This window comes from Lynx rufus, unplaced genomic scaffold, assembly GCF_022079265.1.
Source record: "Lynx rufus isolate CCGP_SWC_20201006 ecotype Redwood Valley unplaced genomic scaffold, mLynRuf1.p SCAF_6, whole genome shotgun sequence".
NCBI lineage: Eukaryota > Metazoa > Chordata > Mammalia > Carnivora > Felidae > Lynx > Lynx rufus.
The window spans coordinates 50,331,625-50,403,713 of record NW_025814878.1 but is presented as its reverse complement, the minus strand read 5'-3'; the positions used below and the strand labels follow the sequence as shown (position 1 = coordinate 50,403,713).

General features: G+C 42.5%; 1 protein-coding gene across 2 annotated transcripts; it reads left to right on the top strand.

Moving 5' to 3' along the window:
- The first annotated feature begins 27,124 nt into the window (after window positions 1–27,124).
- Window positions 27,125–50,448, top strand: PRDM1 (PR/SET domain 1). 2 transcript variants are annotated; one of them, XM_047101905.1, is made up of 7 exons: window positions 27,125–27,489; window positions 29,119–29,358; window positions 35,779–35,898; window positions 39,499–39,751; window positions 45,378–46,477; window positions 46,950–47,078; window positions 47,454–50,448. In XM_047101905.1, exons 1-7 carry the CDS (start codon window positions 27,448–27,450, stop codon window positions 48,024–48,026), a joined length of 2,457 nt encoding a protein of 818 aa, XP_046957861.1. In that variant the 5' UTR covers window positions 27,125–27,447; the 3' UTR covers window positions 48,027–50,448. The 2 variants fall into 2 exon arrangements, with proteins under 2 accessions (XP_046957861.1, XP_046957862.1); XM_047101906.1 differs by lacking the exons at window positions 27,125–27,489; window positions 29,119–29,358; window positions 35,779–35,898 and adding an exon at window positions 37,264–38,386.
- The last annotated feature ends 21,641 nt before the right edge of the window (window positions 50,449–72,089 follow it).

The window sequence follows — 72,089 nt, the reverse complement described above, 5'->3', positions numbered from 1 at the left end:
ATGTCTTGTTCCTCAGAAGAAGGATTGGAGGGGGAAAGAGATGATCTAGAAGCAGCACAAGAAGCAAGAACCCCAACCCCAACCCCTAATGCCATACTCCCTGTCCCTTTTTGGGGGGTTTAGCCAATGTCAGCCCAATGTTCAGCCCAAACAGTTAAACTAGTTCCAGTACCCTGGACTGAACATCTTCCAGCAATTCGTATCCTCTCTGTCCTTAAACATCTGGCTCAAGAGTTGCCACCCCATCCAGAATGTCCCTGGCTTTCCTTCTGACTGATTTTTCTGTGTTGGGCATGATAGTTATGTCTCATAACCCCAGTGTTATTTCAAGTATGTTATCTAGTTTGCAATTAGATTCTAAGTTCCTCCACTTCATTTCAGCTATCTCTAGCAACAACTACTGCGGTATAAGGGCACTCTACTTCTTGTTAAGTTTGAGGGTCTTAATAAGGAAATTGAGGCTCAGAGACATTGAGTGATGTGCTCAAAGCTTTCACCTAATTAGAGGCAGAGGTCTTCATGCATTTCAGAGGCAATAGGAGATGGTAATAATATCCAACAGGCAAATTCAGCCCTGGCCTATCCACAATCAGTTTCTACCTTATTATTTTATTTCATTTTATTTTGTTTTATTTTATTTTATTTTGTTTTGTTTTATTTTATTTTATTTTATTTTATTTCATTTTATTTTAAGTAGGCTCCACACCCAGCATGGATCTTGAACTCACAACCCTGAGATTAAGAATTGTGTGCTCTACTGACTGAGCCAGCCAGGTGTCCCAATCAGTTTCTACTTTAGAGAAGGGACTTAGAGCATAAACCTGTCCAAGAAGCCTGGAAATGAAGTAGAGAGGTCCTAAAGCACACTTGCAAGATATATTCAGGAGAGGATCTATCCTGATATGAAACCAACCACCCCATACCATTTTGCTTGTTGGACTGTCAAAAGTAATAGCTGAAAGATGCCAGTATAGGCAACAATGGGGGGAAAATGGCTGTTGATGAAGTTGTAAATAATGCACTGATCAGTAGGATATATCTATCAAAACAGAAAAACTCTTAGCCCCAATTCTCTACATATCTTGCTTTTTATAACTCTCTCGGGATATTGGTAAAGAAGTTTTTGATTATCTCAAATTTGAAACTAGCTGTAGAATCTTGAAAATACATTTTTGCTACATATGTTGGAACACATCATTGTTAAGTGTAGTTAGTATTTCTTTTTATTCTTTGAGATCTAATTACCAAGGGGTAATTTTCTATGTCTTTGTTCTATAGAGTTCATTCTAACCCCTTCTTCCATGAGATTACTCCATAACTTGCAAACTCCTGTCTTGAAATTGACCTTTCCACTGACTTCTACTACAAAACAATTTGAGATGCATTTCCTTAGTGCTCCAGACACCACTGCCAGTAGAGTTGCTGATGGGGGTGTGGGAAAGCAAAATCTCACCAGAGTAATTGAGGTGCAATGTATACAAAAAATATTGGCTGCTCCTGGCCATTTTCCAAGAGGGAAACAGCCTTGAAATGGAATTGTTCTGATGGGAGATATTCCTGTATAGAAAAGGTTATGAATCAACTTAGACCCTGTTATGTTTCCTTTGCCCTCCCCCAACACACACACTTTTTAAAATTGCAGCTTTTGACTAAGTTGTGGCTTGCTGCCGTTCACCTTGCAACAGCTGGTTAATAGGAGAGCTGCTAATGTGTTAGGCCAGGTTGATTCTCCGCTGGTTGCCCTGGGAGGATTTGGTGGGGGGCACTGTGGTTGAAATGAATAATCACTGCTGGCTTCTGTTTTTAAGAGTCAGAGGAAATGGCAGTCCCCTTTCCTTCCACCCCTAGCCCCCACCCCAAAAACAGCCTAATGAAGATGAATGGATTCCCTTCCCCCTAAAGGGTAAAGAGGATGCCCTCCGTCTGCAAAAAGAATGGCGGGGTGACTCTTGGGTCCCCGCAAATGCAGTCCTTTCCTCCTGATGTTTTCCCGGGGCTTTCTGACTGTGGTCACTGCTCGGCTCTTAAAACCTCTACCTCCAGGTCAGGCTGAGGTCAGTGTAAACTAACTCAACACCTCCTTTCCAGATCATTCTTCAAATGGCAAAAAAAAAAAATTGCCAGGGGAAATAATGCGCTTGGATTATCAAAAGCTGCCTTGTACAAGTATTTGCACCCCCAATATTTTCACATCTTGGCTACAGAACAGGCAGTCTTGGCACCAACTAGTATGATCTAAAGTTGGTAGAGTTTTTCTGATCTTAATCTATACTCTGCCTCCAACTGTCTCCCACTCCACACTCAATAAATGAACAGACACATTTAAAAGCAAGGACACGAATTACTAATACGTCAGGCATGAGTTTTCTCCACATTTCCAGGTATTTAAGAATCAGGTGCGATTGCCTGCTCTGGGTGATACATTTTTTTTTTCCTCTAAGGCACGATTTCCTGTATAAAGATAACAAATCAATGTAGCAATTCCTGGTTCCTTGAAAAATAATTTCTAAAAATTAGAAAAATACAAAAGATAGGCATTATGATCAACCAAAAAATATTTATTGGTCAATTCTAGAAATTCCATTTTAAGTTTTCTATATGCTGAATCAAGTTCTTGATCAAAGCATTTGTTGGTCTGAGATTCAAAAGAATGGAGTGAGGATAAACTGAGAAATGGAGAGCAGGAAGCAGAAATGCGTCAAAAAGCTTTTTCGTCATTTTCATTAATTTCCCTCTTGTGCGCTAGTCCAATTTAAAGCGAATTATCTTCTGTCATTGTGTCAAGAGTATGGCTGGTGGAGATTTAGCCTATACTCTGTTTACTTCTGCATTTTAACAGAGCGAGCTTTGAATTTAAAACTGTCTCAGGGAACTCACTTTGCAAAGAGCAGTAATGCCCTTCTACTAAAATCTTACCCCAACGCCAGCATCTGGGATGGACCTGACTGGAAGAGGAAGTACATCTCTCATAGATGAAAGGGAGAAATCACGGTCCTGTCTAAAAATAGCATTGTGTTTCCACCAATGAATATCAGCTGGAGGCAGGATTAAACAGTAGTTGTCTAGGAGAAAGAGACGGTAATTCAGTTGTGACTATTCCTTTTGCGAGGCCAGCCCCGGTGGTGAAAGTTAAGTCTTGTCACGCAGATAAGGCCCGAGGGAGGTTTGCCTGAATGTCTGTGTGGCTGTAGTACACTGTGTCCTCTCTGGGCGTTGAGCTGGAGACAGACAAAATCCAGGCCTGTTTGCAGGGCTGCAATGGCGATCGCTCTCACAGGTTGTCAGTGAAATGCTCCACTAGGAGGGAAGGGCTTGAGCTGTTGAAATGCAGGTGGAAGGTGTTGCAATGGGTCCAGGTATAGAGACTTCAAGAGTACTTGCCACACAGCATGCATCTGATGTCTTGGGGAGTATCTGAGTAATCGTACTCCTGTGTGAGACTGGAGGAAGAAAGTGCGAGAACGAGTGCACGTTGTCTGAGCACGTGCAGGCGGTGCCGGGGGTATCCTGGCCTCTGTGCAGGAAAACCCTCTGTCCAGTTTTCCAGGCAGTGCAGGCATAAGTTGGGTCCTGCTGTTCCAGACGTTCCCATAGCTGGTTCTCCTTCGTGACAAGGAAAGAATGCTCACTTAGCCAGAGTTCTCACAGATGCAGAAATACAAGCTTGCGTGGATCAGGAATATTTCCACTGGGGTGGGGTGAGAGGAAGAGCAGGGGGAAAGGCTTTTGGTGCCACAGAGGTCTGGGTAGGTTCTCACCCCAATCATTGAATTGTTCTTTGAGCTTGGAGCAATTGCTTACTTGAGTTGCTGTATCCTCACCTGTAGAAGAGAGATGAGGCTCCCTGCTATGTTTTTAGCTCGTCTTCAGCAGGACCTCTGCCAGCCAGAGCTGCTGTTAATGTGACTAACCTTGCACAGACCACAGGAATGATCAAGAACTCCCATCAAATGTAATCTTATCTCCAGAGTATTGGCAGGATGTCTACAGCTTTGAAGTCTTTTGGTTGAACTTATTTATTTTTTATTTCTTTTAATGTTTATTTATTCTTGAGGGGGAGAGAGAGAGAGAGAGAGAGAGAGAGAGAGACAGTGTGAGTGGGGGAGGGGCAGAGGAGAGGGGGACAGAATCCGAAGCAGGCTCCAGGCTCCGATCTGTCAGCACAGAGACGGATGCAGGGCTGGAACCCATGAACTGTAAGATCATGACCTGAGCCGAAGTCGGACACTTAACCAACTGAGCCACCCAGGTGCTCCTAATTGAACTTATTTATTCAAAAATAATTTGTGCTCCCACACAAATCAGTCTATAAGAACTAGACCCTAGATGACGGTACATTTTCCAAGAGCATCCTGTAATCATGCCCCTTGTACAAAGCCTCGTGTTGTTAAGCTGCAATGAAACGTGACTGAAAGTCTTGAGGGAGGAGATCATAACCAGCAATTCAGTTTTCCTTCTGTGCATTGTTAGCATCATGTATCATGAGCAGTGTTCAGGTTACTGTGAACATGTATTAAGAGGGCTACACTTTTGTATGCAAATCGCTATCCAAAGTATGTTTTTGATGACTGCACAAAAGTTCATATGTGCCTAGGCTGCCTTCCCAGTAATGACATGTCAACATTGCAGAATATAATTACAGTGTCATCTGCAGTTTATCAGTTTATTTTCAATAAAAACTGGGTCAACAGGCCTGCAGATAAGAGGTTAGGATAAAAGAAGATTGAGACTTCATTGCTTCCATAGATCGAGCCTATGACTTCCAAAATCAGGGGCTGCTTGGTAATCCTAATGGATTGACTTCCAAAATTCCTTGGATTTGCCCTGCTGGACTTGTCTCTGTAGGGCTTAGCTGGATCCCTGCAGATAGATATTATGGTTTATATACAGTAATTCCACTTAGTCCCGCGGTAAATTTAAGTCTATTGTATTACTATAACATTGAAAAGCAGCCTCACTCACGGCCGTGGAAAACTGAGCCTGTCTTTCAGACGTGTTTAGCAGAAAATCAAGGATTTTCAATTAGTTAGTTGAGAGGCCCTTGGAGAAACAGCCTCCTGCGTAACCGGTTACACATTGTCTATAGTTTCCACTTGCTCCTTCCAAATGGGACAAGTGAAGGGATTCTGTTCATGGTCATTAATGGGCAAGCTTTGGAGGGGGCTTTGTTCTTAAATGGGGGCTTTATCTTATCCCTGCTGGTTAAGCCCCTCCATGCACTCCTCACCTGTCATATCTGTCATACATTTAATTCATCACACTGCTGGACAGGAGCTAGCTGATCAAGTCAAAGGCGAGAGGGAGCCAGGAGGAGGGCTTAGTTAAGTCAGTCTTAGAACTTTACCATCAGAGATGATTACCGGATTTTAATAAAGATTTTTTTAAGAAGAAAATCTTTTTTTAAAATGTTTATCTTTGTTTTGAGAGAGAGAGAGTGAGCGGGGGAGGGACAGAGAGAGAGGGAGAAGGAGAATCCCAATCAGGCTCCATGCTGTCAGCACAGAGCTCAACTTGGGGTTCCTTCCCACAAACTGTGAGATCATGATCTGAGCTGAAATCAAGAGTCAGATGCTTAACCGACTGAGCTACCTAGGTGCAACTAATAAAGATTTTTAAATAAAATTTTAACCAAGTAGAGAGTTTTGTAAAGGAGAATTTCCTGCTACATGATTCTCCCTTAAAGCATGTTACATTTTAGAATCTAGCATTTCTGATGATAGAACAACAAAACCTCGTTAATTTTAGGAATCCAAATTAAAATGTGATAGGTGTTTAAAAAAATAGCATTCTTCTGCTCCTCTCCTAATTTTTTAAAAAATTTAATAGTTATTTATTTTTGAAAAAGAGAGAGACAGAGCATGAGTGGGGGAGGAGTAGAGAGAAGGGAGACACAGAATCCGAAGCAGGCTCTAGGCTCTGAGCTGTCAGCACAGAGCCCGACGCAGGGCTCAAACTCACAAACTACGAAATCATGACCTGAGCTGAAGTCGGATGCTTAACTGACTGAGCCACCCAGGCACCCTTCCTCTCCTAATTTTTAACTTCTTTTCTGATTATAAAAGTAATGCTCATTCTTAAATATTTGAAAAAATGCAGAAAAGAAAAAAATGAATAGTATTTCTACAGCCTAGTTATAATTGATTATTAATATTTTGTACATATATTTCTAATGTTTTTCTGGATATACATATATGTATATAAACACACATATATACATACATATACACATACACACATTTTTACCAAAAATCATTATAATAATGTCAGCTGTAAATACAAGTATTTTCTGTTTTCACATATCTTCTGCAACACTGTTCCTTAGTATAAAATGAGGACATACTTACTGTAAAGTATTCTAACCCTATGTGGAGACATTTTTAAAGCGCATTCTATGTGCCAGGCCCCTTTTTTTTGGATGTATTAACTGATTTGGTCTGATAATCTCCCAATGAATTTACTGCAGTTATTATCTCCATTTTGCTGGTGAGGACTTTGAGAAGTAGAGAAGGTAATTAACTTGCCTAAAGTCAGACACCACATAAATAGTAGAGACAGGATGACCTTGGAGCCAATTCTCTTAACCACTAACTCAAACAACCTCGTCCAATTTGTTTGTATAAATAATACATTTAATCTATTCTATATCATTAATCATTTGGTTTGTTTCTAATTTTTCAATATTAGAAACAGTGCTTATGATCAATAACCTAGTAAATAGTTCCCTGGGGGCATCCACAATTACTTCCCTAGACTAAATTCCTACAAGTGTAATTTCTGTTATACTGTATGTGAGTTTTCTTCCTCAAAAAGCCTGACAGAGAATTACCATGTAACCCAGCAATTCTACTCCTGGATAGACACCCACAAGAATTGCAAACAGGGACTCAAAAGGATCCTTGTATGCCAGTGTTCAAAGCATTATTCACAACAGCCAAAAGGTAGGAATAACTCAAGTGTCCATCAACAGATGAACAAACAAGTTGGTATATACAAATGGTATATGGATAGATGGATATGGCAGACAGATAAACCAAATGTGGTCTGTCTGTACAATGGAATATTAGCCATGGAAAGAATGAAGTTCTGACACATGCTACATGTGGATGAGCCCTGAAAACATTGCAGTAAGTGAAATAAGCCAGACACAGAAGGACAAATTCTGTATTATCCATTCTTTTAGGAACCTAGAATGGGAAGGCAGAAAGTAGAATAGAGGCTATTAGAAGCTGGGGTCGGGAGGTGAAGGGGAATGGGAAGTTATTGTTTAAGAGGTACAGAATTTCTGGGGCGCCTGGGTGGCGCAGTCGGTTAAGCGTCCGACTTCAGCCAGGTCGCGATCTCGCGGTCCGTGAGTTCCAGCCCCGCGTCGGGCTCTGGGCTGATGGCTCGGAGCCTGGAGCCTGTTTCCGATTCTGTGTCTCCCTCTCTCTCTGCCCCTCCCCCGTTCATGCTCTGTCTCTCTCTGTCCCAAAAATAAATAAAAACGTTGAAAAAAAAATTAAAAAAAAAAAAGGTACAGAATTTCTGTTTCAAGTGATGAAAATGTTTTGGAAATAGATACTGGTGATGGCTTTACAACTGTGTGAATGCAATCAATGCCACTGAACTGTATATTTAAAAATGATTAAAATGGCAGATTTCTTTTAGCTACAGACAGAAAATTGATGGTTCTCAGAGGGGAGGTGGGCAGGGGATGGGTTGAATAGGTGATGAGGATTAAGGAGTATACTTGTGACAAGCACCAGGTGTTGTATGGAAGTGTTGAGTCACTTCTACACCTGAAACTAATATTACACTGTATGTTAACTAACTGTAATTTAAATAAAAACTTGAAAAGGTAAAAATAAAATGGTAAATTTTATGTTCTATATATTTTAGCACAACACAAAAGCGTGATAAGTTTGTCAGGTTGCCCTGAATCAACATTTAGCATATCTTGGGGCACGTGGATGGCTCAGTTGGTTGAGTGTCTGACTCTTGATTTCAGCTAGGGTCATGATCCCAGGGTTGTTGGATCGAAACCCTCGTAGGGCTCTGTGCCGCAGAGCCTTGCTGAAGATTCTCTCTCTCCCTCTGCCCCTTTCCCCAACTCCCATGTTCTCTCTCTAATATATAAATAAATAAATAGATAGATAGATAAATAAATGATTTAGCACATCTTTAGCAACATTATTTTTTAAAATTTAAAGGAATTTATGTATAGTTTATCTAAGTTGTAATTAATTGCTTTTGCACAGGTAAATATATTCACATTACTCAAAATCTGAAAGTTGCCAAAAGGTGTACCATGAAAACCCAACACACACCCCCAGGACCCAGTTCTTTTTCTGAAGTGACACCTGTTTTCAGCTGTAGCTGGGTGGCTTTCCATATGTACATATGTGTGCGATGTGTATATTCACCTTCCTTTTCACATAAGTCTTGTAATTCATTTAAGTTTAAACACAAGTTCATTTAAATTTATATAAACCTCTCCCGCTTCAACTCATGCACTTCTTTCTTTCTTTCTTTCTTTTTAATGTTTATTTATTTTTGACAGAGAGAAAGGCACAGAGCACGAGCGGGGGAGGGGCAGAGAGAGAGGGAGACAGAATCTGAAGCAGGCTCCAGGCTCCAAGCTGTCAGCACAGAGCCCAACGCGGGGCTCAACGCGGGGCTCGAACTCACAACCACAAGATCATGACCTGAGCCAAAGTCGGACGGACGCTCAACCGACTGAGCCACCCAGGCACCCCATCATGTGCTTCTTTAAAGCACGACTGAATGTTTTCTCTCCCATTCATGGCATAGAATTGAATGCTGTTATCTAACAGGCTGTACTGAGCTGGGGGGTTTGGGCCAAGAGATGGATATCCTGGCCTGGAAACACAGTGCAGTCTTGGGGTAACCTTTCCTGCAAAGAGAAGACAGACAGGCATTTTCTTTTCCTGCGTGAAGAAATTCGCATTGTCCTCTCTAGTTTGTTTTCTAATGAAAATAGTCAGTTTCTTTAGGAATTTGTTCTTGGTGAACTTTCTCTATTTGGAGGCTGTGGTATGTCCCCACCTTCGGCCATTGTTATGTCGGCATAGACGGGGTCTTCCTCAACAGCAAGTGACTTCCGGTCACTCGCTGTTCTTTGTGCCTGATGGGTTGGCAGCTGGGGCTGCAGAGATCACAGGGGCACACGGGGGTAAAGACTTCAAATCTGGCACCAGTTCTGCCTCTACCAGCTGCCACTTTTGGTGTGTTACTCAGCCTCTCTCAGAAAATGAAGGAGAAGATGATCTGTGGGGTCTCCTCCAGCACCTGGAGTCTACTAGGAGTTTAGTGGCTTAGCGTAGGTCCAACCCATGAAAACACTTAAAACATAAACAAATTCAGGGATTTGGTTATAAATAGAACTTTCAATAGTGTTTGTTTAAAATAAAATAACGGCTCCTCGTAGGGCATAAATGAAGAGGCTGACACTGCCTTATGACACAGAGCTTTGTTTTTCAGTCAAGGTTATCCAAGATTGTTTATAGACTTAAGCAACTCCAGAGTGGTGTGGAGAGGGGGAAAACTGGAAGCATCTTTAGCATGTAGGGAAGATTTCATAGGGTTTTTCTTCTGATAGTGATAGATAGCTAGAATGTCCTTTTATAACTGTATCGGTCGTGAAAAGAAAGCAAACTGGAACCTGAGTAAAATGCCCAATTTGTAAATGCAGTTCCTGTGTATCTTAACCACGGACACAGTGACATTACTCTCCCTCAGTCGGGCAGCCCTCTCCACTGCTCGGGTACCCTGGAGAAAGAGAGACGAGCTTCTCAGATACTCCAAATGACGCGTGCCAAACACGAGGAAGGTAAATCCCCTAATTCAGTCCGTTCTTCCAGCATTCCCTGGCAGACAGCCAAGCTAAATATTTCTGCTGGATAAAAAAAAAAATGCACTCTTGTGCGCTGCCCTCTTAACTGGTTGCCTGACTTCAGTGGAAGGGCTTGCCTCAGTGAGGAGAATGGGGAATCAGGAATTGGCTTCCAGAGCCCCGTGTGTGTTTTTTCACCTTAAACTTTTCTCTAAGCTATTTATGAGCTGTGATTGGATTAACTTCTGCTTGAAGGAAGGAGAAAAATGGGAAAACAGATTTAATGCAATTCTTCCGTCTCCTCTCCCCCCTCCTCTCCCCTCAATTTGTTTTTAATGATTATCTTTTCAGATTTCCTAGGTGGCTGTCATTTTGTGTCTGTTGCATGTTTTTTAGCTAAATCAGTTTTCAAAGGCTGTCACATTTGGTTGACTAAAGAGGCCCAACATATGGACCAGCGGGTGTGTGTCAGATGAGGATTATAGTTAATTGTAATTTATGACAACACTGTTGACTTCATTAAGACTAATTAGAGGAATAGAATTGGGAATCAACATTCAGATATTCCCTTCTAGTTGTTTGGAGTTTTTCTCTCACATAAAAGACAGGACATTTTTAGTAGTTGTAAAAAGAACACGAATGGAATCATGTCATAGTACCGTTTTGCATCCTGCCATTTTCATCCAGTGGTTTATCACAGGCATTCTCTCATATCACACTTATTTAAAAACTTATAATGGCCCTGTAATACTCATATATCATGTGGCCATATAATAATCTGTTTAGCAACTTCTGTCAATATGAATATTCAGACTGTTTTTATTTTGTCATGATTGTACATAGTATTGCAATTCGTATGTTTATGTAACATTGCTCAAATTATTTTCTTGTCAGTATAGTCCCATAAGTATAATAATCTGATCAAAGGTTATGAATCTTTAAATCTCTTGGTATATATTGCTAAATTTCTTTGCAGAAAAGTTATGCCAATGCAGTATAGTTTCTAAATACTGGCCATTTTGATTTAACTTACAATTTCAAGACCTTACATATTTTAATATTTTTCTCTATGTAAATATTGGTGGCATCACTAATATTTGAAAAATTGCCTCAAGGCATAGTGCTATCATTTGTTCATTTCATGAATATATTTGGGCCCTGGCTTATGTGCTAAGCACCATGCGATACCCCAAAGAGTAGCTTTTGCTATTTTCAAATATTTATTCTTCAAACAATCTTGCAGACCATTTCTTTAAAGAATCACGATTTATACTGGTAGGTTTGATCTGTCTACACTAAGATCTGTCTACATTTGATCTGCATCTTGATATGACCATCCATGCATGTTGTAATTCAGAGAATGATCAGAATCCAGTCTGATAAGAGCAATAATATAAAGGCTGACAAAAAACTAATACACATAGATGACCGTACTGACCCACTTTCAGTAGAATGTAGAATTGTGCATTGATTCTCTAGTATCGAGTATTGCTTTGTTGTTTACCCATCTACACTCTCGGTGGTAGTTTCTTTTCCTGGCCACAATATTCATCCATAACTGGAATTAGGGACATAATCTGTAGCCATAGACCCAAGCTAGCCTAAGTTACCCCTGTGAGTACAGAACTCATGTCCTTGGCCTCATTGTCCCAGTTCTTTGCTAATTTCAGAAGAAGATTGTCTGTTACCCAGTGATCAACCGAAGTCATACATTCAGGTGATGTTCCTGTGAATGTTCCATGACCACAGTACATTTTCTTTGCCAGGGAAGGATTGGGGAAGGTGGTATTATAAGTGTATATATAATCTAAAAGACGGGCATCTGATTAGGTAAAGCAATTGGTTCCAAACTTGGCAGCACAATTGGAATCACCCAAGGCTCTTTAAAAATTAGCACTGCCATGGGCGCCTGGGTGGCTCAGTCAGCTGAGCATCTGACTTGAGCTCAGGTCATGATGTCGGTGTTTGTGATTTCGAGCCCCACATCGGGCTCTGTGCTGACAACTCAGAGCCTGGAGCCTGCTTTGGATTCTGTGTCTCCTCCTCTCTCTGCACCTCCCATGTTCATGCTCTGTCTCTCAGTAATAAATAAACGTTAAAAAAAATTTTTTTTTTTTAAATTAACACTTCCAGCTCCCACACCAGCATTCTGCTTTAATTGGTGTTAGGTCCTACCTGGGCATCAAAATATTTTATTTTATTCCACTTTATTGTAAAATGTTTATTTATTTATTTTGAAAGAGAAAGAGACAACGCAAGTGGATGAGTGGCAGCAGCAGAGAGAGAATCCCAAGTAGCTCCATGCTGCCATCACAGAGCCTGGCAAGGGTCTGATCTCGTGAATCATGAGATCATGACCTGAGATCCTGAGGCAAAACCAAGAGTCACACGCTTAACCGACTGACCCACCCAAGCACCCTTGGGCATCAAAATATTTTAAAGTTCCCCCAGCCGTTCTAGTATACAGAAATGTTTGGGGACCACTGAAGGCTTTTGTGGAGCATATTGTCTTAATGACGTACTATCAGTGTGTTCCATTTGCCACTGCCCTTGCCTGGGCTTTTACATTTATGTGCACACCAAGGCCTAGACATTGATCTTTACCTCCTGTGAGGGGAGGCTCTCCTTCCTATTTCTAGCTATTTCTTTGGGGGCAGGAAGAGAGGAGACAAGGGAGGAGTAAATTCACATCCTAAAAGGTAGCTACACCTAATTTAACCTGGAAATTATTCTGCAGGAATATTTGGGGAGTAATATATGGGATTTCAGATTATAAATGAGATAGAACTTCTTGGTCCTCTCTGCACTAAAGCACAACACACAATTGGGTGTGTCTAACCTGCAATTAAGGTATTTCACATTCCCCAAATACAACTCTTCTCTCCTTTGTATAGAATTTGAGTATTGGTTCAGTGCAGGGAGGAAGGGAAGAGGAAAAGAAAAAGAGAGAAAGAGAGAGGAGAGGAAGAGAGAAATCAATGTCCTCTTCTTTCCCTCAACTAGTCACGCGGCTACTCTTTTCTCTGTAACCCCGCTCTCCTAAAAGTCAAGACCAGATAACAAGATTTCAGTGTGTTCCATTTGGGAGCCTTTGTCCAGATGTGTGTGTGTGGCTTCTCCTGTGTCTGTGGTGCTGTCTGTGTGGGGGAGCTGCAGGACAACCTTCTAACCATTTATGTCGTGAGCCCTGGGTAAATGAGAACAGAAACACGGTGGGGTGGGTTTAGCTTTTCCCTGGAAAAGGGATGGTTTCAATACTCCTCAACCCACACAGACTTCCAGGGGATGTTTTGAAGGGAACCTTATGCCAGCAGGCCTTTGAGCTTCCCCGGAAGACGTGGCCTGTTTTTTTCGTGTGTAGATTTGACTGGTGGGCCGGGGAGGGGGAAGTGCAATGCTAAAGGGCGTGGTAGAGAGGATGAGAACTGTCGGCGGGCTCTCCTCCTCACCAAGCAGCAACCAGGAGGAGCAGACATCTAGACTCTCAGTGACAAATGAATGTGTGTGCCTGTGTGTATGTGTATCGTTCTCAACCCACTGTGTCTCTGCATTTTCTTTTGACTGCGTACGTTAAGGGCCATATGATATAATAGCATATCATGATATTTCTTCGATTTAAACAGTGATTGAGCTGTTTTACTGTCCTTGTCTTTTGGTCAGCTGAACAGTGTTAAGGAACTATGATTTTCACTTATTGTCTTGCCGAGATAACAGGTGGCTTAGTATCTTATTATTGTTTAAAACTTGTTATTTTCAAATTTATGTAAGAAGAGAAAATATTGAAACTTAGTAACTGACTTCAATGGATATGTTTGTTTGGGCCACAATCAGTCATGCACATGGCATTGCAGGCCCAGTGACCATCTGACGAAGGGGACCTTGCTCTAGAATTGTCCCCGATGCACATCCCACTTGCTTGTCTACATCCTTCGGGGCCCGATGTGATGTGATTAGGAATTCAGAAATTTTCAGATTTTAAAGAAGTAATATTGATGCAAATACACTCAGTGAGGTGTTCTTAGTGAAACATTAGTGCTTCTGCCCCAGAAAACAACACAGAGTCAAACTAATTGAGGCAAGGACGACAGACAGTCTCTGGTGGGCAGCGATGAGAGCCATGCAAGGTTTTCGGGGAAGGAAGGACTGTGGGAAGGCCGTGACCTAGAGTTATTTATTCATTTTTTTCAATATATGAAATTTATTGTCAAATTGGTTTCCATACAACACCCAGTGCTCATCCCAAAAGGTGCCCTCCTCACTACCCATCACCCACCCTCCCCTCCCTCCCACCCCCCATCAACCCTCAGGAGTGACCTAGAGTTATAATTCTAGTGGCAGGGGTGTTGATGAAAATTGCAAAGGAGTGAAACTGGAATTGGAGAAAGTAATTAGAACACCATTGTAGTATCTTAGTGATGAGAGTGAATGCATTGTACTGGGAATAAAAAGTGAAGCAACTTTTACTTTCCAGAGCTTTTTGGATTTGGAGACTACAAATAAGATATCATGGGCCTGTACTAGTAACTAGGTGACCAAAAGAAAAATACTTTTTTCTGTCTGGGAGTCAGTTTCTTCCCTTATGAGATTAAGAAGTTCGATAAAGGGGCACCTGGGTGGCTCAGTCAGTTGAGCATCCGACTTCGGCTCAGGTCATGATCTCACGATCTGTGAGTTCGAGCCCTATGTTGGGCTCTGTGCTGACAGCTCAGAGCCTGGAGCCTGCTTCTGTTTCTGTGTCTCCCTCTCTCTCTGCCCCTCCCCCACTCATGCTCTGTCTCTCTCTCTCTGTCAAAAATAGACTTAAAAAAAAATATATATATATATTTATATTTATATATATATAAAAGTTGGATAAGATTTCTAGGGATATATATTTATATGTATATATTTATATTTATATTTATATTTATTTATATTTATATTTATATATAAAAGTTGGATAAGATTTCTAGGGATTGTTACCTTCCACAGACTGATGCCCCTGAATTTCAGACTCGAATTGCTGGTTACTCACAACATTCTGTATAATAGTTTTAAAATACAGTAATAGGGTGTATTTGATCATTGATTAAATAAAACATGGTTATGATGTATGCACTTTGGAATACTCTATAGCAATTAAAAACGATGCCGACATAGGAAGATGTTTGCAGTAGTAAGTAAAAACAGTGGGTTATAAGATACTTTATAATATGATTCCATCTAGAAAATGATACTTAGGAATCTACCCTAAAAGGTTAACAATGATTGTTTTCTTGGGGTTCACTTGGTAGGAAGGAGTAACTTAAACCATCTCAGGTAGAAAGCCTTCTGTTGAATATTTATGAACAAGGCATATCAGATAATCCCATGGGGATCTAAAAGCAAATGCAATAAAGTTGCTGTGGTATTTTACGAAATATTCATTTCTTGGGGCACCTGGGTGGCTCCTTGGTTAAGTGCCCGACTCTTAGCTTCGGCTCAGGTCATGATCTCAACAGTTTGTGAGTTTGAGCCCCACATTGGGCTCTGCACTGATAGTGGAGCCTTCTTCAGATTCTTCCTCTCTCTCCCTCTCTCTCTCTCTCTCTCTCTCTCCCCCTCACTCTCTCTCTCTCTGCCCCTCCCCAGATCTCTCCAAATAAATAAATAAATAAACTTTAAAAAAGAAATATTCATTTCTTCTTTATTTATGGAAATTTTACCATGAACACTGATTGCTCGTGAATTAAAATAAAACACTAATTTATTTTTAAATGTGGGTTTTTTAGAGCTAACTGCTAGCTGAATATTTCCTTTATTGGCATCACTATTGATTCATTTCCAGGTAGAACCTTAAGAGACATCTTGCTTCTGATTTGAGCTCTTCTAGTAACTATTTGTTGTTAAATTTAAGAAACACATCTCAGATAACTCTACATATGAAAAAGTACATATTTTTGTATGATGCCCTCTTAATTAAATATAGATTTTATAGTTTTATTTTATATCCTTTAACCTTTTAGATCAGAATGTTTATTTTATGGATTCTATCTTTCAAGTTTACTAGTTATTAAAAATCATTTTTCATAGTTCAGAAGAACTGTGGATAAAAAGGAAAACTGAGTAATATTTTAAAATCACAGCTCCTTTTTGGTTCTTACATTATCAACTTCTTCAAAGCAATTTACTAACCCAAGTGGGGTGATTAAGAAGAATTCAGTTATTGGCTGATCACCTAGAAATGCTCTTAGCTAACCTCACTAAGCCAACTTGCCGTACGTTTTTACATTCTCCCTACCCTCTGTATAACCATGGACTTTTTAACCCCATGTCTCTCTAGCTGGCATCTCTCTAATATTTCTGAATATTTATGCTTTGTATTTTCTGACTTGTATACTTAGCAAGAGTTGTTTGTATTTGTTCCCAAACTTGATGATGCTTAGTTGTAATTATGTAATCTAATTAGATATTGTATAAGCCAATGAAATATAAGTATTAAGAGTTGACTCCATTAAAAATACTAGTTGAAGAATTCTATAATTGAAATAAATGTGGGTGAAACAATGATAAAATTTCAGAGGGGTGGGATATAAATCTAGGAGAATTTTGCACCCAGGTTACTTGGACTGAAAGGCAATACATTACGGGAAGGATTATGCAGAAAAGACACTGGAGATTGAAGAAGGAAGAGGTTGATTCTCAGAGCCCCTGGCCCTGCATTAAAGACAGGGAAATGGAGATGCACTGATATATTGTTAATTTCAAATACAATGTTTAAGATTAGTATTTACCATTTTCATGAGTCTTATTTAACCATATAATTTTTATTTTTTATTTATTTATTTTTATTTTAGAGAGTGAGCAAGCAGAGGAAAGGGGCAGAAGGAGAGAGAGAGAAAGAGACTCTCAAGCAGTCTCCATGATCCAATGTAGAGCCCAACCAAGGGCTTGATCCTGGGATCATGACCTGAATCAAGAGTTGGGATGCTCAACTGACTGAGCCACCCAGGTGCCCTCTGTTTGTATAATTTTAAAAATTTGGTCTCAATTGCATTGAATAAGAAAGCATCAACTGTATTGATTATTGACCAAATGGGGGGGGGGGTATTTTTGACCTTAACAAGCTAATTTTGATCATAACAGAACTTGGTTTGTATCATTAAAATTTCTTAATGTATCAACATAGAAATTTTCTCCAAAACCAAATTTTTATTAATTGCGCTATTTAAAAAAATTTTTTAAAGCAAAGACAGTTATTTAAAGGAATCCTTCAGTGGCTTCATTTTTAAAGCAAACAATTTTCAATACCACTCATTTCCTATACTAGATTAGATTTCTAGAAATTAAAGTAATACTCTAGCCATGGTTTTCACTCTGGTTTTTCACCAGCTTTCTATATTTTGAGACAATTCGATTTTTATTTCCAGTGATCTCTGTCATTGAGAATTAAGACATAATACTAAGCAACAGTGACAAGCTTAATACAGCCTTATTCTATTAACCATTACCTGTCCCTGGATCTGATGAGCCTTTTCTCTGACCCTCAGGAACTATTGTGTTTGTTTTCCTGTGGATTATCCCAGTTTTAAGAACACTGAGAATCTTATTACTGTCAGATTCGGATTAGAATTTATAGAAGTGGAAAGGAGATCGTACATTTTAGATTGAATGTAGGCTTTCCCTTTTCAGGTATAGTTGGAGGAAACTTGTTTTTCCTTCATTACCATGTTCTTATTCCACAAGTCAAGGGAGTTGGTATAAGACCATCATAAAAATCACTACAGGTAAACCAAAGTATATAAAAAACCAAATATATGCTAGAAATTTTATGTGGCAGTAGTTTTAAATAATTAGCAAAACATCGGAATTGTGCTACATTTTTGGGGTGTACAGAAAATATAATTTACAGTGATAGAGACTATGTACAAATTAGACTTGAAATCACAATATTTTTCTAGAAGGCATTCAGGAAATCAGGTGGTATTATGTTTTACATCAATCTTCCATTTAAAAAACACTGAAGAGATACTTACTTATTAGTAGAAAAATGAAGCACTTCTCTCTGAATCATTTAAAAGTCTTAACACTGGAAAAACAATCCAAATTTGATTCATTAGATCTGAATTAATAGTATATGAAGGGTGCTGGGTGGCCCAGTCAGTTAAGCATCTGACTCTTGATTTCAGCTCAGGTCATGATCTCATGGTTCATGAGATCGAGCCTTGTGTCCGCCTCCACACTGACAGTGCAGAGCCTGCTTGGGATTCTTTCTCTCTCTCTCTCTCTCTCTCTCTCTCCCCCCCCCCCCACCCCTGCTCTCTCTCTCACTTTCAAAATAAATAACTTTTTTAAAAAAATAGCATATGAAGAAGGCATTGTGCTTAGCAAAATGTAGCTGAAATGTAATAGTAATTTTAGACTGCATTATTTAAGACATGAAACTGTGTTTCCCAGACACAAATGGATTATATGCAAATGGTTGCATAACGTATTTATCTTTGTTTTCAACTGCTTTGCACATCCTAAAACAATTTTGCAATCAGAATTATCAGCCCACGAAGCAGCATGGCGTTTGTTTTGTTAATTGCTCTTGTTAAATTTAATTACTATGGGGTGGAGTGTCTGTGTAGGGGAGGAAGGCCCAAAGATTGGCCCAAAGATTGGCAGGGAAAATTTTAGGAAGACGTCCAGTATTGGGACGTGCATATGTATGAGAGTGGGCACAGGCGGACCCCACAAGAACAATGTCAATCACTTATGCTTGGAAAACTGTTATGTTTCTTTTCAGTGGGCGAACTTCTTTTCAAGTGCTATTGTCAGAGGTAGGTTCCTCCTTTCCCACAAAAATATGTACATTTTTATGACTGACTTCTACCTGGGAACAGTTTTTTTGTTTTTTTTTTTTAATTCCTTGAGCAAGTGTTGAGCAGCAGTATACACTTTCTCTAGAAAAAAAGAAAGTTATCTCCAGAGCCTATGTGATGCCTCATTCACAGGTGGGACCTAAGAACCATTTCTAATCTGTTCATTCACCGCACATTAATCAACCATCCAATACAAGCCAGGCACTGCACTGAGTGCTGGGTTTTCGAAGTTGCCTGGAGTTGTTCACAGGCCACTAGCAGACCACAGAGACAGGTCCTCATTGGGTGCATGGGTTCATTAGCAGAGCTTGAGGAAAAAGGGATACACACCAGCAAACAGAGCCCAGAGATCCATCCTGGACTGCAAGCCAGGTGTCCGTGGCCATGCCTACCACAGTGACCGTCTTCCAGCATCTAGCAAAGCATGTACTTCAACAACCCGATGTTGTATATTGACCATCATGCTGGTCTTTGCTGGTCGGACTTCTGAAATTAAGAATGTCTCAAAGAAGGCTCCAAATCGTGTGAATGAATGTGCACACTTAATATGCATGACCCTCTGAGGCATGATTTCTCACACTGTGGTTTCATTCCTAATAGGATTTTGGAAAACGTTCTCTCCTAAGAAATAGAAGAACAGTATCTGTTGAGAAAAACTTTCCTTCAATCGCACAGAATCTTTTCATGTTAGTGTAAACTAGTTGTTAATGAAATAGAAGTCTGTAGGGAAATGAAACTTTGATTTGTTTAAATATATTCTGGGTAGAGCATCAAGATGAATTGATGTCACTTGTCTGATGAGTGAAGAGCATTGGGTTTTGAACATCGAGTTAAGCAGCGAGGTACCTGTGATTAGTCCTTTCTTGCTGGGTAAATGTGTTTACTTTTTTCCACTGGTATTTATACCGGTTAATGTGTTGCACCAGATCAATCTCCTTCCTGAGTCCAGCTTTCAGCTTGTTCTCCTCTCTTTGGAGCTGACAAATGGTTGGAGTTTGACACAGTTTATCAGTTAAGCAGCCCTGCTGGGTGCCGCCAGCTGCTTGCTCGGACTACTGCAGAGGAAAAGGGAGTTATCTGCAATATTTTGATCCTACTCCCTCGGTCTAGAGGAGGATGTTTTGCTCAGGGACCAGTTCAGATGTCTGTAAGGAGTTTCACCTCCTGCAACACATATGTTTTCCACCCAAGACGGACTCCTAGTCATTTCCTGGTATAGTCACTGTAAAATTTTACCAAATGAGACACAATTTTCAATTTTATGAAACTGGCAAAATTAAACCTATTTGGTGCCCATTGTCATGCCACTTATGCTAAGGGGCACTGCCCAGCACTGAAAAAAAAACATGTCCCCTAAAATGAGTGTGATCCCAGAGATTGCTTCTTTTGACGAGGCAGGACTGGAGGCAGGTGCCATCTTCATTATATACTAAGGCTTCTCAATTTAACATTTATTCACACTAATGAAAAGTGATAAGTTTGAGTTTCGCAGCATGAGAAGCTTGAGTGGGTCAGGCAGAACTTAATGTTTTATTTTTTAACCTTTTTATTAGAAAATGTTTTTAATACTAAGGACAATGGTATAATGCACCTTTATGACCCACTTCAACAATTATCAACTAAAGAACTGGGTTTTCATCTCTACCCCAACTTCCCTCCTCATGATTTTGAAGTAAATCCCAGAAAGCGTATAATTTCACCCGTAAATATTTCAGTATGTATATTTGAAATGTAGGGATTTCTTTTAAAAGCTACCAACAACACATTATTGTTGATTGTTGAAATTACTGTTAATTCCAAAGCTGTACTGCTTTTAAGGATAGTTTGCTATATACCCTTTAGGCTACTGAGTGGGGAAGGGTTTGGAGAGGTGGCTTTATAAAGATTTTTCAACATTAAAAAGTATACCGTAGGGGCGCCTGGGTGGCTCAGTCTGTTAAGCTTCAGACTTCGGCTGAGGTCATGATCTCATGGTTCTTGAGTTCGAGCCCCGCGTTGGGCTCTGTTCTGACAACTCAGACCCTGGAGCCTGCTTCGGATTCTGTGTCTCCCTCTCTCTGCCCCTACCCTGTTCGCGCGCTCCCTCTTTCTCTCAAAAATAAATAAACACTAAAAAAAAAAATTTTTTTTTAAGTATTCTCTAGAGGCCAAAATTGACTTGCAAAGATAATTTTGCTCCTTTTGTAGATTCTGGAAAGAGATTCTGCAAGGAGAGCACACACATGCAGGCAGGCACCAAACTGTCATTTAGAGCTCTGTTGTTTAGATAGAATTATATGCTTTGGGAGAATGAATGCTTTGCTCTGAGTAGCTGGTGGTGGCAGCATAATTAGTGAGACAGCTTCAAATAGAATCACTGAGGCATATACTCCGCGCGCGCATAAGCACATGCAGATTTGGCAGCTAGCACTGATATGACAGTTGGATCCACGTGTGCCCCTTGCCACTTGTGGAGCCTAATGCAAGGTGCAAGTGAGTCACGGGCGTGCCCGTGAGCACGATTAGCTGTTCCCAATTAGTAAACTGTCTGAGGCCCCAGAGTTAATACCTCAGATGCAGCCTTCTGTTCCAAACCCACCTCCCCCTCCACACCAACACCCTTCCTGCTCCTCCCCTCATGCTGTAAGGAAGAAGGGAAAAGTAGAAGAGGAAAGGGGGTCCAGATGGGAAGAAAAGAGTGCTGAAAAGATCCTTTAGGAAGTAGGTCAGGTATTTATTTTGGAGATTAGAGTAGCGTGCTTCATCCCTGAATGCAGGAGCCAGGGACAAGTAGCATACAATTAGGAGGAATTAGAACAGCAACAAGTAGCTTGCATTTATCAGCTTTAATTGTCTATTGTCAGGACAGAGCTCTCCCCGGAGGATCATGGTGGCAGTCTACATCCTAATACTTTTAATGGACCTCCATTGTAGGATTATCTCTCCTAAAGACAGTGCCTGTTCTTTTAAAAGGAACTGTAGGAAAGCCAGCCCGAACAACCCCTGAGCTGGTGCTTTCTCTGTGATTGGTCCTATTCTAGGGTAATGCAGTGTTGCCCTTCTGTCCCCAGGGGCACACCTTCAGGGGGACGATACCTATTGAACATTAAACCTTTCTGGTCCAGCTTCCTGTGGGCCTGCAGGAAACAATAGGCCGTAGATGGAGCCCAGATAAGCCAGGGCTGGTGGCTTCAGAATCTCCAGACTATCTTCTGGTTATAAGACGTTTCCTGGCTTCTTCCAAGTCAACATTAGAGAGGTTTTGAAAAGATAAAGTGCCTATTAAATGAGGTCTGTCATTGTATTACCGGTGCCTTCTCTTTCTTCCATTGCCTCTCAGCTCCTCAGATGGAGAAAAAGAGCATTTATGAGACCGAGTCACCATCCTCCGAACCCATGCACCGAGTTAGGTTGGTTTAATTTTATTAACGCCCCACCAGTTTAGCATTTAAAAGATTCTACAGCAGGTGCATCCCTTCCTCCCACGCCCACCCCCACTTTCTTGGCCGACTGTACCTTTACGCACAGTAGGTCCTTACTAATATTTGAGGAGTCACGATAGACCTCTGGCCTCCTGGCTGGAAACCCCGAGAGCCAAGTCTGGTTTTGCCCTCTGCCTGAGCAGAGCGTGTCTATGGGCCGGCATCTACCAGGTTCCCAGTTGAACGTAAGATCCAAGTAGCAAAAGGAGGGCTAGGAGAGGTGACCTTTCTGCTTCCTGACCTCTGGCCCTCAGTTTCCTCAGCAGGAAATGAGGTGTTGGCTGGATCTGTGGTCCTCAAGTCCAGCCACCTACTAAATTCCCTTTGGAGCTGAACTAGAGCGTGGGGGGCATCTTTCTATCTTTAAGCAAATTACAAAGGTCCTACCTTTCTTTTTCTTTTTTCTTTTTTCTCTTCGGTTGGGAGTTCAAATGATTTCACTACTAACCTTTATAAGTTTCTCTCTTCTCTTATAACTCACCCTGGAACATAAAAATCAAGCCTCTCCAGTCTTGAATCTTTCCTTAGAAAGGATGAGAAGAAATTGTCAGTCCCATTTTTAATAAGAAGTCCTTCTTCCTCGACCCTTTGCTTAACTTTGCGTGGCTTTGGAGAAGCACACAGTGGCAGGCCCAGCCATGGGGGCACTTTTCCTGTTCCGTGGGGACTGCCCTCCTGGCTGGCACTGCGGTTCTTTCACCTCACTCCCTCCTCCTCCCTCTTCCTCTAGAAAACCATTCCTATCTACAACCTTTCCTTTTATTTTCACCAAGGGCCCTCCCTTTTCCAGCCACTATGAGGGCAGAGAAGCAAACTTTTGCCCGTGGTCTTCCTTCTCTTGTGTGAAAACTACTCTTCCTTTAACCTAAGTGAAGAGAAGGGTCAGAGAAACCCGAGTTTCAGACTGTACACCTTCCCTGTTGCTCTCTCCCTAATTTTACAGTTATATTTTGCTTTCTGTTAGTTTCATTCTATTCCTTTTCCCCACCGAAATGCAAGATTCTGAAACGTTTTCTGGGTTCAGAGAGGATCTTCCTTTTCAGTTTCCTTCCTCCTAGCCTTTTCAGAAATTTAAGTCCCTTTCTTGTCTGAATATTCACTAAAATAAAAACATAATTAGGAATAAAAACTAATATTGGAAAGCTACATTGGATTCCATGCATCATATGGAAAAGATAACTGCTTATTTATTAAGTTGGTGGATGTCAAACTCAATGGGTAACTTAAAAATAGATGAATGTTTCGATAAGAACACAACTGTCTGCCTCAAAGGAGTGCTGAAGAGACGCTTAGGTGGAATGATCCATAGGTGGTTTTGTGAATACTGAGACCTCAGACACCGTGCGGGTTTTATAAGGTCCTCTGGGTAGCGCTTACCAGATTTTTATTCCTAGTGAGGGCAGGGAGCTCGACTCTGGTTTTTCAGTTTACTTAATTTTTGTTTCCTTTATTTAGGAAGTCAAAACACTGACCTCATTTCAAAACATCCACGGCCTCCTAGGATCACCATCCCAAGGTTTAGGCCCTGAGTATGTTTGTCCAAAGTGCTGGGGCGGTGAGCTGTGTCATAAGAAGGAAGGCTTGTGCTATTTTTAAACTGATGCAACACATCATTGAAACATATCATACACATATCATACCAATGACACACAGGCCGCATTGTAACATAGCATGTGTCATACATACATTCTCTCTCACTCATACACATACTTGCTCTTCTTGTCCGGCTTTAAAAAAGGAAGGCAGCCAGAAAGCTGAGCCCAGTGAGTTGAGTTTGAAAAGGCTGTTAAAGTTTAAAAGCCAAGTGTCCCTCTAGTTCTTAGCCTGGCTTCGAGACATGTGGGAGGGCTTCAAAGCCGTGGTGCCCCTCTTTTAGAGCTCAGGCTTGCAGTTGGTCCCCAAATGTTTACCAGCATGAAGATGCCTAACTTACAGGAAGCGGGAAATGGGTGTGGGGGGTGAGGGTGGGTGGGTGGGTAGGGAGTGGGGAGAAGAGGGTGGGGGGTGTTCTCTTGATGTGGTTAGTCTGTCATTGACCTTGTTTGGGTATAGCAGGAGTTGAATTAGAAAATGAAAACACGTTTCATCTTGGGCACATTTCATCCCGTTTTTTACTTTCTTTAGGAAAAAAATCTTTTTTTTTCCCCCAAGTGGAGTCAGGTCTCCAGATTTGGTACTCAGTTTCCCTTCATTCTATCACACCTTCCTCCCCAGACAGTCATCTGGCCACCTACACTGCAATTCCTAACTCCTCAGGGACTAGGCCTGGCCCAGTAGCTCAGACTGAAAGACGCGGGCTTGTTGAGCGGTTGTGATGAGACCATCAAAGGGAATAGAGGGGGGTTTCCGAGAGCAGAGCTATCTGGATCATTTATAATTGGCCGCCATTGTGAGCACTCTTAACAAGGGAATTCTGCCTGGCAAATGCTGACGAATAAAGGTAACTGAGGTTTGTTTGTTTGTTTTTGTTTTTGTTTTTGGCGTTCTAACAGAGAGAGAAATAATACAGTGACTAAAAATGCATCAAGTTGCTACTTAGAAACAAACATTCGAGACTTAAAATTCTAGACAGTGGCAGCCTTAGATATAGCTGTCTGTGCTCAGCTCTCTACCATCTCCCTGTTTTAGTCAGTATTCCAAATGTGATACTTGGGGCTTCTACAAGGGGTGAGTGGAGCTCAGAAGTTCACCCCTCTTGCTCCCCACCCCCCACCGTAACATCTTTGTGCTGGACCATACCTAAATATGACTATATGAAATGCTTGTTCTTATGGGGCATGCTTCCTTTATTCCTTCTTTCTTTTTTGCATCTTTGATTTTAAATTATATTTTTGCCTCTCCCTGACGGCTATCATCGCAATAAAAATGGTTTGATGGGGGTGGAGGGTGGGGTACTATTTGAGACCAGACACAAACAGTTGAAGGATTTTCTAGCCCAACACTGTGTTTCAAAATGTACTTTCCTTCAAGTTCCACTCGTGGTCTTCTCCAGTCCGGCTGGAGCACCTGGAACCAATTTTAGGGTTGCCTGGCTAAGCAGCACACTGGTATTTGAAGTTTGAGTCCTCCCCTAGACTCAAGCCCATTTCACCACCTCTGAAGGTGAGTGCAGGCTGATATTAATTAACAGTGAGTTGATTCACTGGCATCTTCCAGTCATTAAAGTAAATATTTGGCTTCAAATCGCCTCTTCCCACCTCAAACATCCAACTTTTTGCCTGTTCCCTTACTCCACCGTGGTTGACTCACCAGCACTTTCATGGTGTATGTGGCCCAAGAACAGAGTTGGACTCTAAAAGGGAAGTGAAATACTCTTTAACATCTGCAGGCGAGACTGCTTGAACAGCAGGCCAGCCTTCAGTATGACTACATTGTTTTTCTGTCCATTGTGGCGCTGACTCAGCATCAGTTAATAAACCCTCTCGAGAAGGCTGGATTTCTCTTGTTTAATTATCATCTTAGAGCTTTCTGAGAACTCTTAGGAATTGTTCATTCAGTTTTATACCCTTAGCACATCTGCCGATTAAAAGCCCTGTTTCCTCTTGGTGCTAGCGTCCCCTCTGGCGTAACATGCAATAACAGTCCCCGGGCAGTCAAGCAGGGAGTGTGTGTTACTTATGTCCCCTAGTGGGAATGTAATTGTTCTGTACTACAGAGATTGTACAAGGACTGTAGACACAAAAAGCATTTCCTGGCAAATAATCTTTGCCTCCCACCTACCCACCACCCCCCCCCAAAAGAAATTCTAGAAAAGTTTCCTGAAAGAGAGAAAAGAAATGCTAAAGATAAACAGACATATTTTGATGATTGAGTTGGGCTTTTGTTTTGCTTTGTTTCTTCCCGTAAACAAATACTCAAATGTCCACTTCATTGTGTGACTAAGTTGGTATCATTAAGTTGGGACTGGGTGTGTATATGTGGGTGTGTGTGTGTTGGGACGTGGGTGTGTATGCACACGTGTATTTAAAATGTTAGAAAAGACATTGCAGCCTAAGGTTGAAGGAGAGATGATTTCAGAAACCACCACCTATATGAGGCAAGCAGGAAAAGTGGGAGACTGGTGTTTCAGTGATCTAAACAGTAATTGTAATGGGGTGCTTGCTATAAATGGACCCTTTGCATCATTGTTTCTCTGAATTAGAGGATTCCTTGCTGAAGGCACAAGACCATTGAAGGAAGTAAAGCATCTGGTTTGTTTTGTAATGAGAAGCAGGAATGCAAGGTCCACGCTCTTAATAATAAACAAACAGGACATTGTATGCCATCATCACAGGATGTCCTTCCTTCAACAGAGGACTGACTGGGGCTGGAGGAAAAGCCGGACAGGGAGTAGAACGAGCCCCACTAATTACTGCCTCCGTCTGCCCTCCACTTGCAGTGATCAGTTCAACATTCTCTTGAACTGTGAAAAGATTAATGCCCTACACTTTGCTTACACGCGCCCCTCAGTTTGGTTGTGGGTTTGGGGAGGAGAGCAAAGGCAAAAAAATTTTCATCTGTAGGATTATAAGTCTTCCCTATTTCCCTATTTACTAAAGAGTTGAAAGAGGGAAGTTAGTTCTGCCGAATGTGGATGTATTTCAGTTAGCAGGAGAAATGGAAGCTGACGAGTTTTGGAGGGGAAATGTGCATTTCACGGGCCAGAGCCGGAGGACTAGTCAGCTTCATTTTATTACATCACATGGAAAAATAATTTCGCATGCTCTTTTCAGGTAAATGGTGTACGTTCGTTAAAGTGTGGATTCGAGCCGAGGAACTACAAAATTTTTAGGTAATTTTTAGGTTCCCCTAATTTAAGGAATGTGCGCCCCCTTAGAAAGTCTCGGCAGAAAGGAGGGCGGGCTGAGTATTTAGAATACAATACAGCCCGAGCGAACGTTGAGGTTAAGTGCTTTCAAAGGGAAGTGAGAAGATTCCAAGTAAATGTTGAAATTCACATGCGAAGAGAGGAAGCTCGGGGCGGCTGGCGATCCGGGGGGAAAGCCCTGGGCCGAGCTCTGCGCGGCCCCGGCGAGTTCAGGTATGGCCACGCCCCCCTTCAGCAGCTGGTGGGAGTGAATCAGACGAATGGGAAATCTGCTGCAGGGAGGGGAAAGGAGCCTCCGGTCTGGTTAACACAGACTGAAAGTGCTGCAGTGACACTCAGCCCTCCAGTGCTGCGGAGAGGCAGAGCAGCGCGCGGCACCTGTCCGCGGCCGAGAGAGCCGGGACGCGGGCGCCGGGGCGGCCGTACAAAAGGAGGGATCGCCGAGGTGCGCGTCAGTCCTCAGCCCGCCAGGGGACGCGGAGGAAATGTGGACTGTGTAGAGATGAGCGACACTTCTCTCCGATGTTGGATATTTGCTTGGAAAAACGTGTGGGTACGACCTTGGTAAGGAACTTGATGTTGTTTTTCATCCTGAAATTGATCAGAAATTGTTGTTGTTGTTGTTGTTGCTGCTGCTGCTGCTGCTGTTGGCGTAGTCGCAGTAGAAACCAGAACTGCTTCTGCTTTAGGGCGCTTAGAACTGTCAAACATTTATAAGACTTTTTCCTTATGAATCATTAACCCCTTCAGTTCTAGGCATAATTGTCAATTCATTGAAACTTCGGTAGTGGCTCCTGCCCACCCCCGTCAAAGTAACTCCTCCGGGTTGGCTTTATGTTTAAACTTCGCTAGATTTTAACATTTATTTACCATCATGACTGTCCATGTGGGAACTAAATGAACACAAGCAAGTTTGCTTAAGTCGTAACAGGGGAAAGACAACTTTGCATCTGACTTCTTTTTAAAAGAGCATCATGTTTAGGGAAGAAATAGAAGAATGTAAAAGAGAGCCACCTTGAAGGACTTCCGCCGAGTGCTGTGTTTACATTCTAAGGAGGACACGTTCTTACATGGAAATGATACCCGCGTTCCTACTTTTTTTTTTTTTTTTATCAAGCCTTGTCTATATGGGAAAACATTCCAGAAGTTGTTTACCTTTTTTCCTCTCTCTCTCTGGAAAGCACTTTTCCTGAGTGCAAGGGGGGGATTTGCGGGAATATCCTTATCAGTTTACAAATGGAAGCAGTGTCTGTCCTCGGAGCTTCTATATTTGTTATAACTTTAGTTACAGTAAACTGAAGCACATCAGTGACTTCTGGGAATTCGTACACTTTCAGATTTAAATGGAAAGTGCTATTTGTAGCTGAGGGCTCCTGAAGGAATTCTCTCCAGGGAATGCTATTGAAGAGTTTTTATGCTTTGTTGTTTTGCTTTTTCAAAATTTGGCGTGAGATGCCCACCAGTCAGAGGAAGCTGCCAGGAGTTTTCCCCTTTCGCCCATTTCTCCTCCTCTTTTTCCTGTGCTCCAAATCATTTCTGAAAAGCTGCAGCTCAGGGGTGCTGGCAGGATGCAACCCTTCCAGTCTCCCGTGTGAGAGGATGAAAGGGAGCCCTGCAGCAGAGGAGGGGGGGCGGCGAGTTGTTTTGAAAGTTGTTTTGCGTTGGGAGCTGGTGGGAAAGTTCAGTCTTCCCCATTTGGAAAAGGCCGGCTGGGTTCCGCTCCTGCCCCACACGCGCTTTCCATTTTTAGCTTCATTCAGAGGCAGACAGAGCTCCTTCCTCTTCCTCTCCTTGTTTGTGACACTTTTCTGAGGCAGCTTTTCCACAGCGCGGAGGGTCTGGCGGCCATGACCCCAGGCGTTCTGGGACATAGGACCCAGCGCCCACAGCATTTTTCTGCTGTGAGAGGTAAAGCAGGGATTGTTTGGAGGTGTTTCTTTTCTTTTTTCCACCCCCCCCCCCCATGAGGTTGCCACAGTCCGTCTTTCTTTTTTTAAAAAACTAAGTAAGAGTGGCATTTTAAAACCTCGCTTCTTCAAGGCAGTCTTCTTTATACGGCTTTTTGGCTCTTACTCAACTGTACCAAGCACTCTTGCATCTGCTTTTAAAGTCTTCAGACTACTGTATTAGTCATAGCCTCTCACAGGGAGCCACAGGACAATGGGGATTAAAGGCCTTTCCCTTCTCTTCCAGGCTGCCCCGAAGTGTAGCTCCAGTGCTGTGAGGTTTCGAGGGGTCACCGCCGGGACCATGAAAATGGACATGGAGGACGCAGACATGACTCTGTGGACAGAGGCTGACTTTGAAGAGAAGTGTACATACATTGTGAACGACCACCCCTGGGACTGTGGGGCCGACGGAGGGACCTCAGTTCAGGCAGAGGCGTCTCTACCAAGGAATCTGCTTTTCAAATATGCCACGAACAGCAAAGAGGTAAGCCTGTGGTTTGTTGCTGGAGAAGATTGGCACCTGACGCCAAATCTCCCTACTTGCCCTTGCGGCCTCGTATATCCGTGAGAATCTGTAAGTATCAATACTTAATCGATCCCTTAATTCCCTTCTTTCATTGCTTTCTCTTTCCCCAAGTCTGTCCTCCTCATTTCCTGCGGCTCTCAGCTGCTCCCTACTAATTAGTAAACAGTTCAGTCTTTTGGTGAGTTGACACATCTTGGGAAAGCTGCATTGCAGAAGGAGGTGGGCGAAATTGACAGTGACCTTGGAGAAAGCCACTGTCCACCCCCGGACTCCCTGACCCCTGGTCCTCCAATTGTACGGTAGCTTCTGAGGGAGAAAACTTTTTCTCAGGGGGAAAAAAAAAAGTTTTTCATGTTTCTTTTGTCTCCTTTTGGTCATGAGATGGCTTTATTCTTTTTAATGAGCCAGCTTTATTAGCTGGGTTTCTAAAATTATTCTCAAAACCTTGACGTGTTTATGAACTGAAGTGATGGTGTAGACCAAGAAGAGGTTCGTGTAAAAGTGTCCTCTGTCCGGATGACTTCAGAGCTAACCACTGTGTTTATCTGCGGCAACTCCTTTGCTCTGGCTGGGCTGGCAGGCCGATTCCTTACTGGCCTCTGAAGTGGGTACACCCTTTGTTGTTTCAAAGGGGCTGGAAACCCAAACTTGGAATGAGCAAAGGATTTGTGTTTACCCTTTTATATAACGATTATAGTGAGGCGTGATGTTTAGCTGTGAAATAACTTGCAGAACCACCTCTGGTTTTGAGAATTCAGCTACTGCGGTTGGTTGTTCTTACTAGTCCATAAGCTGAGCTGACTTGAGGGAATCAGCCCCCCAACAGACTTCCCACCACCACTACTCCCATAGGTTACTGTCACTTCCGTCACTGTCTTCAGAAAGAAGTGATTCCTTGCTGTAGGAATCCATAATTTGATACTGGGACAATTCATTAGAGCCATGTCAGATCACTTTCCTCCTTCCCCAAGGAACAGTATTTGAAGGAGTCGGGGAGCCTGTTTGGGAAATACTTTGTCTCTTTCCTGTTTGTGTCTGAGTTCAGTGTTTTCGGTGAGGGGGAGACACAGCTGTCTAAAATTAAATAGAGCAACTCTGCTTTGAGTTTCATTAAAGCTTAACCTTTTTTTTTTCCCCCTGCTGGAAGAATGGAGGCAGATTTTTTTTTAAAGCAAAATTTAAATTGTAGTTGTACATGAATGTTACCAAAAATTTAACCCCCAGAGGTCAGCCTTAATTATACCTCTTTCTGAAAGTAACCCTCTTCTCATTGAAAGTCTCATAAGATGTGGCCCGTGGAATCAATGTAGGATTTGTTTGGCTATTTAAGGTTTGACTGTGGTTTTAAAAGGTGTAGTGTGTTTTTTCCCATATCACATCTGACCAAATATTGGTCCGTTCTCAGGGTTCATTTTTGTGCTGTGTTGCCCTGTCCTGCCCATTGTTTTGAAATAAAGACCTCTATTCTGTGGTTCATCTTTGGCTTTTAATTCTATAATGTTCTTATCGTCAGTTCAGCTCTTAGCTTGTTTTTCAATTTCCATCATTCTGCTTAAAATCATAGCTCAATAAAGGAATGCCCTCAGATTATTAGTCCAAGGTTCAGAACGATAGTCACTTACCTAAGATGTATTGTGAGAAGCGTGAGCCAGGACTAGGAGCAAAGTTCTCTTGACTTCCCCAGCCACTGCTTCTTGATTATGCTACACTGGCCCCTCTTGGTGTCACTGTGGTTTTATTTATCGTCTTTACATCTTTCAGCCAATCCTTTATTAAGCTTCTTTGGTGTTCTTTTTTTTTTTTTTTTTTTGGTCTGAACATATAACTTCCTATTTCAGTATGTTCATGCAGTATCTGTATCCCTAAAGAGGGTCTTTTCAAAACTAACCTAATGAGAGATCAGGGCCTTCTATTCTATTTTCCCACATCCGTTCCTAATCATAAAAGCAACCAGGAAGCCAACTTAAATGTAATACTGTCTTACACTCACTCTGGAATTTGTACCTGTTTTTCTGTTTCTTTCTTCCTTTTTGCCCTTTTGGGAGAGGACAGTTTCCTTAAGGTGGTGAAAGAAGCCTGGGGAATTGAGCCATTGAGGGTGTGATACCTGCAGACAGTTCTAGAACAGAAACCTTCAGGATTGATGAAATGTTTACATTATCATTATTCAGTTAGTTCTTTCAGTCCCACCAGCCATGGAAAGAGGAAAAAAAAAAAAAAAGCTTTCTACGTGGGGTTTTTATCTCACTGATTTATCTTGCCCTTCTTTACATGTTTTCATTTAAATAGCAGAAGATGTTACATTATGTACTGTTGTGCTGACATACTGGGGGATTTTTTTTTAACAAGACCATTTTTCATTATGAATTTGTGCTATGTGTCAGCACCTTTTTTTTTCTTTGGGTTTAAAAACAAAACATACAAACCATATTTCTGATCTTGACCCTCATTTTTAGATTTGGTTTAGAATCATTCTGCACCTTTAATGAGGCTGTTCTTACTTCCTATTTCCAGAACTGAAGCCAAATATAGACCTACTATTCAAAACTTTTAGAACTTTTTTTAACTGATGGGTTATTCTTTTAGGGGGATTTTCCCCTTGTCCTCCTGAAATAATCTTTTGTGAATACTTGAATACAGCAAGATCAATTTAAGCATTTATATTTTAGAAGCGGTAGCCTGTGTTGAGTTTGCTTGTATTCAAGAGGCACAGTGGCTCTGAGTCTGACCTCCCAGAGTCATGCGGTGATAAACATCAGGCCAATGATGGGGACTCGCTGAATGTCTGTTTTGATTGAAGTCCATTATTAACTCAAGCCATCTGTAAAAAGTATCTCTCCATAACATGCAATTCCCTCTTCTTCATAGTGCCTTTTATTTGTGAGACAATGTACCATGTTTCCTTTAATACAAAGATAATTATGGAGGAAACCTTCCAAAAACATCTCCCATCCATTCCCCACCCCCTTTTTAAAAAAATGAAGTGAATTGCAAGCTGAAGTCCTAGTCCACTACAGAGTTCTAGTTATCTCAATGCGAATATCCTTGTCTTCAAAATAGAATTTTAATCGAAGAAATCATTTTTATAGGGGCAAAGCTGGGGAGGGGGAGAGATAGCTAGTAATTTAAATCATCTTAATGTAATTTGGGGTGATGACGCTCATACCACATTTAAACTTGAATAAGGTTTCTGCTTAAAGCACGCTGCTATGAGTGTGTATCTGTATATTCCTTAAAGGAGGAATTGCTTAAAAACACACACAAAAAAAAGTTTATATTCTCCTCGATATCAGACTTTGATTTAGCAACCCCCATCCTAAGTTGTGAAATCTTCATTTTGTATGATGAAAAACAAGCCCTTTTTTTTTTTTTGTCTGGAAGCCTCAGACATCAGGGTGTGTCCTGTAACCGAGGCCACTGACAGAGACAGATCTGCCCAAATGGTGGAAGGATTGGACCCCAACATAATGCATGGCATGGAAGAGCTTGGCCGGAGGCAAGAGAGGGGCAAGGATGTGTAGAGGCCAGGGTCTTGTCCCTGATAGGTTAATGGGAGGCACACAGCAGCCTGCCCCTAGTAGTAATTCTTTAGGACCCTGGTCAGTTCCTGTGAAGTTTCCTTCTTGAGATAGGTGAAGACATTCTTAATTAGTCTTTTTAGCACTGTGAAATCCAAGGCACACACCAGGTTCCTCTGTATCATGTGCTTGCTCCAAGGATAGAATGTTGTTGGCTCAGGTTCACAGCTGGATCTTTCTAGGTCCAGAGGGAGAATGACTAGGTCTTCCACTTCCCATTAAAAATGACCTTGGTTTCTGTTGCCCCTCCACAGTTACCTAGCCGAGTACTGTAATCTTAAAATTGCAGCTTGTATGTCCTCTTTGAATAATGTCTCAGACACAGATTTCAGATGAAGGTATTTATCCCATATGAAAATGCTGGACTGGGAATGGATATAGATGGCATATAAGCCATACAATTCTTTCCAATCTTAGAAATTCTATGACTGTTTATCCACTTTTGTGTTTATATGTTTCCTATAGCTCTTGTATAATAGGAACTTAAAATAATAGGGTTCTGTCTCACTTGTAAAGATAATCCAATATTGAAGGCTCTTTGGCTCTTTTTTAAATCAGAAAACTTTCATAGACCTCTCTTCCACAGACCCTCCTCTTTTTAATTGTTCTCCTGTCTCCTCTCCTGCTTAATTGCATTTGTAAAGTTATAAATGGCAAATACTGTCTTATAGCGTCCTCGTGACTTTCTTATACTTGTACTCAAGTAGGTGCTGGGTGGCTATGTCTTCTGAAAATTCTTTTGTGGGAACATGATTCTGTCGAGTTTTTTGGCCATAAGAAAACTGTATGTGTTTTCTTAGTATAAGATTGATAGATGAGAAGCAAGAGACCTCATTGGTTAAAAAAAGAGCAATTCAGAAGAAAAAACCTGACCTCAATATAATGCTACTTGTTGGTAATCAAGCTCTGACTCCCAAGACACTGTCTTCAAGAGACTATAATTTAAAACAAAGTTGATGAACCAGTTGAGTACCTTTCTTTAAATTACTGCTTTAAAGTGGATATGTTGAAAATATCAACTACTAATTATTGGCTCACCAACAAATGACATTATTTGTTTTTCCTGTTTGTCATTTTAATATTATGGAATAATCACTCAAATGTGAATGCCAAATGATTTGCGTGTCATAGAAGTCAATTCCATGAATTTTTCAAATTAATTAGGTGCAATAATGTAAATAACGAGCCTCTGAATAAGTAAGTCTACTTCAGCTTTAGTACAAATTTTTATCTCAAGACTGTTCTGAGGCACTCCTGTCCCCAGTCATTTTACTGCCAACAAATACCAATAACGATGAACTGTATTGAAAGGGCACGTAGATGTAAATGAAGGCAGAGGAGGAGGATGAAATGAACATCTGCTTTTTTCAGCTCTCTGCCAGAAATTCATAAAGTACCAAAAATAACACTTTAGCTCACAACCTTGTTTCAACTTGTGTTAGGTGTAGGAAATTTTCTTTCTTTCTTTCTTTTTCCTGTCTTTTCAGTCTGGGTACGCTCCATTGAGGCTTTATATTGAATACCAAATTGTTAAAAAAAAAAAAAAATCATTGGCTGATGAGAAATGTACACGAGAAAGATTGGACTTTACAACCATGTAGATGTGCTTATTCCATATCCATTTAAACAGATTTAAATTCTTGATGGAGATTTATTGAGGTATCCACGTACATCACAACCAAAATCTGAGAATCCCCTGTGAACATTCACTGATACATATATTGGGATCTACCATTGCGGGTACACAATTACACAGGAGCCACCGGGCTTCATAAAACCTGGAAATAAATATTCTCTTTTACCTCTCCTCTTGGTCCATGTCAGTAAGGTATTCAGTAAGTAAAAAGTATTCAGTTTTGGACAAGAAAAAATAAAAATGGGAAAGTGACTGAATAAAAACCAAAACAAAACTGTAACTGCAAAACGTTGCAGAGGACCACTTACAGAATTCTTTTGAATAGTGATGAATTGCTTCCTGATTCGTGGTTGGTGATTTTTTTCACTCCCTTAAAGAAATTTACGATCAAGGAGGAACTGGCATAGTTAACATGTTTCTTTAGCAAGGCTCTGGTGTGATACATCCAGTCTGAGAAGGTCATTTCCTCAGATCTTAGAACCCACAGCTCTCCTCCGTATAAATTCCATTTCAAAGGATAACTTTTGACCACTGTTGAGTAGAAGATGCTAGAGGAGAACAAAGTTACTTGAAGATCTTTCTTCTATTAAGGAGAACTTACAAGCTATGAAAAAAAAGAAAAACCTCATCTGGAATGAAAAAACATATAATGTGTTTTGCTTCTGGTTCCTTAGGTCTTTGTGGAACAACCAAAGGGCATTATTTTGGTTTCTGAGGTTAAAACTATTTTATTCCCCTCAAGCATGCTATGTTTATAGTTTGAGGGAGAAGGAGAAATAAGAAACTAGGAGCAGGCTGAAGTAGTTTACTCTTGACAGTCTAATTCTGCAATATCTGATTCTAAAATCAGGTAAAACAATGATTATCTTCTCTGTTTTTCTAGCATGAAAAGTAATAATAAAAATAAAGGACCTTCAGTCACCAGAGAATAATCCTTTAGATGATTTTCACGCTTGGTTGGGTATTTGCTTACGATCCGGGAGTATGAAGGATGGCCTCCCCCTAAGATGAAGCTTGTTATTAAAATTATGTAGGCACCATTAATATCTGCTCTCCATATCATAATTTTGTCATTGTTGATTGTACTACCACTTGACAATTCAATGAAAAAGTTAGTTAATATTTTACAGTTGAAGTAATTGTCTCATATTTTACCCCTTATAGGTTATTGGAGTAGTGAGTAAAGAATACATACCAAAGGGAACACGTTTTGGACCTCTAATAGGCGAAATCTACACCAATGATACTGTTCCTAAGAACGCCAACAGGAAATATTTTTGGCGGGTAAGTAGAGAAAATTGTTTCAGACTCTTTAAGAATTAAGGGAAAAAAAATGGAGCTAGAATTGCTGGGTCACTTCCTTTTTCAACCTATACTAGGGCTCACCACAACATTGGGGCCCCTGTGGACGCAGGGCATTGTAAGCAAATGCGATTGAAACTGGTTAAATATGTGGCTCTAGAAAAGCAGCCTGTAGGTGATTAGGGATGGAGATATGGACTGTATGTGAATCTTAATTTTTGCAATTCATTAGAGCTTTGTGATGAAAGGAAACAGTTTGCTGCTTGCTTCAAGGGTAGGTTCATTTGCATTTCTCTGCAAGGAAGTAGTAATGAGTCACCAAGCCTTAGATTTCACCCCTTCTTGATTTCTTGCTGAGTTAACTTTAATTGAATGGAAGAGTAATCGTAAATGAATTAGCTTGAAAATACATGCAGTTAAGGAAGGATGCGTGGAAGATGCCACTAGGGGAGTGGAGATGACTAGGACTAGTCATGCATCTACACGTAAAACTGTTGGATGTGACTGTATGCACATTGCTCCCATAGCATAAGGGAAATGCTTACAATCATGGGAGAGCATAAAGGTCTGGCCCATACAATTTCCTTTGGAATATCAAGATTAGAAAGGACCTCAAAGATGAACTAATTAGATGGGTTTTTGAGTAAAAGGCTCTGAATTAGAAGGGAACAGAGAAAAAAATTGGACTGCTTTCCATCTTCCCGTAGATTTCTAGGATATTCAGTTTTCTCAATTAGAAAATGAGAATATGCTTATTAAATTTAAAAGTAATTTTTTTATACATACTTGCATAAAATGATCCTGACTACTGGGGAACCATGGTTTGAATTCTTTTATGAAACAGCTGCATGATAACAACAAAAACTGGATTATACTTATTTTGGCCAGTATTTACCGAGGATGCCTATATCTTTTGGACAAGTGTCTTTATAAAAGGCTTCCATTTGGGGATCAGTCAGAAGCTGTTCCATAGAAACAGGATTTTTTTTTTTTAATTCAGGAAGTTTTGTGTTTTTAGAAATTTATTTTGCTATTTTCCAAACGTGAGAAAATTCTAAGAATTGTGTGCTCACAATTTTTATTTAATATTTACACATGCTTGGGGCACCTGGGTGGCTCAGTCATTTGAGGGACTGACTTTTGATTTCAGCTTAGGTCATGATCTCACAGTTTGAGAGATTGAACCCCACATCAGGCTCTGCACTGACAGTGCAGAGCCTGCTTGGGATTCTCGCTCTCCTTCTCTTTCTGCCCCTCCCCCACTCATTCACAAGCATGAGCTCTCATTGTGTCTGTCTGTCTCTCAAATAAACTTTAAAAAAATCTTTAAAAAAATAATTACACATGCTTCAAATATATTTACTTCATGACTTCTAATGGGCAAAATGTCAGTGAGTGCATTTTTGCCTTTCTTGCCAATATAATTTTCTCAGAAATGAGCCACAGAAGTGTGTAATTCTTGGAGTCAAAGGTCTGAATTAACACATGCCAGCATAAGACTTAATGATGTGTGGTCATTTTTTTTAAAAGGCAAGAAATACCTAAGAACCTCCTGTCTCTGTCCCAATTCTCTGGTTCATTAAAGGTTCTCTATAAGTAACTGAAATGCTTTCCTTGGGAGGATTTATTTGAATCAGTCTTTCACATACAAAGGATATTGTAGGAGAAAACTCCCCACATGTTGTTAAAAGCATCCTGATTTTGCTGGCAGGAATATGAACATCTGTTGTAAGGAAAGAAAAACTTCCATCCAGATTACACAGGCAAAGAAGAGTAGGGATGTTCAAGTTGAGAAACCAGTGAGTGACATTTCTTGTAACTGTACTATGAGTCAGCACATTTTTAATCTTCCTGATAATATATGGCAATGTAGTGAGGTAAGAGAGAGCAGTGTTCATTTGACGTATGCATTATTTTATTTTCGAGTGTGTGTGTGTATGACTTCATGGCATTGACATTTCTGTCTTTTAAATGAGGATAACAGTAAATTGTAGTCCATGGATGGCTGACTGGAATCTCATACCCGTAGCTTTAGAAAGCAGTCTCCGCCCAGCGAAGAGTGCAGAGCGATGGAACCCCATGTTCCTGGAAGTTTGCACATCAGAGTAAACAAACTTGAAAACCCCTCTTGATAGCAGAATTCACCCAGCCTTGTTCCATTTTCTCTTAACAAAACACACCGCAAAAGCTCTCACAAGCTGCTTTGATGAAGCCACATGTATTTCCCCCTTCACAATTTACAGGAAGTTACTCTTAAAAGAAAGTGATTCTGGTGTTTACTGCCCGTGTTAAAGGGACAGAGTTCCTTTTTGTTTCTGATAACGTTTGAGTGAAATACAGAAACGATTTATAGACTATCATAGTCAGTATGTGACTAGGAACAAAGCAATAACCTGCTGTCCGGTTAGAGCAAAATTTCTGCTATGAACAGTGCCCTACTACGCGAGGACTACAAGTTGCAGATAACCAGGTATTGATTATAGATGTATAAGGAAATTTCTTAAGACTGAAGAAAAAATGGTCCATCTTGAAAAGAGGGAGAGAAAAGCTTTCTGTGGAAGCGGAAGGAGTTTGTTTATAAAGTAGTTTCAGCAAGACTGTAGGTTTTAATTTTTCCTCTTCTTACCTCTGCCTTTTCACTGAGGAGCCTGAGTGCATGTGTTAACCAGAAAGTAGTGGTACTTTGGGGCAAACTTTGAATTCTTCGTTATGCGTTGCCTTTAAAGAACAGCATAGCTTATTCCTGTTCTTTTTTGAAAAACGCGTGCCTGTGGCCCTGTGGGTGGTGTTTTAGCCAACCACCCTTCAGATAAGAGGGTTCCCTCTCCTCTCCTTTGGCTTGAAAGACAAGCGCAAGGCCGAACATGTTTATCAAGAGGAAAAGTGACTTCTCAGTAGACTGTCAAATTCTGGCTTCTGTCCCGGTGCTCACTTTGTTATGGCAGGTGAAGTTCACCTTTGCCCCACCCAGTGTTTCCACAAAAAGGCAAGGTTCCAAGTATTCTTATGAACAAGTGTTACTTCTGGACTTGGAGGCTTGGGGGTGGAGGATGTTTGCATAGTTTAAGCCTTGGGCGGGGGTGTAGGAAACGGCAAGTACAGAGGCCATAGAAAAAGCTGAGAGACTCAGTTTGACGTATTCAGTTGACTTGGTCTTCTACCCAGTGACTCAAAGCATTAAAAGTCAGCATAATCGGAACTAAAGTTAGTAGCATCGCCCATTTGCCATTCACGGCTGTAGCAAAAGTAATACTCTCTGGTGGTTTGGTCCGCCTGAGGCGGCTTCTTAAATGAAATGTTGTGTTTCATTCTTCTGTTGTTTTTCCCCAAACATGAAAAGACGATAAAACTGAAATGGAAAAGGTAACTGACAAAGTGTGCCTTACCTGTTTCTGCCCTTACTTATGCTGATTCAAGACTACTCTGGCTAAACCGATTTCGTTCTTTTTTCTAACTGGGCCACAGGGAACGAGAAAGCACACTCCTCCGTACTTGCTGTGTTTATTCTTCAGGGTGCCGGGGAAGCTTTCCATTGCTTTGGGGCTGACTTTCTTTCACACGTCTATCTTTTCATTTGGACAGATCTATTCCAGAGGGGAGCTTCACCACTTCATCGATGGCTTCAATGAGGAGAAAAGCAACTGGATGCGCTATGTGAATCCGGCGCACTCTGCCCGGGAGCAAAATCTGGCTGCGTGTCAGAACGGGATGAACATCTACTTCTACACCATTAAGCCCATCCCTGCCAACCAGGAGCTTCTTGTGTGGTATTGTCGGGACTTTGCAGAAAGGCTTCACTACCCTTATCCCGGAGAGCTGACAATGATGAATCTCAGTAAGTGGATTATAGAACAAAAAAATAAAGTAAAATAAAAAATGCCAGTAATGTCAGTTCTGCCCCTATGAGCTAATAACATGTTGTTTAATTATATGGCTTCATTTGTTGGGCCAAGTAGGTGGCTTAAACAAGGGACTAGGAAAAGGGAAAACAATTTTTTTTGAGTCCCTATTCTCCATTTTGAAACTCGACCATGTAAACTATTAAAAGCTATTTTGAGTGTTTAATTCAGAAAATTGGAGGAAGAAATATATATCCAATTGTAATCCTTCCAAAAGGGGGCAGGTAGTAGTATAAAAGGGATTGGTCCTGACATGCCTAGTCTTTAAGGGATAGCCCTTGTTTGTGGTGATTTGTTGGTGCTTAAAACGTGTGTTGAAATATTATAGAGATGCACATTTGGTTATCAACTCACGGTCTGATGTAGAACATCCAGGATTGTCTCTGGAAAAACTCACAGCTACAATTTTAAAAATACTCTTCTAAATGGATAACTCTAAATATTTTATATCATACCTTCCTTCCTTATGGCAGAAACCTAATCCTAATTATCTAATCTCCTGATCCGTATTACAGTAAGCCACCTATCACTTTATTTTTAATTTTTTTAAACCTTTTAAATTTATTTTAAAGTTTACTTATTTATTTTTTTTTTTTAATTTTTTTTTCAACGTTTATTTATTTTTGGGACAGAGAGAGACAGAGCATGAACGGGGGAGGGGCAGAGAAAGAGGGAGACAGAATCGGAAACAGGCTCCAGGCTCCGAGCCATCAGCCCAGAGCCCGACGTGGGGCTCGAACTCACGGACCGCGAGATCGTGACCTGGCTGAAGTCGGACGCTTAACCGACTGCGCCACCCAGGCACCCCTACTTATTTATTTTGAAAGAGAGAGAAAAGGCACAAATGGGGGAGGGGCAGGGAGAGAACCCCAAGCAGGCTCCACACTGTCAGTACAGAGCCTGACTTGGGGCTCAAACCCACAAATTATGAGATCATGACCTGAGCCGGACATTCAGCTGACTACGCCACCCAGGCACCCCTATCACTTTATTTTAACAAATTCTCAGTTCCTTAGGTTTATAAGCTTTTACTTTTTTATTTGACTATAGTTAATGTCCTAACCTCTCTGGAAAGGGCTACCTCATTTTAGTCATTCTCAAGTGATCTCTAGGAACAATTTAAGAATTGCCATAAAACTCCAATCTGTTGTAATTATGGTTGTATGTTCTTAGACTGCTAAGTTTTAAGGAAGTTTTTAACATTAAATCCTTCTGGCTTAAAGTTTTGGCATCTAAATTCTGAAATTTTTGTAACTATTTGTTTTGATATTATTTCAAACTTACAGAAGAGTTACAAGAATAGTACAAAGCATTCCCCAGATATACCAACTATTGATAATGAGGTCTCAGTTGCTTCATCTGAAGGCTGAATTACTTTAGTTCACGTTTTCACCTTTGAAACATTTGGAATGAATGTTAACATAAATTAGAATTTTGGATTTTGACTTTAATTTTGGGACCTGTTAACCAATTACCTATCCTACTCAGGTGTAAGCCAATTCTATAGCTATTTGGTGCTCATCCCACACTGTCTAGTTTACTTGATCTCCCTAGGATTTCAATACTGTGTTTGTCGCTTTCTGAAAAGGTGGGGCTGTAAAAACTTACCAAACTCCCTCATAGGATCACCTTTTAGGTTTGCATTCGTGGTCCCAAACTGCACCCCCCCCCCCATACACACACACACAATCATTGCACCCTTGAGCTTCAGGAAAAGGTCTTGGACTCCTTAGAAACAAGACGGCTTCCAACCTGAGCATGAGGGGGGAATCAGGTCCTGATGAAAGGTGTCCGTTCTTTTCCCTCATGTCTCTTCAGAGCTCCCAAGAGTCTGTCACATGTGCTGAGCACCCCAGGAGCCATTCAGCTGTTTGGGCCACTCCCCACGGCCTGGTGGTAAAAGACAACTTCTATTCTAGCAGCTCCTCTCACTAGAGAAGATGTGAGGAAGGTGTGCTGCTTACTCTTGACTTTCTCAGCATGGCAAGTCACTTCTTGACGGTCTCCTTATACTCCTTGATCTTAATCATTCATGGATTCAGAGAAAGACCTTGGTGGGTTTTTTTTTTTTCTTCTTCTTTTTCTTAAACAGTAACTCTGTTTGAAGTGACCCACCCCAGTGACTCTGCCCCAACCATGAAGAAGCTTTCTCACATACATCCTTCACCCTGTGTGGTTGCAAAGCCCCTGCATTTTTTTTCCCTGACGAAAGGCTTTTCACAGTATCTAAAATTCAAGTGCTTAACTCTTTGTGTACAGAGCAACTTGTGTGTATACCGCGAAATGACACTTTCGTTCCCACAAATGTCCCTTTTCGTCTGTGCAGAAATTTTTCTAAATGGAGGTTTAACATTTTCAGATACCCTTTCCTTGTCCAGGATTCCTAGTCAAGAATGAGAGTGAACAATAACCAGTCACATTAAGCCAAGACTCCTGCTGCAGATTGTGAAACCAGTTGTCCTAGGTGTGGTAGCTGATGATTGAGCCTCTGATCAGGAAAATTTCCACTATTTCATCAGGCCTAATAGGTAGATTGTGTCTTCAAGTGAGTTGTGTTGGGTTTCCATGCTTCAAGCACAATAAGAGGTCTGTGCCAAAATCTCTGTGAGGACTTTAAATGGCAGTGATGGTTCCAATGGGAGAATTTTGAGAAGAGATTCTAATTAAACGGAGGTAAAAAAAAATAATAAGTAGCCAGAAATCACAAATTGGCGTTTTTTAAAACTAAAAGAGTAGAAACTATTAAATTTAACTCTTAACCCCTCCCAAGTTTTTTGGTATTTTTTTCCTATGTATCTAACCAACCCATCTAGAAAACAGTTGACCAAATTATAGACTTCTAAATGTTAATCTGCTTTCTCAGTTTCAGTTGAAAACAGACTTTGTTTTGCCTACTGCAGAACTTCTAGGTTCTTTCTTGTAGTCTTGGGGGTTCTTATTATAGATCGAAAATGTGAGTCGGCATAATTAAGCCATTCAGAGCCTTCAGAAGCAGTTCACTCTTGAAATGACTCCGTCCGCCTACAGCCATTTAAGATTTAAGAACAAAAACAGATCTTGATTTTCTTCTTCATGTTAACTCAAGCTGCTGCTGAGTGGGAGAGTCAGAAATGACACCAGCTCTACTGATTACTCAGCTGCTGAAGGATGATTTTTTAAAATGTACCTTCACAGAGATAGACTCCATGACTTCCACCTTAGAACATCTTAGGGGACTAACGTTTCCCTCTGGATATTGTTTTGGAAGAAGATACAAATTGATTTCTATAAAGGCAGACATCTACTGTGATCTTACTCTAGGCCAGGCCCTGTGCTAATAAGTATTTTGCATAGAAAATGATAAATTCTGATTTTCCTATCATTCGGCCTAATCATTAGCTCTGTTTTCAGTTTATTTTTTTATTTATTTTTTTAAATTTTTTTTTAACGTTTATTTATTTTTGAGACAGAGAGAGAGCATGAACGGGGGAGGGTCAGAGAGAGAGGGAGACACAGAATCGGAAACAGGCTCCAGGCTCTGAGCCATCAGCCCAGAGCCTGACGCGGGGCTCGAACTCACGGACTGTGAGATCATGACCCAAGCTGAAGTCGGACGCTCAACCGACTGAGCCACCCAGGCGCCCCTCTGTTTTCAGTTTAATAACTGAATTATCGGGGTGCCTAGTGAGAACACCTGACTAAATATACGAGGACAGTGCTACTGATGGACTCCCGCTTCTTGCTTATGGTTTTAATCTGTTGAATTTTAGAACCAAGAGAGTATTGAAGCCACCAGAAACATTATGAGACTCAGGTGTAATCTGCCACATAAAAATGGCAGAAACAGGACGGTGAGGTTTCTGTATGTTCATTTTAGGAGGGTGACATCTTTTTTTAAATGTGGTCCTACGTGGGTGCCTTCAAATTGTTCTTTTTCACCTCCATAAAATTCCTTCCTGTGGCTGTGAGATGCCTCGCCTATCAGTTTTCCAACTTCGTTGTCTCTCTTCCTTTACCATTTCAGCTTTAAAAAACAAAAGTGACAATTTGAACTTCCTGCCTGCTGGGCCTCACTGAAAGACTGATATTGGCCCGATAAGGGGTTATTTATTTTGGTTTAGTGGCTTCAGAAATCCCTCTCCCTCAACAAGCTCTCCATCACTGCCCCCATCAGCATCTTCCCTGATAGTGTCCTGGCTGTGTTTATTCTGGGGCTGCTGGCTCACCCTGGAGTAACTGATAACAGCTAGCAGGAGATAACATTCTCCGAGGGCCTCTCACACTGGAATCGAATCCCTCAAGTCTGTCAGCCCAGAGAATGGATTTGAAGAGTTCAGAGTCTGGACTTCCACAGAGTTCATTTCTAGACCTATCAGATATCAGGCCTGGAGTGCTTTCTCAGTGAAATCAAACGGAAACTTTTTTTTTTTTTTAAGGCGACGACGAATGATACTTTTACAGAGGCTTCCGCATGGTCCCCCAAACCTGTCCTCTTACGATGCAGAGGCCAAGAGCTCTCCTGCCTCCCAGAGCATCCGCACACATGGGAGGGTTCATGCCTTCAACCTACTCCTACTCATGGGGCAGCTGTTGGGTTGGAATGATCGCCCCTCTGATAACCAGAGCTCCAGCAAAGGAGCGTTAAGTTTTACTTTTGATTTCCAGGGAAGGCTGAACGGGTTGTTTTTGGTGTTCCCTGCTCTCACTGGTGTTTTCCCAAAGGCATCGTTTGTTCAGTGTATTCGGAGGGGCAGGGCTGGCGATGGCCCGAAGAGTCTGGAACTGTCCTCATTGCTGCTGTTCCTAAGTAGTGTATTTACCGAGTAATAATATAGAATAAATGCTTTCATCTTAGCTGCCTGTTTTCTTTGGTGCTCTAAGTAATTGAACTGGCTCGGGAAGTGCCTGTTGTGGTTTGGCAGAGAAGAGTAGGTCACGCCTTGTGATTCCAGGGGACAGCACTGCTGGGAGCCTGGTTAGACCAGACAGAACCTTGGTGCAGTTCCTGTGCGGTCAGCAAATCGGAGGGGAAAGGGTGGCATCCACATTGCTAATCTATTTAGCACAGGCAGTTTGAACAGGGTTTTATCAAATTCGTATTAAACAAGAATCGAGGCGAAAACTGATGACTGCTTGTTACTTGAAATGAGTCTTAATCTTTCACATCTAGTTCGCAGGGTGTGCTGATTTCCTTTCCGTATACTGTGAACATCAGAATGACTTTTATTAGCCTCTGACACCCCCACCCCAGGATTTTTCCACCCCCATTTTAATGGAAGCTCTCCTATTCTAGCTTGAACAGCACTTTGCCATCATACGGTTTTTACTAGTAGAAACAGAAAAATCCAGACGGTGCTCTTCATTTGAGATGCTGCCACTGTCCCCACTCTGCTGAGAAGGAAACCGAGTGATGTGTGTAAGCAAGTGGCCCCGGGCCCTCTAGAATGAAAGGGCGTTGAGAAGCCAGGTGTCTCTCGCTTGTGGCCAGCTGGCACTTAGGTTTTCTCCAGGAGAGCGCAGCTTTGGAAATTCACTTCAGTTCTCTCTCTAACCTTGTGAGTAACCGTCCGTTCTTTATTTCAGCACAAACACAGAGCCATCCAAAGCAGCTGAGCACCGAGAAAAATGAACTATGCCCCAAGAATGTCCCAAAGAGAGAGTACAGCGTGAAGGAGATCCTGAAACTGGACTCGAACCCCTCCAAAGGAAAGGACTGCTACCGCTCCAACATTTCCCCCCTCGCCCCAGAAAAGGACGCGGACGACTTCCGAAAAAACGGGAGCCCCGAAATGCCCTTCTACCCTCGGGTCGTTTACCCGCTCCGGGCCCCTCTGCCGGAGAACTTTTTGAAAGCCTATGGGATGGAGAGGCCGACCTACATCACTCACTCCCCCATCCCGTCCTCCACGACCCCGAGCCCCTCGGCGAGAAGCAGCCCCGACCAAAGCCTCAAAAGCTGCAGCCCGCACAGCAGCCCGGGGAACACGGTGTCGCCCCTGGCGCCCTGCCCTCCGGAACACCGGGACTCGTACGCCTACTTGAACGCCCCCTACGGCCCGGAAGGCTTGGGCTCCTACCCGGGGTACGCGCCTGCCCCGCACCTGCCCCCGGCCTTCATCCCCTCCTACAACGCCCACTACTCCAAGTACCTTCTGCCCCCCTACGGCGTGAATTGCAACGGCCTGGGCGCCATGGGCAACATGGGCGGCGTGGGCAACCTGGGCCTCTTCCCCCGGCTCTACCCCGTCTACAGCAGCCTCCTGGGCGGCGGCAGCCTGCCGCACCCCCTGCTCAGCCCGGCCTCCCTGCCCAGCTCGCTGCCCTCGGACGGAGCCCGCAGGCCGCTGCAGCCCGACCACGCGCGCGAGGTGCTCGTCCCGGCGCCGCACAGTGCCTTCTCCCTCCCCGGGGCGGCCGCCAGCATGAAGGACAGGGCGAGCAGCCCCACCAGCGGGTCGCCCACGGCGGGCACGGCCGCCTCGGCGGAGCACGTGGTGCAGCCCAAAGCTACCTCAGCGGCGCTGGCGGCCCCCGGCAGTGACGAAGCCATGAATCTCATTAAAAACAAAAGAAATATGACGGGCTACAAGACGCTGCCCTACCCCCTTAAAAAGCAGAACGGCAAGATTAAATATGAATGCAACGTTTGCGCCAAGACGTTCGGCCAGCTCTCCAACCTGAAGGTAGGCCTTGCGGCGTCGGGCTGCCCGCTAGTGCGCCTGCGCCGTCCCGGTGCGCCCGCCTGCGCCCCGGCGCCCCTGGGCTTTGCTCGCTTTGCGTTTTCAACAGTTGGAGACCCGGGCCCGGGAATAGCCCATGGGGCGGGGGGGTGGGGGGGGGTGGTTTACTTTGCTTTTGCCATCGCTGGCTGTGTGGCTTTGACCTGGTTACATCTCCTCGGCTGACTTTCCTCAGAATAATGAGACCGTGGAGTTTGGGCTGGAAGATCAGTTTATAGAGTCCTGCTGGCCCGTGACTTTTGTTCCTTTCGTTCAAACAAAACAGCGTTCCGAAAACCTCGGGGCTCTGCTTGTTGGGCTTTATCCTGATGGTTTTCTTAAGATGTTTGCATCATAAATGCCCGAGTCCTTGAGCAGACATGTGAGGTCTTCTGGCCAACGCAGAGCACGGCTAACCCACGTGGCTTCTTTCCAGGTCCACCTCAGAGTGCACAGCGGAGAACGGCCTTTCAAATGCCAGACTTGCAACAAGGGCTTTACTCAGCTGGCCCACCTGCAGAAACACTACCTGGTACACACGGGAGAGAAGCCACACGAATGCCAGGTGGGCAGTGTCTCTTGGTAGAAGCATTAAGCTCTGTAGGAGGTGTCTGAGGCGTACCCACCCTTTGTCATATAGCCCGCAGTTTAAAGCAACACGAGAATACTGGCTTGCCACCGGCCCATAGCCTTGCATCTGCTGATGAGCCGAGATGGTGACACAGCCAGCTTCCAGTGGGTGGAAAATGGCAGGGGAGTCAACGCATCCTGGTGTGCAGTGTGCCCACATCTCCCTGTTTGCTTAATGCCACACCGTAGGTGCCACAGGGAGGCTTCTTGCCTCACAGGTTGCTGGGCGTTGGTATGTGAGCTTGCCCTTCCCATTGGCAGCTCTTAATCTTCTGGTCTTCCTGTCTCTGCCCTCTTCCCCGCACTGTAGGTTTGCCACAAGCGATTTAGCAGCACCAGCAATCTCAAGACCCACCTGCGACTCCACTCCGGAGAGAAGCCGTACCAGTGCAAGGTGTGCCCTGCCAAGTTCACCCAGTTTGTGCACCTGAAACTCCACAAGCGCCTACACACCCGGGAGCGGCCCCACAAGTGTGCCCACTGCCACAAGAGCTACATCCATCTCTGCAGCCTCAAGGTCCACCTGAAGGGGAACTGTCCTGTGGCCCCGGCCACGGGGATTCCTTTGGAGGACCTGACCCGGATCAACGAAGAAATCGAGAAGTTTGACATCAGTGACAACGCCGACCGGCTCGAGGACGTGGAGGACAACATCGATGTGACCTCTGTGGTGGAGAAAGAAATTCTGGCCATGGTCAGGAAAGAGAAAGAAGAGACTGGCCTGAAAGTGTCTTTGCAAAGAAACATGGGGAATGGACTCCTCTCAGGGTGTAGCCTTTATGAGTCATCAGACCCGTCCCTCATGAAGTTGGCTCACAGCAACCCACTACCTCTGGGGCCTGTAAAGGTCAAACAGGAAACAGTAGAACCAATGGATCCTTAAGATTTTCAGAAAACAACAAGTGTTTTGTTTTGTTTCGTAACTTATGACTTGGCAAGTCAGGGTGCCTGTAGCAGATGCTTGTACATAATTCCAGTGCTGCAAAGCTCTCCTGACGGCAGATGGTTTCCCCTCACCTCTCTGGAATAAAAGAAGGAACTCCAAAGTTACGGAAATCTCAGGGCATAAATGAGGCAAAGACAATATATATATACATATTATATATACTTATTTACACCCCATCTATATATTTGAACCTGTGTATTTTGACTATTTGTGTGGATATGTTTGCATAGCCTTCCCGTTGCTAAGACTATTGCCTAGCCATAATTATTTTTTCAATGATAATCCTTCATAATTTATTATACAGTTTATCGTTCAAAAAGCAATAATTAAAAAAGTTTACAATGACTGGAAAAATTCCTTGTAATTTGAGTTATAAATGTTAGAGTTTTGTCTTGTGGCCATTCTTTGTAGATAATTTCTGCACATCCGTCTAAGTACTTAAGATTTGGTAAAGAAATACATTACTTCAGTTGACCTCCCTCTGTGATAACAGTTTGAAAACGAGGTTTGGTATTGCCAAAGTTAGACAGTTGATGTGTTAATTCATAAGATCTGTCATTTGAACAGCATTGTATACCTTGGGGGGAATGTGTGCAGAATTACCCAACAATAACTTAGAAGAAACAAGAAAGGGAATCTTGTGTGCTTCCGTAGGTAGTTCAGATTTTTTTTTTCTTCCCTAGCCAGGGATTTACCAGAAAGGAGACAAGGCTTTGCTGACCCGTCTCCCTCTCCAAAATGCAGGGACACCCCACCCCAAAGTCATGTGACCATTCAGAGTGGTCACATGACTTCTGCATCCCAGTGTATTATCTGAAAATGTGAAGAAGACAAAATGTCATGTTTCAAACCACTGCAAAATGTTCCCAAAGCACAGGTGGTTTCGTATGTTTGAGGTTTGGGGGCTTGAGTCTGGGTGTTGTTACTGGGTTTTTTGTTGTTGTTATGTCAAAATTGCACAAACATGGTGCTCTACCAGGAAGGATTTGAGGTAGATAGGCTCAGGCCACACTTAAAAAACAAAAACCGAAAAACGGGTATTCTTGTTGTCTTAGGGTAAAAGCAGGCAATGCATGTTCCTAGTCCCAACACATCAATTGTATTTTTTTTTCTGTAAAACTCAGATTTTCCTCAGTATTTGTCTTTTTACATTTTATGGTTAATTTAAGATGAAAGGGCATTGCAAAGTTGTTCACAACAATTACCTCATTGAGTGTGTCCAGTAGTGCAGGAAATGATGTCTTATCTAATGATTTGCTACTCTAGAGGAGAAACGAAGTGTGCTCCAGAAAGATCGAATGTGTGCCATTCTGTCTTTTACTCTGCTAAGCCCAAAGATTACATGTCAGCATTCAAGGTGTAGCAAAGAATGATGTATATTTATAAATCTATTTATACCACTATACCATGTGTATATATAATATATTTATAACCACTTAAATTGTGAGCCAAACCATGTAAAAGAACCTACGCTTCCTAAGGGCAAAAAAGAAAAAAAAAAACAAAACACAAAACAATCCTTTCTAAGATTTTGCTTCACACATGACCTGACAATCACATTGGTGAGCTTGGGCACCCCCTCGCCACTGGAAGAGACCTGAAAACCTTGGTGCAAAGGCGGGGGACTGCATAACAACCAAGGAGAGAGTCATTTTTCACCAATAAGGACAATCTAAGATGGCTTTATTTTTGTTTGGCCACGTTATGAGTCTGGTCACACCCAAGTCACAGAAATAGTCCCATTACTCCCTTTACCACTGTTAACTTTTCTCTCTTCATTTCCTTCCTTCCTAAATAACTGATGCATCACTAATCAACCTGGTTTATATATTCAGCCTTTTATTGATGGCAACTAATGACAACCTGCAGAAAAGAACAACAAATTTAGGATAATCCAGGGAAACCTAAGAGCCTTACTGATCTGTTCCTGTAAGTAGCAAAACTGACAATTTCTTTATGGATCAGGGTTTGACAAACACAGTCCTTAACCGTAGGTAAACCAAAGCATCACACTCTGACATGGACACCAAATACTTCCTATTCTGCTCCTTTGTTCTTTTCCCTTTTGTGCTTTCTTATTTGTGGGAATTTTTACCAAGACCTGTGTGGCTTGCGACTTCTTGATTCTCTTTACCATTTGACTTCCCCTCGTAGGCCTCTTACATGTGAATGTTGAGCCCACAATCAACAGTGGTTTTATTTTTTTTCCTCTAATCAAAGTTAAAACTGACCAAAGTTATTGGCTTTTTACTTTGCTAGAACAACCAACTATCTTATGTTTACGTACTGGTTTACATTGTTATTTATGTGCAAATTGTCAAAATGTAAATTAAATATAAATGTTCATGCTTTACTGATACTTGTGTAGTGTCTTCAGTGAAGGGCCAGTGAAGCGACATCTTGACCGAACTGTAAGGGAACACATTTGAACATGACACAGTTTGCCTCTCTCCTGCCCTGTCCACCCTCCCTGCCAGCAAATGATTCCTTCATCTCCCACCTCCATGTGAGACCACACTTGTGAGTGATTGCAGTGTTGATCTGTCTTCTCTCATAAGTGTAAGATTTTTCAATTATGAGCTATGAAAGTGTTCTCTAAGGAAAGCATTTCAAACATTAGCCAGTAAATGGGGGAAGATTTATTTGCTTTTGTTGGGTTTTGTCTGTTTTACTTTCTTGATGGGGATGGGGTGGTGGGGAGGATAGGAAGGCTTAGATCAATTCCGGAAATGCCTTCCTAGCCTCATGCCAATGTGTGTGTGTGTGTGTGTGTGTGTACCCAACCCACTCACGGGTAAGGGGCCCTTAGGGAAGCCCTGGAAACCAGGTTGAGGAATAACACTTTGCCCAGTCACGTTTTTGCTTCAGTAGCGAGCACTGAGCATGCCACAGGGAATAAGTTCTTTTGTGCTTCTGCATAGTCTTCCTGCCCTACATCCCGTGGTATTTTTTTGTCCCTTCACATTTAGCCCAGAAAGTAGATCTGCCACTTGTTCATTGAAAACAAATTTCAAGAAAGCTGTTTTACCAGAATCTGGCCATTGTTCGGATGAAACCCAGGGACATGGTGGTTTGGCCATGCAGTCCCAGTGGTCATGTGGTGGGAATGGGTCTATTTGCTTGTCCATCGATGTTCTAAAAACTAACTTGTCTCCAGGCACAAATAAATTTGAGTCTTATTTGGCAGATACGAATAGGAGGTGCTTTGAGACAACTGTTAGTGCCCTCAGTGAAAAAAACCTAAAAGTCTTTTGCAAATAGTGCTCATGCTTGCCATGTCATCTATTACCAAGTTCATGGTCCCATGTCCATGCTAACCGCATGTTAGGAATAATGCTCCTTACATTTGGATACTCAAAACTGCCCAATGTTCTTTTTTATGTTTCTTCTTTATATTCACTTAAACATCTGTGCCAAGAATTTGAAATGCTGCCAACATGTAACTGTGGAGTTAAGAAAACCAGAACCCTATTGTCATAAACGTGCCAAATGGTGCTGGTTGCACTACTAAATTCTACAGAACCATTGTGCTAATAATTTTTCAAAACAAAGCCCAATAAGATTCAGAGTGTAACAGTTACTGCCATAAATCATAGTTCTTTACTTGGCAAAGCATACCTTTTTTTTTTTTTTCTTGAGAGTTATATATCTTGGGAATTCTTGTGGACTTAGCTGTTTAATGAAACATTACATGAAAAGATAATATTCACTAGGAGCTCAAGTCCACCCAGCTGACATCCACACAGTTGGATCAAGGCTTCATGCAGCTGTTTTCAGGGCAAGACAAGAGTGAAGAAGTCATCTTTTTCTGAGTCTTTCCTTAAAATAAAAGCTCTGTTCAGAAATAATAGATTCAATTCCCCACCATGAGGGAATATACAGAATGTATGGTTCCATGGGAGTTTATGGGCACATTTCTAGATTATTTTTTCCCTCGAGGGACAGGCAATCTATATAGGACCCATAAACTTGTATAAATGAGCTCATTCCTTCGTGTGTGTGTGTGTGTCTGTGTGTATGTGTGAAGTCTTCTTTCAAAGGAGATAATGAGAAAAGACCAGAGTAGAGAAATGAAAGTAATCAGAGGCACATGGTGGAAGACTTCTAATGTAAAACCAGGCCTCAACGATAATCTGGTCTAGAAAGGAAGGGTGTCCCACAGAGAGCAGTAGCTTAAAAAATTAATGAATAGGAGAGAGGTTACATAGAATGTGATCCTTGCACCAAACCGGAAGACACTTCATTTCCTTTAGGAGATCATGAGGACTTTGTCCATAACATGTCCATTTCATTGTCAACTTCTGGCCGGAAGAAATCAGATCGTTCTGAGCACTGGCTACCTCTCTGGAGTCCACTTCTGGGTGTACAGCAGCTGCAAGAAATGTTTCAGGACTCCTAGATAATTCTCCCATCACTTTCTTTTCCAAACTTCAAGTCCTCAGAACCCCCCAGTCCATTTGCTCAAAACGCTGCTGACAGCTGCTGCTTAAATGAGAAGTGATTTTAATCTCAATACAGCCTTAATTATGTAATTTAGGCATTTAGGCAGAAAAAGAAAAAAAACACAGCAAGATTCCAAAAAGTTATTTTTAACCTGATTTATGCAAATACTCTCCATGCCCAGTTTCACAAAATACTGTAAACTAACAAACCCTCTCCTAGTTTGCTCCTCTTTCCAGGTTTGACAAGTAGTGAACCAGTTGGCCACATGTAGATTTCCCTCTCTCTGGATTTAAGATAAAAGCTTTTATTTAGTATAAACATAGTCACCTGATCATCTTCTTCTGCCTTCATTAAGAAAGAGGAAGCGACAGGTAAGTGCCAATGGGTAATTTTGATAAGAAATTCTTCAGTGTATTAACAAAAGGTGGTTGTTTCCATGGAATTGTGGAAACAAACTCCCCACCTTTAGGGATCTGAAGAACTCACCTGTACATGAAAGCAATCAGCTCTTCTCCACTGCAAGCGAGGAGCAGAGCAAAGGCGATAAAATTAAACCATAGCAGAGGAGGACTTGGGTTTAAATCACAGGGACTAACACTTATCTTTAGGGCTGGTATCACAAAGGTTCCTTTCCAATGGGGGGAAGAAGGAGTAAGATCTCCTTCCTGGGAGGACTTAGAAATCAACTTGTTTGAAAGTGCAAGATGTATGAGATACTCTGGCAAACTCTTCCTACGTCTATAATTCAAAGATTTCTATTGACCTTCAGAACGATCGAAGGGCTGGGGACAAGATAGAAGGCTTTAGTAGAGAACTTAAGTTTCTATATATATAAATGGAAGGCAGATCTGGAGAGCTTGCCCAATTCCGAGGAAGAATCCATGATACCGCGAAACGAAGTCTTCTGTATATTTTGTTAACTACTTGAAAATACATTCCACCCCTGAGTTCTTCTCAGGGATTCTGAAAGGGGAGGGAAGACAAAACATAGTGCCACTCTCACCTGGCACTCTGCAAAGCAACTGCAGTGCAGTTATTCCTTCCCCACTCCTCTGGTCAGTCAGCTTCCCTTGATTACCATTTTTCACCCAGGTGCGGCAAAGGAGGTGGGGCACACCCTTCCATTTAACTCTTTCTTGACCCCCAAGTTAGTACAAGTAACCTGGTAGTGACTTGCTGTTAAGACCAACCAAGGATGATTAATGGGGTGATTTGACTCCTCCTTCCGTGCTTCCCTAGGCCAGAATTTAAAAATATACCCAAACTGAGATTATGAGTGCCTACTCTGGTGGACAGAGCAGTGAACCAGGGCCCAGAGACGCTGTATTTTAGCCCAGGTTCAGCCCCTAATTAACCATGTGCTCTCAACAGAGTCCTGGAGCTTCTCTGGGCCTCAGTTTCCTGACCCACACAATGAAGGGGTCAGTCCTGGGTTGTCTCTGCCCTCTTTCAGAAATATTGTATCTCTTTGTATGCTAAAACTCCATCGTTTTCTCCTATTTCCTTTTGGTTTGTTTTCCTTGGAACTCTGATTGTTGCTATAGGCAGATATTTGTAATTTAGAGAGCAGATGTCAGAGAAAATGGAAATGAGGTGAAGGCTTGTATGGAAACAACTGTTGTGGCTTCTTTTGGCAAAAAGATTGGGCTCGCAAAGGTCCTGCTAATTTGTGAGAACCATGAACTTTCCCCAGGAATTAATATGCTCATCTGAAAGGAATCAAGATTCTTTTAATGGAAATAATGGTCTGTGCTTAAATCAAACCTCTGCTAAAGTACCAGGAATTCTAGGATGTTTAGTTTCGTGGGTTTTTGTTTGTTTTCATCCTTTTTTTTTTTTTTAAACCAAAGGCATACGTGTAAGAAGACTGGGAAAGATTTAAGTTCATTGCCGCTAGAAGGAAAGAAGGACAAAAATACTGGTAGCTAAAAAAGAAGATGAGAACCTAATAAAGAGAACCCAGGAAGACGTTGAAAAGGAAACATTTTGGTTAGCAGGGCGATCGAGGCCTCAATACTGTTTTAACGGTTCAAGGTTTAAAAAAGGGAATAAAGCAAAATGAAGCAGAAAGAAGGAGGAGGAGAGAGGGAAAGGTTAAACCAAGACAGAAACTGTGAGTAGATAGATGTGAAAGGGGCTGAAAATAAGTGAAAAGTGAAAAATTGCTTTATGAATAAACCGTTAAAAAATAGTGAGTGAAAAAGCAATTGTGCTTCCAGTTATTACTGAATCACGAGCTCGTGGAAGCCAGAGGCTGACCTGAGCAGTGACTGGGAGGCTAGCCTACACACAGCAGTTGGTGCAGGGCAGTTCCTGTGGGCGGACACCGTTTTCTACTTGAGTGTCAGTTTCGTTGTGATTACCCTCCCGCATAGACACATGTGGGCCATTTTACCGCCCTGAACACAGAAAACACAACTTGGTCATCTCTCCAACCTGCTGATGCTACGAGGCAGGTGATATCCTCCAGAGGACATATAGGACACAGGCAAGCCGTGGAGGGGCCGGGGGGGGGGGGGGGGCTGTGGAAGGTGAGCAAATCTTCTGAGGGAAGGAGAAGCCAGGATGTTCCTGAGGCCTGCAGCTTCCGCCTGCCTCTGCCCTTTGCTGACAATCAGAACGTGATTTCCTACTCTGTGCTCCTTGCCATTCCCGGTGGTATGTTCCCACAGGGACACGGTGATCCTCCCACAAATGTCTTCTGGGGCAAGAGCCAACAGAATACCCTTCTCAGGAGCACATCTGGGCTCAAGGCTAACATATGAAATGCCAATCATGGCAGGACTGCCCCCTCCCCCTGGATCCTTGAGGAAGCACCAGGAGCCTCAAGAAGTAAACCAGTTCTCCCAGTGTGACCGTGTCCTCAGATCCTCCAGGAAGAGGGCTGAAGAAGGGAAGTGATGGGGCACCACCAGAAGGTAGATCAGGCATCATGAGGAACAGCTGGTATAAATGGAACGAGCCATGTCCAAAGCTGCAGGGCCGCCCCTCCTGCTCATTCCAAGTGTAGAACACGTTTCTATATCAGAGCCACCTGCATGCAGCCAACTTTTGATTATCTGTTCCATCAGAAAGGAAGTGGAAAATGGGGGGTCACAAATTCCAAGAAAATTTGTGTGGCAGTGCTACATCGGGCGACACTCACCCCGTCTGAGCACACCCTCATCTCTGGCAGACTCCGGGGAGGCAGGTCGCCTGGCAGTGTTCGGGGGGCTGAGGTAAGGCGTTCCAGAAGAACATTTGACCCAAGAGACCCATGGAGCAGTTAGCCCATGCACACAGCCGCCTGCACAAAGAATTAGGTCCAATTTTAATGAATCTGTTTCATTCTTAATAACCAGGGTAAGACTGTAGTTCTGTACATCTGGCCAATGGGACTGAGGTTTTCCTCAAAGCCCCACACAGATCTTGGTATTCACTCTTGCTGTTACTGCAAAAGGGACCTGGTCTTGTGCCAGTGGAAAATTTAAGGCAACCTTCTCTCCTCTTTGAGTGTGTTCATGAAGGAGGTAGGTAGGGTTGGCCTTTGAGTATCTCCATCCTAGAAATGAGAATATCAAAGCATGGGAGGTCGACACCCAAGCTGCCTGACAAGTTCCTGCTGGCTCTGGAAACCAAATCCCAGCTTCCTGACTCTGCTTCCTACGTTAGCAGATTAGTCAGTGCTGCTACTGCCGAGTTGGGCAGGGCCCACAGGAGTCACTGATGTCGCTTAAACTTAGGGCAGGCCTGCCAAAACAACAGAGCTTTATAGCATTAAATTACTGTCTTCTGCCTTGTCAGGAGCTTGACTCTTAACGAGTTCTGCAGACATTTCAGGAAAGAAAGGAGGGGATAGGGAGTTTGGGAGAACCATGCCTACAAATGGCCCGATGTTATTCCACACCCATCCCACTTCAAACTCCACAAGACCATTCAGTCTCCGAAGGCAAGCTTCTTCTAGATGCCCCCTCACTGAACGGTTCCCATCACTCTGGGGGTGGCCATTTTCCCTGCAAAGGGCCAGATTGAGTTGACATTTCCTTGTGTGTTACCAAAAGGGTGGGTGTCAGACTTCAGCAGTTCTGTGTCAGCCTCAGGCTAACAGTGTTCCAAAGAGGAAACTGAGGCACAGAGCTGATCCCACTCTATCACAGCATGCCTCAGAGAGACCTGGCAACTGCAGCTGAAGGTCACAGTGATCCTCAGATAGAAGGTATTGGGCAGTTGCAAAAATTCAGATGTTGTTTGGGATAAAGTGGCTTTAAGTTCATCCCACTTCAAAATACAGAGAATGTGTTTTCTACAAGAAAGGAAACCTACAAATGAACATATTTTCTGCTTCAAGTGCACATGAGAAGTGTGTTGCTTCTGAGTTTACAGAGGTATGTTCTCTGTTTTAAATATCACCAGTACATTGTTAACCAACGTTCCTGAAGGCGGAGATGAAAGTTGAGAGAGAGCAGCCTGCACCACCTCTCTGTTCCCAGGCAATGTGATCCCCAAAGGCCCGATTCCTCTAGGAACTCTCTGCAGAGTTACAGTATGCCCACCTGTTGGACAGCTTTTGCAACCAACAGAAACCCTACAAGATTTATAGTCACACTGCTCCAAATTGGTAGTTTTTGTCTTCTCTCGTTTTGACCTACACGTGGATTCCAGACTGAAAACCGCATTATCTGAAGCAAACCATTCAGCCCATTTTAGATAGATTACAGCTGTTTCAACCCTCCCTCCAACTTCAGTGTAAGAACATAATATATTATGGTTCATCTATAGCCCGAAGAATTATATGCTCTTAAGAGGATTGGCTGAGAAAAAAAAAATAAGAGAGAAAAGGAAGGAAGGAATCTTTTAAAACTAGCTATATAACTTACAAATGAGAGAAGCATCTCTCGAGTCCAAGTCCAAATCTTTTTCACATCAGAGAAATGAGGGTTTGAAGTGGAGAGAGTGGAGATGGGCATTTTCCGGGAGAGACCTCCAGCCCTAGCTCTCTGGGAGTCCTGCTGAGGGTCATTGGGCATGTGGTAGGCTGCTCCAAGAGAGAGGCATATATTTCTGAATGACAGAAGAAGAGGAAGAAGAAGAAAAAAGAAGGAGAAGGAGAAGGAGGAGGAAAGGGAGGAGGAGGAGGAGAATAGGGAGGGGAAGAAAAAGGAGAGGAAGAAGAAGAAGGAGGAGGAGGAGAGGAAGAGGGAAGAGGAGAGGGAGGGAGAGGGAGAAGAAGGAGAAGAAGAAGAAGAGGAAGGAGAAGAGGAAGGAGGAGGGGAAGAAGGGTAAAGCCTGTGTTGAAGGTGCACAGACTTCCTTCCGTACTTGGGTTTTTCTCCCTTCAGAGGGGTGTTTGAAAGTTTTTCCTGTGCTTCTAACTGAGTAGAAACCACATCACGTCTTTTGTCATCTTCTTTGCTCACCACTGGAGACCCTGGTGGTTAGAGAGGGAAAGTCCCTTTCATTGGTGCATGTGGGGGTAGAAGGTGTTGGGGGCCAGGCAGGGGGGTGGTGGGGAGAGGGGAGAAGAGGAGAGATCATTAAGGTTTCCTTTCTGGCCTAGACAGGGTACCCACCCTGGCTGGGATCTCCAATCCTCAGAGCAGCAAAGCATGTCTTTAATGCCACTGATCATCTTGGGTGATGAGGGAAGAGATCATTAGACTCAGGAAAGAGTATTCACTTTAAGAGCTCTGTGGTTTGGGATGCCCGAAGAGTGGCCACAGTGACCTCTGAGACTAGCTGGTACCTGTCTCCTTAGTACTTGTCCCGATGGACTGGAAGGGTAAGGGGAGAGGTGAGGTGAGAGGTGAGCTCTATATTTGGTTTGAGCTGTTTTAGGGCAGTCTCTGTGGTGACATTTCTTTTCCTTTTTCATTGTGGTAAAAAAAATAACATAAAATTTATCATCTTAGCCATTTTTAAGTGTATGGTTCAGTAATATTAACTATATGCACTTTGTTGTACAGCCAATACCTAGAACTTTTTCATTCTACAAAATTGAAACGATACCCGCTGAACAACTCCCCTTTCCGTGTTCCCCCTCAGCCCCTGAGTAGTGACATTTCTTGATCATGTTACAATCACGAGTGCTTTTCTTTGGTTAAATCTGTAAACTTGATTTCCATACCAAGACCTGTCTTGAGTTCACACACCAGCCAACTTGTTTGGGGAGCAGTTCAGATTCACTCTGCCATGAATATTCATCACTGGCCATGGATCCCATTCACAAATGCATGTCCTCAGCACTCCTGCGGGGCTTCAGCAGTTTATGGAGTTGTTATTTGCATCACCAAACCAGTCGGGAATGAAAATAACAATCAACTCCTTAAATGTTTACAAGCCTCCTGGGCTATTGCGCATGTAATTTAGAGCCGCCATCTTGTCTCCTTCTCTCTCTCAGTGGAATGGAATGTCCTCTCTAGCAACGCGATGGCTGTAGGAACATGAGGAGAAGGGCTCTCACCTCCCATCTTCTAATGGAGCCTGGGTTGCAGTCATCGTTGGTAGCAGGTTGTTTGGGTTCTCATTGCTGAGACACTTCCTCATACAAGTTACTTCTAAACAAATCCTCCCTATGAGCTGTCCTTGGAGCTGGAGCAGGAGGCTGGTAAGAACTCTCACCCAATCGGCACAATCAATTTGTCATTCCCTGAAAATAGAGTTGTCCCTCCAGTCTGTCCAGTTCCTGCCCCCAGAGCCTGGTGGTGGGGATGGGGAGCAAGGCCACATTCCAGGGGGAGTGGTTCCTCTGCATTCACTGCACTGGGAGGGCCCTGCTTGCTGTGCCTCTTTGCCTGCAGCCACCCTTGAAGTGTTGTGTTACACAACAGTCATGAACTCTGGAATGTCTCTGGTCATTTACAGCGTGACTGTGTCACTCCATAAATGACACTGTCAAGCTTCAAGGCCCAGAATGAGGTTGGCTTGTTTTTCAAGAGACCATTTTCTCCCGCCCGGAACAAAGCTTCCAGGCTTTTACGATGTACTTCTTACTCTGAGACTCCTGAGAGCATAGAAATTCAGGGGAAGACAATACAGGGGAGGATTACAAATCATACCCTGATGTGCAGATACTTTAAAACGCACTGAACAATTTGACCACGCCATTTGCTGATAAGAAGCTTTCTAGAAATTAGCTGGTCACTTCTTAGAGTACCTTTTTGTCTCCTCTCACTCTTACCTTGACTTTTTCCTTCTTTGGTTCATTTCCTTCATGAGATAAATGAAGAAAGCAACAGATTAAGGTTCCAAAGAACATATGATTCATGAGTCATGTCTATTTTTTTCTACAGTACTCATTTTAATGGCATTGTTCCAGCAGAAGAAACAGAAAGTAAAAATACACCCTAAATACTAACTTAGGTGCTTCTGTAACACAACCATAATTATGAAAATAATGCCTTGCATTTGATCTATACTGTATAGGTTATGATGCTCTGCTGGGGTCATTTATTAATTTTGTCCTCACAAATACCCTTTGAGGTAGGTCCACTATCTCTGTTTTACGTACAAGGAAGAAGAGACCCAGGGAGATCAAATAAACTAGATGATGCAGGAAAATACTTTCACCCACTGCACACAGAAAGTCTTCCCAAATAGCTACTATTCGTAACTAACTTGCTTAATGTCACTCAACTAGTAACTATGACCTGAACCTTCTTAAACCACTGCTGATAACTTCTCTCTGCACCTCAGCATAAGTAGCCTTAGTCCACAAGATACAAGAGATACAGTTTTCAACATGATCTGGAAACTGCACTTTGTCATCTACTAGCTACAGAATTAGGGGGCTTGCCAAAGACTCACTAGATGTAATTCATACAGTCTCGTGTATTTGTGACCCATTTTCCTCCAAGAAACAATGCTTAGAAAATCCTCCCTACTGTTCCTCTTGTTTTTAAATCCATTCATCAGGTGATCCCATAGACAAATCCTGAGCTTGTCTCAAATTGTGGGGTTTTTATCCTAACAATAAGAGATAAATCTAGCGTTTTTACTCATGCATTCACTCATTTATTCATTCTTAGAACATGTATTGCCTACCTTCTATATCTCAAATATTGGGCCAAGCTGAGGGTGATGTTCAGGTATAAATAAGACCAAGAAGCTGTGTTAAAGAGCTACTTGCCTCCAGAGAGAGAGCGAGAGCCATGTACAATTTGATTGCTGTTACTGACCTCTTTTAAATAAATTACTTCTATTATTATCTACTAAGAGGGATCAAATTGAATTAGAAACAATCATTCCTAGTTTTCATTTTGTAGCATTTAATTTTATAGGTATTTTAGGTATCTTCTGCATTTAATGCACCTTTGGCTCAAAAAGATTATTTTAAGTAAGAACAGTGTACAATTCTGACTATCTTTGGGTTTAGATGTCCAACAGAAAATTCCAAAATTGGAATTGCCAATTCCATGGAATTGCCCCCAGGGGGCAATGATAAAATGCAATATCAACAAAACGCATTGCTAAGTTTAGCTATGCCTGCAAGGAAATTTAAAAAATAGTAATAATAATGGGTTTTTTTAAGTTCATTTGGGGAGAGCGCGCTTAAGCAGGGAGGGGCAGAGAGAGAGAGAGAGAGAGAGAGAGAGAGAGAGAATTCTAAGCAGTCTCCAAGCTGTCAGCACAGAGTCCAATGTGGGGCTGGATTTCACAAACTGTGAGATCATGACCTGAACCGAAATCAAGAGTCAGATACTCAACCAACTGAGCCAGCCAAGTGCCCCTAAATTTTTATTGTAAATTGGTAATAATTTATTAGTTGGTGGTCAGATCCTTGAAATAGAACTACAGTATCATTTCAATATAGGTCTTCAGAAATGTGAGTTTCTGGATAAAATCATAAACAAGAAGAACTCTAAGTCATGGGTTAGAAAAGAAATTATATAAAGCACTCTATGCTGACATGCCCTGGGTATTTTCTTCAACCATCCAAGCATCTTAGAAGGATTCACAAAATCATATCAGAACATTATTTCAGAAGAATTTACTCCTAGAACAATAACAATAATGGGGGTGGGGAGGGTTGTTGGTGTCATGAAATGGCAAGAGTACTCTACTAGGAGCAGGTAGACAGGGGACAGGTCATTGAGAGACCTGGGTTTATTCCTGGTTTGGCCAGCTGGGTGACTTTAGCAAGAGGTGCAACCTCTCTAGGTCTGTTTCCACATCTGTAAAACACAGTGGTTAAGCCAGACGCCCTCTAAGTCCATTTCTACAAATCAACGAATATAAAAGTGTGTTGCTTATTTTAATAAAGCTGTATTAACATTAGGGGTTTTCTTGAAACCTTCTAGCCACTCTGCCCAGCACAGTGTTTTGGTCAGGGTGGCCAAGGAAAACAGGGTGGTGTTGCCCTGCAGCTCTTGGCCCAGAGCTTTGGGAAATATTTATTGATGACTCGGCACGTGGCTGTCTGCCTGTGGGTCAGGGCTCCAGGTGCCCAAGTGGGCCTTGTTATGAGCGAGCTGCCAGCACTTTGGGGTGAGGCAGGAACTTGAAATGTAGACCATTCATAACCACTCAGATTCCAGGACACTTTACTCAAGCTTAGGAGTGTCAACTTCCATCCCTTCACCAAAGTGCCACCTTGGATAATTGATGCTCCTCAAATGATTCTGGCATCTCAGTGCCATGTGACATCCATCCTTCCTATCCCCTGGTGTTGTGTAGTTTGCTTGTCATCCAACCCATAAACCCGATGACAAGGCTTTTATCGGTTGGGGGTGGGAATGAGGGCGAATTTGGATATTCTTCCTAGACCCAACGAGTTTGTTCTTTCAGGTCACTAAAGATAGAAAGAGAGAAAGGGCAAAGAAAATAAGCACTCCAGCACTCTTCCTATTTTGATGGCAAAGAAAACTTCCTACCTCAAAGCACTGATGTCAACACTAGAGTTGCTCTAGGTAGTTGGGGGTCTTAGAAATCCTGGGAAAGTTTCATAAAGAGTAATATAACGCTCACCTGCATGGAAAACTTTTTGTTTTTAGGGAGTAATAAGTTGTGAAACTACAAAGCTGTATAATCTTTAAGTTATGAGATGTCGACATAATTGTTTTGAGATAACCAATCAGACCACACATTTTGTACTACCAGCTTATAATGAGTGTTCATTAAACATCATGATAAACACGCCCTCCTTGTTTGCTAACAAAGGGGCATTCTCTTCATGTATCACTGATGACAGCTGGTGCTGCACAATTAAAGTCATCTACTCATTCTCTCCTTTTTCCTGATTTTTTTCCAGAGCTGTCATATGGTCAGAGAACAATTTTCCTCCCCCTGATTTTTTTCCCCTTCTTTTCTTCCTTCTCCTTTTTTTTTTTTTTTTCTTTTTTTTAAATCTTCCTCCGGGCTGAGCTAGATTTCCTCATGTGAGGAAATGTCTCCCTACTGACCAGTCAGGCACTTTGGGTGATGCTGAACTTTTCCAGGTCACTGGGACACCATTTGATGAGCTGGAGTCAACATTTACCAAGCAGAATTCTACTAGTTGGAGATTCCTGCCTCTCAAGATGACCAGGTTTTCCAGAGGAGTTATTTATTCACCTTGCAGAGGTAGCCAATGGAGTTATCTCTTCCAAGTGTGCATCTAAATTTAGAACAATATTGACTTTTGGAATGTATTCTAAATATCTAAAATATTATTTCCATCTATTTTATTTTATTTTATTTTATTTTATTTTATTTTATTTTATTTTATTGGTGTTTCCTCTGATGGTCTCTGTGATTTTAGGCAAGTCATTTAAGCTCTGAATTATTACCGTTTACTTCTTTCCTGAAGTATCATTGGCACAACTGAGGAGCTTTAATTCATTCATCCAGTATTTATGAAACCAAACTATGTGCAATGATGCTGCACTTGGTGTTTTTGGAGTTGCAGGATAGCCCAATGCCCGCTCCTCTTCTGTAGGAACTTACCATCTAATCGAAATGTGCTCACATTTACACGTGAAAAGAAAAGTAACAGCACAAGGCAATATGTGATAATGCCCAACGAGACCGTGTGTGTACAAGAATATTCACCGCATCATTGTTATAACAATATTTTGGAAAATGTCTAAATGTCCATGAATAGAAAACTAGTTAAACAAATTATGATCATCCATACAATGGAATACTATGCAGCTACTAAAAAAGAATGAGGTGGCTCTACATGTACTAAAATGGAAGAGCTCTAAACTATAGCTTTAAGGGAAAAAAGAAAGTGTGTGAATGTGTTCTGTATCCTTAGTGAAAAGAAAACACAGGAATATGTCTGCAAAGTCCAACACATGCGTTGAATACCTTTGAGCATATACATAAGAATCTGGAAAAAGTAATTGCCTCTAGAGAAGATATGGAAAGCCAAGGAATGGGGTAGGAGGAAGACTTGGTGGAATATCTTCTTGTCTCTTTTGGATTTTGCACCAGATACACATATTACCAAATTTTTAAATAAAAAATAATATTTAAGATGTGCCGTTATTGGGGCACTGGGGTGGCTCCGTCGGTTAAGCATCCGACTTCAGGTCAGGTCATGATCTCAGGGTTCATGGGTTTGAGCTCAGTGTCGGACTTTGTGCTGACAGCTCAGAGCCTGGAGCCTGCTTCGGATTCTGTGTCTCCCTCTCTCTCTGCCCATCCCCCACTCATACTCTGTCTCTATGTCTCTCTCAAAAAGGAATAAACATTAAAAAAAATTTTTTTAAATGTGCCTTTATCTCTACAGTGAGGGCTGGTAAACATTAAATGAGGGACAAATAGAGATCTTTTTTCATAGAGGTCTGAAAATGAAGTAAATTCTCTGCAAGGAGTATTGAGAGTTCTACTGGAAGTTCTACAGCACCATCCCTTTCAAATCAGTTCCAATCTGTTGTTTCTGACACATGGAATAGAACAGAAGAATAGGGTTTGTACATCCTAACAGTACATGAAACTTGGAGTTATAGGTCATCGTTTCAACATGATTATTCAGAAAGACGTGGGAGGGAGGAGATTTGGGGAACACAGGAGAGCAAGCTGCAAGTGCTGTGAGCAGTTCCTTCCCTGAAAACTTCTGCTGGCTCTGTCACACTCGTGGGTGTCCTCAGTCACCTGGACACATGTGCTCACAAAAGGGACTGGCAGCCCTAGCTCCTGTTGTGTGGGGGGCGGGGGTCATTTCTTTTTGGTTCTAAGCTCTTCCTAGCACATTCCCAGAGGGTACGGCAGCTTGTCAGACCCTTGCCACCATCGATGATGGCACCGCATAGACTAGGAGAACCTGAGAGAGGGGAAGGACTGTGGAAATTATCCCCAACTCCCTCATCTTACAGTCAGTCCATGAAGAAGAGTGACCCACCCATGCACACATCAGGCATCGGGTGCAAAGCTGGAACGATACCCTCGGTCTTCTCACTCTGAGTCCAGTGCTCTTTTTATGAGCCTTCATATGGTCTCAGTCCTCCTGGGTTTTCAGCTGGGGCAATGCTAAGGCCATGACAGCTATTCCGCCCAAACTGATCAAAAACTGAAGGCAAACTCAATAAGTCAGGCTCAGGGATTCCCTAAGTCCAGGCTGCTGAGACAACTTTTGGGGGTAGGAGTGGGGAGACCAGGAGGTTCCCCCTTCTTGCCAGAGAGAAGGCGAGTAATCACACAGACCTCCCAGCACACAGCCAGGACATGTACACTTCGGGATACCCAAATCCTCCCACAGTGAATCAAGTCCAACCTAGAAGTTTCCAGCATCAAAAATCTCCACCCCAAAATGGATACTATTTTGATTTTTATCAGTGATGGGTTATATAAAATCTCCTACAGTCTCAGACCTGGAAATCATATACTGCAGGACCAAAGCTCTAAGGAAAACAGACAACTTGTATTCCCTTTTTCTGCAGAAAAATAAAGAAAGAAATAAAACCTCAATAATTGAACTAACTTTAAACAATGTAATAAGGGCCAAATGTCCTCCTCAGTTTGATACCATTTCTCTGTTTGCTATTCCTGTGCCCATAATCTGTGGGATCGGGAATCCGGGCATCAGAGTTCACTGGGTGGGGTGTGAATGCATATCACGCCGGGGCTCATCACCTCAAATCCTACTGACAGTCTCACCCATGGGGCTCTGACGCCTTTTACTTTCTATTGGCTAAAATAAATACCCTCTTTTATAATGACTTCAGAAAATGGACTCTGGACTTGGAGTTTATAAGGAAAAGAAGCAGCTTATCTTCATCCTGGCCATGAGTCACTGCCTCTTCCCACCCATTTCCACAGACACCTGAGTTAGTTTAGTCTCGTCTAATTCCTCTGCTGTTTGCAGTGGGACTTCTGCCACCGAGGCAGCATGAGTCAAAATGGATCATCCTCCTCATCTGACTGCTTAACGAACTGAGGTGTTTGTTTGGAACTGAATGTTTACAATGAAAAACACCAACCATCTTGTTTTTGCATGTTATGACAGCCTGGAAACTGAGAAGCAGGGAGAGGGCCTCCATTTGTGTCTAGAAGGCAGCGGTCTTCTTATTTCTTGACTTTCCTTGACTATTATTATTTTATTTCATTGAAAGCTTTGGAAGTTCTACCCTATGTCTAGTGTCCCAGGTTTTGCTGAATAAAAAAGCATCCATACCTAAGCTAATCATTCTTCATTTCCAGCCACAGCTCAAGGGTTTTGCTGTCTATCTTTGGAAATGACTCAACTACCAGATGGGGGGAAAAGTGCACCACTAAATTAATTATGCCACATCTTTAGGCTTTGTGCTTTTTTAAAGGAAACTGAATCGGTGTTTAATTAACAACTCAAGACTGCACTTCCTTGCAGATGAGTTTGCATTTCATGAGATCATAAAATTAAAGAAAAAGTCTGCCAAGCTCACGGCTCCCCAGCCCCTGTCCCTGGCCTGACCCTGATTACTTTCATGTCTGACTCCTTTTCTCTCTGACTTCCCTCCAGACACTAGGAAAGGATCCCAGAAGAAGTCGGGAGCTTTCACTGCTACACGGGCCCTGTGGGGTATTTGCCTCCTTGCTTCTGTTCCTCTGACTATTTTCACGGTCTTCTCACTCTACCTTTGTCATTTCTACAGGTTATTTGCCAGATATTGGTGGACCAGTGAGTCAGCATTTCCATTATATTTCTGTTCAGGCAACGGTCACCTCACAGACACGAAGAGTCACAAAGTGCCTCCATGGTTTCTTACCTTCGTCTCCATTTTCACTATCCTCTTTTTTTTCTCTTTTCTCTCTTTTCTCCTTCCCTGTAGCAGGATGAAGGGGGCAAATTTACTCTTGTTCTGATCTAAAATCAGTCTTCAGTCTTGGTTCATTCTGTTCCCTGCCTGAAAAGAAGAGTTAATGTTCACCAAATGCTTTACAAATACCAACTCACATGGCACCCAACTACCTAGGCGCTGCCTCATCACCTCTTGGGCAATTAAAACACACACACACACACACACACACACACCCTTAAATTTAAAAATAATTTATTTGATGTGATTTGGATCCATGGTTATTAATTCCCTTCAGTAAGTTGACATCTTTGAGTCTGGGCATGGTCTACTGTGGTGAAGTCTGGTGTGGATAACACTACATTGTTGATAAATGAGAAAAGGCAACATAGAGCCTAAAATTTGACACAGAAATGTTATGCTTACTAAAACCATATAAGTGATTTTGATGGTAGGACCCTATTCATTCAGTAAACTAGCCTCTGATCCACCACAAAGTGTTTCATAGAAGTTCACTGCTAAAACCGAGTACTTGGCTTATTAGTCAGGCCCCTCGCTCAGGGTCATTGAGATATTATTTACTCCTAGTTTTTCCACAATTCTGAAAGGGCTGGGGATCTTCTTTCTGGTCCATAGAAGGCCAGAAACAACAAATGAAAAGGCAGAGCCCAGAGAGAAAGATCCTAGAATGGGTAGAAGAGGGAGCTGATACCTGAACAGACAGAAGAGCTCTACAAAGGCATAAATGTAAGATCATTTAGTGTAGGTAGGACACGATAGCCCATCCACAGCCTCCTGGACATTGAGAAATGCAGTAACGGTGTTCATCACCACATCCCTAAGTTACCGGCACAAGGACAGACCATGATCAACCATAACATGATGAAGAGGTTCACAACTTTCCCAAGGAATTCCTATACATAATGGTTAAACTCTTCTCTTTACCGGAAGGATATCAGCCTCACCAAAATAGCAAAAATGACTCATTCCCCAAGATTTCAGGATAATCAAGTTTTACTTTGTATATCTATAATGCAAGTTATCCCAGAGATAAGCCGCACTGTCACTATTAAACTAGTTTCTGATGACCATAATTTTATATCATCCAGTGACAAGTTCTCAGATTATGAAACAATAATTAGCCTTAACTTCATGAGTCTCTAAAGGATAAATGATTATTTCAGAAGATCCTGCATTTCTGCTAGTCCAGGTTTCATAAATGACTGTGACAAGAGTTGGAGTCAGCCTGGAACTGTGGTGATTTTTCATACGTGAAAAGTCTGGTAATCTTTTTGGAGGGCCTGTACTGCGTGTATAGATCCCTCCCTCTTTGCATAATGGTACTTTACTTCCTGGACTGTATACATATTATTTTACTAAAGAGACAGGAACTGGATTGGTGGCATAGCTGCGTGCAATGATTTAACTTAATTCCTCAGGTTCAAAGTGAGTTTGTCAGTTATGAACTAACTAAATGAAATGATATATTTCACTCTTTTTTCAAATCTTTCTGTTCACTCTTCCAATCTGCGCACAGTCAAAAGCCCAACATAACCACCAAGCTAGTTTTGGGTTAAAGAACGTTTTTAAAACTTTCTATTATGGAAATTTTCAAGCATCCACAAAAGTAGAGACAACAGTGTAATGAACCTCCATGTACTCATCATCCAGCTTCGACTGTTATCAATACTTTGTCAGTCTTGAACAGTCTGCATCAGCGTGCCTACATACAACTCCCTCTGTTTCAATTTTCCAGTAGGCAGAAATATCCGGGGCTTAGCCTCCAACAAAGCAGAGCAACCAGGCGTCCAAACAACCACAAAGTGTGATTGAAAGGATGTCAAAGGCTCTTTACCCCACAGATGATGAATGCCATCATTAGTGATTCATTCTTGATGCTAACCATTATACTCTCTCTGTCTCTCTGTCTCTCTCCAACCCTCTGTCTTTGTCTCTGTCTCTGTCTCTCCCTCTCATTCTCTTTAAAAATGCCCTTCTGCCGGGAAAGTCCCAAAATCTTTTAGTGGTTGGTTTTGTTAGAGTAAGCTGGTTTTTATGAAATTGTATTTTCTAGAACAGAAGACTTGGCAGAGATAGTCTACCATCCCTATAGTCTAGGGATAGACAGGCCCTAAAACAGAGAAGGGAAATAAAATAATGTCAGGTAAGACAATCAGATTTACAGATTAGCCCTGGTAGTATTTCCTTTAAGAGGCTGCCTTGGAAAAAGAAAAATTATAATGCAAACTTTTTTATTATCAACAATCAGTATTTGGGAGTGGTAAAAAGGATAAAGTTGAAAGTCCTTTTATCACTAAAAAAAAAAAAAATGTTTAAATCCACATCACTTTAAATACATTCCAAGGTAAGATGACATTCAAAAGTGTCCAGCCCTCTATCTTGACCAGCTGTCAACGGGTCGGTCACCTTAGGAAGAATCATTTCAAGGGTCCTTTCCACTTATGTTCCATAAGAAGGGGTTAGTAGGGCATTTGAACGGAGGGGGCCCCTCTCCATACGTTTTAGGACATTCCTGTAGCAGGGAGTGGAAGCATCATCAGAACTGCCAAAGAGGAAAGAGATTCAGTTATTGGATGTTATTCTTTCTGGTCCAATATTGTAAGAACATCTCTGATGGACTGATGTAGGTCTGACTGGCTTCCTAGGGGTGTTACAGGATCCTCCAGCCTCAGAGTGCATGTCTCAGCTCCAGTTCCGGCAGGGAAATAGAGGCCACCTTTTAAAACCGAGGGGACACGGGGTGCCTGGGTGGCTCAGTCGGTCGAGCGTCTGGCTTCGGCTCAGGTCATGATCTCATGGTTTGCGAGTTCGAGCCCCGCGTCGGGCTCTGTGCTGACAGCTCAGAGCCTGGAGCCTGTTTCAGATTCTGTGTCTCCTTCTCTCTCTGCTCTTCCCCCGCTCGTGCTCTGTCTCTCTCTCAAAAATAAATAAACATTAAAAAAAATTTTTTTTAAAAACCAAGGGGACTGCAGGCAGCAACAATACCTCCCAACAGCTCGGCATCAAGGAAAAAGACCAGAACAATAGCACTGAGTAAGCGTCTTGGTTCTTAAAATGATCATAGGAAGCAACAGACGTGTAGGCAGGATGGAGGCCCAAATCTGGTTAATTTTAATGTTAAAAGAGCTGTGATTATTTTGTAGTTTGAACTGGTAAGACAGAACATAACGGTCACAAATACATGAAAAAGAAAAAAAAGATTCTGGGTGTTTCTCCATATGTTAATTATTACATCTATAGCGTGAGTTTGTGGGAGGTTTTTGTTCTCTTCCTTATTCTTTTTTGGGCCTTTTAAATTCACCTTTTCTACAATACAAATGCATTGTTTTCTATTCAGGAAATACAAGGACAACAGGATTTTTGTGTTTTTAACCGAAGCATTCTGTTACAGTGGAACCCACCTCTCCCATCATGGCACCTGTACCCTCCCTCTCCAAGGCCATAGCAGAGCCCAGCCCCCACTAGAGTGGGCACTCCCCACCAACAAGCAACTCTAACGACTCTTGAAAGTTCCGGGTGACAACAGGGTGGGCAGTTTTGTTAGCAGACCATAAGCTCTGGCTAACAAGCAAAGCAAAACCCCATCTCCAGGGCAGATCAGGAGGCAGGGCTGACAGCACCGGAAGGAGAGGGAGGAATCCCAGGCAAGTCGGGGCTGCGCATGCTCAGCAGCGGTTCTGAACCCTGGCTGAGTTTGCGTGAGTGCCCTGGGGCGCGGAGGCAGCGTGCAGGTTTTGGGTTTCACCCCAGACCTAGTTTGGAAGATTTGGGGTGAGGCACAGGAATCCCCAGATGATTCTGGCCTGAAAGTAGCCTGAGGGCCTCTCTTTAAAACCTGCTGCACAGCCCGGTGAGTACAGTAGGAAGAAGAAAACGCAAGTTATGATTTCATAAGCTCGTGTTCACTTTAACCCATGAAACGCCTCACAGCAGCTAGCAGGAAACTCACCCCTTCTTCTGGTTACACAGAAACTCCTCATGGATTTGCATGACGTAATGTTGTGTCTCGACGGGCGATGGTGTCACGTTGGTTCCCGCTCCACATGCTCCGGGGTTGACAACCCAGGGCGGGACACCGTGACTTTGACAGGTATCACCCGCCATACTCCCCTGGTGATATGCTCACCGTCAGGACACCTTCTGGGTGGTGTCTGAGTCCCTCAAAGGAGAGGAGCCATCATTTCCCTTTCAGGGCCCTCCCTCTGGAAGGAGGGCCTTGCTAGAAGATCTAACACAGGTTTGTAGGGGCGCTTCGGTGACCCAGTGGGCTAAGCATCCGACTTCAGCTCAGGTCACGATCTCACAGGTTGCCAGTTCGAGACCTGCATCAGGCTCTGCCCTGACAGAAGGGAGCCTGGAGCCTGCTTGGGATTCTATGTCTCTGTCTCTCTCTGCCCCTCCCCCCACCCCACGTGTTCTCTCTCTCTCTCTCAAATAATAAATAAACACACACAAAAAATTAAAACATGTTTTTAAATATGTTGCTCCTCAAAGAACTCTACTGAGTATACTCGTCTCTCCAGTACTGGGTGGAATTCTTAGGAAAGCTACTGCCATGGAATGCCTTGCACAAAGCCTGCCTGGGTGTGCCACATCCCGCACCCTGACTCTGTGCTGCTGCTCTGCGGGTCACTTCTGGGTCCTGAACTACTGAGTATAGACATGCAAAACCAGTGACGAGGTGACTTGGAAGAGCCCACCCGCTTCCGATGTTTAGTCACCACCAATAATCTCTGCCTACAATTCACTGAGCACCTACCACCACATGCTGAGCAACGTGATAGGTCCTCTTGGGGAGGTAAAGACGTGACTCTCATCAAGGAGTGTCCACCTGAGGTGGAGGACAAGGGTTTAAGGAGAGCAAAGTTATGCTTCTCTAGCCCCTGTTCTTCTTCCTCACAGCAGTTTCCAAGAAAACAATTATTTGTATAATTATGTCCTCACTAGACAGTAGACTCCAGTGGGTAGGAATGGGATCTGTTTGTGTCTCCAAAGTCTGGTAAGGTGCAAGACACCTCCTCAGCCTTCAAGCCACGTCTGTGGAATTGAATGAATGACCCCTCCAACTGGATTCGACTGTGTGTGGAGCGGTTGGAAAACAAAAAAAGTGAGAGAAGGATCTGAGGATCAGAGTCATGAGGTCCTTGAGTCCTATGGAGTTTGGGATTTATCCTTTGGACAGCAAAAACTCATTGAAAGTTTCTTAGCAAGGGAGCCACGCAGGGCCTTCTGCTGTTCAGGAAGGTGAACATGCAATGAGGCTGAGAGATGGAAGAAAGGAGGGTCTGCAGACTGCAACAGTGGGTGTGTGTGGGGGGGGGCGGGGGGGGGCTACTCCAGGAGGAAAGCCTCAAGAGGAACT

Bases quoted from the DNA above. Each gene is read 5' to 3' on its own strand.
- PRDM1 (XM_047101905.1), top strand. From the start codon at position 27,448: ATGTTGGATATTTGCTTGGAAAAACGTGTGGGTACGACCTTG. The intron at 27,490-29,118 runs GTAAGGAACTTG...CTTCTCTTCCAG, and splicing joins AACGTGTGGGTACGACCTTG to GCTGCCCCGAAGTGTAGCTC. The intron at 46,478-46,949 runs GTAGGCCTTGCG...GCTTCTTTCCAG, and splicing joins GCCAGCTCTCCAACCTGAAG to GTCCACCTCAGAGTGCACAG.